This window comes from Pieris napi, chromosome 22, assembly GCF_905475465.1.
Source record: "Pieris napi chromosome 22, ilPieNapi1.2, whole genome shotgun sequence".
In the NCBI taxonomy this organism is placed as follows: Eukaryota; Metazoa; Arthropoda; class Insecta; order Lepidoptera; family Pieridae; genus Pieris; species Pieris napi.
In genome coordinates, this window is record NC_062255.1 from 3,094,788 (window position 1) to 3,157,121 (window position 62,334).

Genomic DNA, 62,334 nt, shown 5'->3' on the forward strand with positions numbered 1-62,334 from the left:
GAACTTCACTAAATTTTCATCAACGATTTTGTGATTGATAATGTAAATTTACATTACCTGAATGTTTAAGTTATTATTTTATAGACCTAACCTTTAATAAGCAATACTATTAAATAACAATTAAATTATGAATATACATAGTACATATAACATTTGCCGATTTAGGAAATAGAAGGGCTCGACCTATAATGTATAATACCTAATGTCACATACGGGCATCATACAGATTAAATACGGGTTGTAAACGGGTTCAGAACGCTGTCGGCCCGCTTTAGTGGGCGAAATAGAGCGTACCGGATTGCTTTCCGTGCTGGATACGTTCCTAGCACGGTCATGGTATAACCAGCGGCACGTAAGTCTAGCGCTGGCCGATACGTGGAGGGGATTGCTGCGCATGTGTACTGTCGCGCGGGGGACAAAATGCGACTGGAGAGCCAATCGATGCTCTTCATTTCGCTAGCCCCCCCTCAGGTACCTTATTTTTTACTTCTGCGCAATAACGGTCAGCGCTAGGGTTTCGTGCCGCTACTTATATGCTACGGGATAGTGGGCAGACACCTTAATACAATTTGAATCTGTTACGTTTCGTAATACGTTAGGTAATTAAGGTATCTTTTACAATAAGTATTAAGTGCAGTGATATTATACATTCTTCATTTTACGTATAAATATATAATGTGTAATTTGTTATCTAAAAGATTTAGTCATTTATAAAATACGTAAAACTCTCAGGCATGGAAAAAGCAAATATTTAAACTACTAGTACCTAATCACCAATAAAAAGGTTGCGTAGTGTGTGTAACTAGTAACTACCTACAACTCACTTTCCTCTTACAATATTTGTGTGATACTATTAAAGATTAAGGCAATTTTTGACAATTACTTTAGCTCTATTACATAATATATTATGGTTTAGAAGCTTATGGTAATTACTAACTAGTAACGCTAGTTAGTGATCCCTCCCGCCACCAGTTGTGTGATTTGCTCAAAAACAAAAAGTGTTATAGTGCATTATATAAATACGTTAAAAATACCGTAGGGAAGATATAAGAAAACAAGTGGAATGTTGGAATAAGAATAACATGTGAAATTAAATGAACGAAAACAAGTGAAATTTAGGGTATGTTCCGATATACACTGCGAGTACTGTATAGTGCTCCCACTGTTCAAAAATTTGTTCCGCTATGGACTGCAGTATACAGCCGCAGCGTCCTAGGAAATATATGACGTCACAAATCCCCGCTATACTTCTACTGCGAGCACTGGCGTTTTCGAGGTAAGGTACTCGCAGTGCTTTGATCACGTGATCAATCAAAACCACTTGAATGCCTAACGGCTGATATACTTAACTTACAGTTTAATAACAAACATTTAAAATTCTAACTTACTTTCTTTGTAGTATTAATTCAATTGACAGTTAATATTAATATAGATTTTTTTAATGCGATAATACTCCAATAATAGTTTTTCTTGTTGAATTGAAAAACTTTGATGCACTCATTTGAAAACTGTGTCGAAAAACGAAGCTGACTAGTATACTGGACTGCGTTCCGTTTTAAATTGTAACCAGTATAGCTGGCTATAGAGAAACGGTTTCACAGTATACTAAATTGACGGTACTCTGTACAGTGGTCGCAGTGTATATCGGAACATACCCTTAGTGACCGAAAATAAGACTTGGCTTAAAGGTTTCGTTACCAGGCCATAAAATTATTAAAAAAAAAAACCGTAGAACAAATTATGGGTATGTTCCGATATACACTGCGACCACTGTACAGAGTACCGTCAATTTAGTATACTGTGAAACCGTTTCTCTATAGCCAGCTATACTGGTTACAATTTAAAACGGAACGCAGTCCAGTATACTAGTCAGCTTCGTTTTTCGACACAGTTTTCAAATGAGTGCATCAAAGTTTTTCAATTCAACAAGAAAAACTATTATTGGAGTATTATCGCATTAAAAAAATCTATATTAATATTAACTGTCAATTGAATTAATACTACAAAGAAAGTAAGTTAGAATTTTAAATGTTTGTTATTAAACTGTAAGTTATATCAGCCGTTAGGCATTCAAGTGGTTTTGATTGATCACGTGATCAAAGCACTGCGAGTACCTTACCTCGAAAACTCCAGTGCTCGCAGTAGAAGTATAGCGGGGATTTGTGACGTCATATATTTCCTAGGACGCTGCGGCTGTATACTGCAGTCCATAGCGGAACAAATTTTTGAACAGTGGGAGCACTATACAGTACTCGCAGTGTATATCGGAACATACCCTATGTATGGTCTATGTTAATCTAGTTAAGTGAGACAGTGACAGTTGTGTCATTTGTTAGTGTTGACTGTTGAGTGTTCCTCTTGTAGTTGTTTATCGCTGTCAAAATTTGACGTTTTATTTCTTTTAAAAAGTTGTGATCATGGCGGTGGGTGTTTTGTGTATTTGAATTTATGAAATCTATTATAATCAAGTTAAATTCTTACGAATTTTGGTTGTACCTGTTAAAACAATGTAGTGAATAAATTGATCTGTGTTAACAAGTATTTATTTCGTGATAAATTACAATTTTAAACGAATAAACTACGAATCAACAAAACATAACCTTTTCGCCGACTCTACTGTATAACCAAGTGGGTTTGTTTTGTATATTTATTAAACATGGTGTATATTTCAGCGTGTACCACCCCCCGCGCTTCCCAGGAAGAAGGACAAGAAAGACAAGAAGCCTCCCAAGGATAATTCCAAAAATGTTATGAGAAATCTACACATCAGAAAGTTATGCCTTAACATCTGTGTTGGTGAATCTGGTGACAGACTGACACGTGCTGCTAAGGTAAGACTCATTTTAATCGTATAATCGAAGTTAAATTCTTTTTGTTGTCTTCAATTACAACATGTCTTCATAACCTAGTAATAATTTAATTACTGAAATGCATTTTGCATTACATTTTTGAGGATGTTCTAGACTTTAGATATATCTTAAATTACCATTGATATGAGCAAATTTATTGTAGGTGTTGGAACAACTGACAGGTCAACAGCCAGTCTTCTCTAAGGCCCGCTACACTGTGCGGTCTTTTGGTATTCGTCGTAATGAAAAGATTGCTGTTCACTGCACAGTTCGTGGAGCTAAGGCTGAAGAAATCCTTGAAAGGGGATTGAAAGTAAGTTGTCTTTGTCAAATAATAGAGATAAATAAAGTTATTTTTAATAATAAAATAATTACAGAGAAATTAGTGTAATAGTATTTTGCTTAAATGTAGATAGTTAATTTTAATTATTTATGTTAGTATTTTGTTGTTGTTTCATATAGGTTATTATTTATTTTAAATGATAAAAATTCCAATACAGCATGAATTGTTCAAGAGACATAGTTCTATTGTGCTTTCTTTGTAAATTCATGCAATATCAAATATTTCCTATTTGCAACTTCTGAACACTAATTTTTTACTGTTTAGAATACTAATGGAAATTACATTTATGATTTATAAAATAATGTTTCTAAAAAAGACCAGTCATATATTCTATAAGGAGGAGAACTTATTAAGCTTCTATAAAGCTTTAAAAAGTTTTTGTATGCATAACATAGAGTCATCAATAACATAATCTAGTCTTACAATATCCAAATTATCTTGTCAAAAAATAGAATTTGTTGGTATTTGCTTTTATAATAACGTAATTATTTGACTTTTTTTTGGTTTTATTTGTTAAAAAGTGCCAATAAGGCTATTATGAGTTTACTCTCTATTTTAGCAGACTGAGTATAATTTTAATTGTAATTTTTCTAGGTAAGAGAATATGAACTGAGACGAGACAACTTCTCTGCCACTGGCAACTTTGGTTTTGGTATTCAAGAACATATTGACTTGGGTATCAAGTACGATCCATCCATTGGTATCTATGGTCTTGACTTCTATGTTGTGTTAGGCCGCCCAGGTATGTTTACTCTTTTTATATTAACCAACCTAAATATTTTTCTCTAGTAAAATATTGTAACTAAAAAAATAAAGGGAATATAATGTCAAGACTAACTTTTTCAAGAGAAGATTCTTTTGAAGTAACATAGTTTTAACAGTGATCTACTATGTAGGGCATAGAAGACAAATTATCACAAAATACTAAATATTAAAATATTAGCCCAAGTCTACTACTGGTATTATTATTTTCTAAGTTATATTTGTCGAGCCCTCATACTACTACCATCTGCACAAGTGTTCAAGAATGTAGGATTGTTTGCTACACTCTGTAAATCTTGTGCTAAAGTAAGCTTATTGTAATTGTGAAACAATATAAAAAAATATTGTTTTCATTTTTAATAAGGAACATTTGTTAATCACATTTCAAGTTCCCAGGCCTGAGAAAAATTTTAATATAAATATGGTTTCATTACATATAAATATAAATAGTCTTACTGAATAATTAACTAAACATTTCAATGTTTACAGGGTTCAATGTTGCACACAGAAGAAGAAAAACCGGCAAAGTTGGTTTCCCTCACCGCCTGACAAAGGAAGACGCTATGAAGTGGTTCCAACAGAAATACGATGGTATCATCCTTAACAGCAAAAAGTAAATTAAGTAAATAAACTTTTAAGAGGAGTTACTGTCTTTTAATTATTAAATTAGACTAAACCATTGGAATTATATTTTATAACAAACACTATTTCTTGTGATATAACTGAAAACTTTATAATTATAAAATAAGATAAAGGAACCAAGAATGAAGGCCACAGTTAAATGCATTGTTAATATATGTATGAAATGTAATTGTCAATATATTTTCATGTCAACAGTCAAATACTATATCACCATAGAAACAAAACCGTTGTTACTTTATATGATTGATCAATTTTATATCTTATACAAAGCAAGCTGTTTGCAAGTAATTTTAATTTATAAACAAATGTATAATGGCGGGACAATTTGGCGGCTATGACGATGTTGAAGATGTTTTGGCTCCAAAAGAGCCGCAAGTTACTTCCCTCGATCCAGTGGAGCGGAAGGCAGCTCGAGCTTTACGAATTAAAAAAAGACAGGAAGCTTTAAAAAGGTGAATAGATGCTTGGTGTGACCTTCAAAATGAGTTATCGGTACTTTCCTAGTTAGTACTTGTGAAATTTATCTGAATTAGCTACATGGTAATTAACCATCTAAACTAAGTGTATCGAAAACGTACTGATTTAGTAAAAAAAGAATGTAAGGACTGGTTATTATTCCACTTCGTCGAAACCAAGCTAAAGTTTTTGAAGACGTGGCTATGGAAATGTAAAGAGACTTGTTGATTGTAGGGTATCGCCTTCGACTCCCAGCCTATTAAGTGAAACTTTTGATTTTTCTCTGCCTTTGCAGGTTTGACAGAACTAGACCGTACATTTTACGCGTTTATAAAATGCAAATTTAATAACTGGTATATTATCAATCATATTTGTTTTAATTAATTACTCAATAATAAGAATAGTAGTTACAATTTTAATAAATCGCTTAGGGCTGAGCAAACTTCTGAAGAAACATTTAAGGAAGAGGAACCGGGGTTGATAGAACAGGCAACATCTTTGGCTGCAGAAGAATTACAACGGTTAGCTCTAGATGGCGCTGCCAAGGTCACTAATGTCAAAGTTACTACCGACGAGCGTGAAGTTATACGAAGAGGGCTTTTTTCTGAAAAGATGCTTGGTATGTTAGCCTAGACTCCGCTCATAGTTCATATTATTTAGAATGGATAGGTACTAACCAACCAACAAAAAGCGACGCCGTAGTAAAATATAGTTTTACTCCCTAACTATTAATAATTTAAGATGTCATGTGGTGCATGGTGTAATGGCTGCATCTCCTTACAAACATTGCGTAGAACAAAAAACTTGGCAATTAAAAATTGTTTTTGAAGTTATACTTCTTTAGGCGCGTTATGCAAAATTGATGAGAGTGAAATTTTACGATGCGCGCGCACCTGAGACACAAAATTATCAGTGTGATTATAGCGTGCGCGAGCGAGATGGGAATATGACAATCTACAAGTAAAAAGAAATAGAATATGCGTGAAGTTAGCAGCTATGCCAAGAATTTTGAATGACCATAATAACCTTTGTAGTACCTTTTAAACAAATAAAGGAGTCTTAATTATTTTTTCAAAGAAATTTAGCAATGCTTTTTCACAAAGACCTATTGTTACTTAGTTCAAAGGTTATGAAACATACCTACCTAGTTATTAAATTGAATGAATAATATAATAAATAATAATTATTATTATTGTTAATATTAATTAATAATTGAATAATATACCTACTAAATATTAAATATTATTAAATCATTAACGTTAAATATTTATTAATAATAATTTAATATTTAAAAAAAAAAGAAAGCCAAAGAAGTATAACTTCTTACGCGCGTAGGTACATAAGTACACGCACCCTTTTTTTTTGACGTTCATAAGTGTACATTGTGTTACTTAAATGAATAAATGATTTTGAGTTGATTTGCATGATATATCGGGAGTTGATTTGCATGATATATCAGGTTACATACCTGAGGTCATTCGCGTCGTGTTTTAGAAAAAATACTCGTGTCAGGCCCAGAAGGCTGATCATTTTCTTGCCTATAAGAATCTGGCCAATAATATACAGGTAGTATAAAGATATGAGAGTAGGCCTTTAATTTCTGCGAGCTGGAAGTCAATGGATTATAATTATTATAATATAACACCTCAATGTTTCCCAGGATCCTTCGCAAAAATTGAAGCAGAGGCAAACGAAGCGCAGATACAATATGAGGCAATAACATCGAGCTGGGACGCCATGCTACAGATTAAAGACCCGTTAGATATAGACGCAGCGATAAAGGAACAAAAAGAAAAATGCGATAACCTTCTGGACCAGAAGAATGAACTTATAGCGGATTTAAAAAACGAACTAAAGCGAATGGACGAAAGTTATTACGAGGATTTGCAGAAACAAGTGCGAATACATCCTAGTCCTTTCATCAAATATTTAATTTTAGATAGTTTCGTCTTTTTCACTGTTATTATTTCATAGATTATACGTCAGTGATCGTTTACCGTTCATTGTATTTTATCTTGAGAATTGAACGAAGGAGTTTAATTGACAACTGCAACTTTGGTGCTTGAATAAAACCAGCCAATTTTGATCAATAATGTTACGTTTTGAAAGCTAGTTTCTTACTAATACAATATAATAATAGAATATCTCGACTCTTATCCCTAAGGTCGTAGGTTCGATCCCCGACTGTGCACCAATGGACTTTCTATGTGCGTGTTTAACAGTCGCACGGTGAAGAAAAACATCGTGAGGAAACCGGCTTGCCTTAGACCCAAAAAATCGAAGGTGTGTCAGGCACAGAAGGCTGATCACCTACTTGTCTATTAGATTTACAAATGATCATGAAACACCTACAAAAATCTGAGGCCCAGACCTAAAAAGGCTGTAGCACCGCTGTTTTATTTTATAGTAAAATAATAAAGGTTTGAATTAAAGAATTCGTTAGTATCGAAGGCGGTACTAATATGCAATTATGTTTCCAGGATAACGACATCAAAGAACTATCGGATAGGGTCGAGAAACAGCTCACAATAATGCAAAGAGCGTACGAGAAGCAATTAGCGTGTATTGAACAAGCAATCAACATAGAACGGGATGCCATGTTGGATCATAATAATAAGAGATGGGAAGCTCTTTATCGACAGAGAGATAAAGAAGAAACTGCACATTTGGAATATAAGTTTGAACAGGTAAGATCATACATTCTATTTGCTTTATAGGTACGAACACAATTTTGAGGACGGTAATTAAAACGAAATGTCTGATGTCTGACAGTCAAATGTCAGATATTACCTTCAATATAAACATAAATAACTACACTGTGTACCTATGTAATGTGTGTAACGTGAATCTTCACGGCAGAGCAGTGTTGGCCTAGTGGCTTCAGCGTGCGGCTTTCATCCCTGAGGTCGTAGGTTCGATCCCCGCCCGTGCACCAATGGACTTTCTTTCTATGTACGCATTTAACATTCGCTCGAACGGTGAAACGAGAGGAAACCGGCTTGCCTTAGACCCATAAAGTCGACGGCGTGTGTCGGGCACAGGAGGACTAATTATGAAATAGATATAGAATTCTGAGGCCCAGACCTAAAAAGGTTGTAGCGCCACTATTATTTTATCTTTTAAGATTCACGGCAATTCTACGTAATAATGAAACAAATAGTAACTTTTCCTCTCGACTATCATTATTAGATAAACGAGAATTTAGATTTAGTTTTCTCAATACACGTAGCGCTGATGTCGTAACACTGGAATCAAAAACCCAATAATGAAGTCGCTATTGGCGCTGCAGTTCTTTTAAATATAAAACTGCAATAAAATAATATTGTCTATCACCTGTTTTTTCTATAAAACGGGTCAAAGGCTTACCTAAGTGATACCACCGCCCATGGACACTCGCAATGCCAGAGAGCTCTCGAGTTTCTCCGTTTGAGAATTGCTATAGGTACTCTTTTCTTGTAAGTGTTAAATCGAATTGGTTCGAAAATAATTCAGAGGACAGCTGGTTCCACATAGTGGTGGTGCAGAAACTTAAAAAACACGCTCAGTTGTGGAACGACGGACGTCGACACGCTGCCAAAGTTACCATTAGATAAAAAAGAAAATGTTATTTTTCTTGCGCAATACTAAAAAACTAGTAAAAAGTCCATAAATCTTTAATTCCTTGTCAGTTGGAAGAGTATAAGTTAAAAGTGGAAGATATTATGTGGGATCATCACGCGAAATACCGAGAAGCGAAGATTGAGCTAGAATCGCTGATACAAGAACTGCAGAAGGAATTGGAGAAATTAAAGGCCACTTGTCTCATCAACACTGAAAAGATTGGATACACTTATCAAGTAAGTACAGTAGTAAGCACGTGTTGAAGTCGACCTGCCTTTTTTATAATGGGCTATTAATATTTTTTGTGGTCTTGGGTCTAATTCATTCGTTTTGATTTTACTCTTAAATTCGTGTCTGTTACCTTAGCGATTACCAATGTATTTTACAATACGTTGAGATTAAAACACATACACAACACAACACTACACATATTGCACTATAGGTAAATAAGGTTAATAAAGTGAACACAACTAAATTTCCTTTGTGCCTAATTTTTATTATTGTTCGTGTATGTTTTAACAATACTTGATCACGCAAAATTTTTAGTTTCATTTTATGTTATAAAAATTATAAAATTGCGAAATATAACTAAATATATAATTAATAATGGAAACTATTAATCCATAAGAAAGTATTTTTAATATACTAAGATTAAATTTTAGGTTTTAAAAAAACGCGAAGAAGAAAACGTTTTTGTCAGGTCGCAACAGAAGCGGAAATTAAACAAAATGTCTGACGTGGCTAACTCGCTTCGCGCCAAAATACGAAAGGCCGCGGAAGATGGCGCCATTGAAGAGATACGAGCGGATGCGGAAGTTGTCAAATTGATGCAGGTTGTGTGATTATTTTATAGAAAAAAGTTCTTACGAATATAGTTTGGAAGTAACGAAAAAAGAGTAGTCGATTTCTATATTCGGCAGCCCATGTTAAATGCATGATAAAAATGTAGGAAGAAAGGAAATTCCAGTGAAATCTTATAAAAAAATATTGTATTTGAGTTCATCTGCCTAGAAGGAGACAAAATTTAGGTTGAATTCTAAAGGAATTCAAATCGTAATTAAAGCATTTGCAGATACAGTATAACTTTATTTCCACTATACCACAGGCGATGGACGATTTAGAGAAGAAATCCCGCCACTTCGCCCATGTTAACAACTACAAGTTCAGTCAAGTGTGGCGTATGTCTTCCGCGCAATGCGGAACGATATCGCGCGAACTTCGCGGCGCAGAAGTGGCTTTGCACGCTCATATATTAGCGGAACCGCCTCCGCCCCCGCCGCCTCCTCCGCCCAAGAGCCCGCTAAAAGGTATAATCAAATAAATACACAGAGTCTTTAACTTACTAACCCTGATTTGTAATATGCTGCTTCCAGACGCAGAGGCGGGTGAAGTATCAAAGCCAGAGGAATCTAAAGAAATTATGGATCCAAAGAATGTTGGCGCCAAAGAGGCGAAAGATAGACTGGTATGTTTTTTATATATAATTGTAATATTATATTATGTATGTTAAAGTAAATAATCCAGCGGTGCTACAACCCTAGGTATATGGGTCTTGGGTATTTTTATTTTATATATGAACAGAAACGGATGCTATCTGAGGCCAAGAATTAGGGTTGTAAAGTCACTGGATTATTATTGTTAAGGTGAAACGGTAAGTAAACTTACTTTGCTCCTGACAAGACATTACTACGAATCACAGTGGTTTTTAAATGTACCTAATATACCATGATTTATTCCGTAAAATAAGGGTCTGTTTCACTATGTATGGATAAGGTACCAAATAGCTATGCAACACATAAATTATTTTGAAGATAAATTGTGATTTGTGCTATTTGACACTTCATCAGACTATTATGATGGACTTTATGTGACGAATAGCGCTATCTGACAGTCTCGAAACGCAACAATAGTGTTTATCCTACCAATAAGTAATAAATAGCTAATTTGGAACTTATGTATAGAACTTATCCGTACATTGTGAAACAGACCATAAATAAATTAAAAAAAATTTAATTTGCGTACGAGAGCTTGATTATTATCTGATACTCTCTCTCTTATTATAGACTTTAATTTATAGGTTCGTCACATTTTGCAACTGGTGTCAGACAACACGGGATTTTTGGTAGAAGACAGACTATTGAAGCTTATCGAAAAGTATCAGTTGACTTCAAGAAATCTATGCACTTTGGATTCTATATTTATGGTACGTATGCGTAATTAAAAAGTAGTCAAAGTATTACTTAATATATACAATTTGTTGATATATAAAAGAGTAATTTCATGGCAACACAGCGTTTTCCATGCCTACATAATAGTAAATACTATTATGTGTGCGGAAAGAGAACCGGCGTGGCAGTAATGCGAAATTATATAATATGTAATTAATAGTACGCGCCATTATTTTTATTCACAAATTTTTATACTTTTTTTAATATTATGTACCTAGATTATTAAAGTCGAACTATAATGACGTAACAGTATTGTCAATATAATAGAAAATGTTATTCAGCACTGCTGCGATTTCAAATATAGTCCTTTTCATGAAAGAAGTCCCCCAGACGCGGCGCTGCAATCGCATGACGTAATGTTGCCATTTATGATTAAAAAATTTACCTATTTTATTTACATTTAGCAGTAATTTATCAAATAATATTATTTTCTGCATACTTCGATGAAACAATATTTCTGTTATGTAAAAAGTATATTTTTATTTACTTATATTAGCGGTGTTCTACCTACTTACAGGGAAAAGATGAGAGAATAGGGTAAAGAAAAGCAATACAATTTTTTATTCAGAGTTTTATTGCATAATTGTTGGGTTACAATTTTTTTCGAAGTACACGCCGCTGTTGTTACAATACCTTCATTTGTAATTCTTGTTACAGTTTTCTCTGACACACCTGCAATTAAATTATGAACAATTAAAAATAATAATAACTTTAAGTTTATAATGCTTATGTAATATATGTTTTAATTTCTGTTACCTAGTTTTATCACGTTATGTATTTGTTAAATTTTGTCGCAAAAACGAATTTATATCATAAAAGTCCCATCAATACAGCAAAAAATTATTAAATGGCAACTCTAAAAAGTACCTGTTATGGCGGCAACTCTCTTCCGAACATTGTTTAGTGGTATTAAAACACCTTGATTCTTATGTTCCGCTTCACAGAACTCTTTCACCTTTAATATCATTTCTCGAGTCGAACTTTTTACAACTTTTGGCATTGTAATCAATCTTTAAAATGCACTAAGCTAGTTAAAAATTCACAAAAATCTACCACAACAAACGAACTTGATAACATCGACGAATGACAACATTGCCGACCTGTCAAATTTAGTTCCAAAAATCGCCGCGGGACTTCTTTCATGAAAAGCACTATACCACGGCGGTTCACATTCCACAGAGACTACTATTCGAAAGGAAATGTCATTTCTATTACTCTTCCTTTTATTAGTTCCAAATACACCTATGCAACGCTTAAGTATTCATTTAAAAAACATATATATAATTTAAATTGCATTTAAAACTATTTAATAACAGTATTTCTTATTTGTATTGATTGGACTTATTACAGAGAGATTTAAGTTTATGTATATAAAACTATTTAAGGCATATAAATAATATATTATGATTATCTTGAAATTAACACCTTTGAAGATGTTTCCATTAAAATAAAAAACCAGTGGCCCTACAATCTTTTAGGTCTGAGCCTCGAGAGGTTTGAGATTTCGATGTCTAAAATTTATTATTTATTTCCAGGCTCTCGAAATTCAAGCACAAGAGGACATTGAACTTTTATGCAAAGTTTTCATGAAGTACGCCTTTTGTCCCATTTGCATTGGATTCGAAGCCACGTCCGATTATGTCATGGAACCGATGTCAGTAGGTATTTTTTTTAAATGTACGAAATAGCTTTTATGCCAAACTATATTCATCCCGGTAATAAATAATAAATTCTATATTTGCTAAATGTTACATAAGATGGACGAATCAACAAACAAAATATTATTAAATTACATTTGATGTTTGACATTAATTAACTGAGTTAAGAAAACAACACGGTGTTTTTTTTTTTTTTGGAGTTTATGGCCTGGTATCTAGACCACAACACGGTGTAATAGTCAAAGTCCATAGAGTATAGATCATTGTCCTCACTGATGCAAGGGATATGGTCATAGGCCTAAAGCGGGTGTCATTTTCTCACAAATTGGTAATTGATAATTAACATATTATGTACAAACAAAAATTCGAATTTTATAAACACGTGTGTGGTATATCCGTGGTGGTGGATCCTTTGCGTAGTTGAATCATAAAATGTCAATATTCTTACGTTTATTTTATTATTAGATGGAAGCACCAGAAGACTCATCACATCACGCAAGTTTAAGTATTAAATCTGTTCGAGGTAATTTATAATAAATTAATATATAATAATTTTCATTACAATAAAGCAATTAAAATATTTCAAAAAAATATACTGATAAATAATTAGTAGGATATAAATAGCTTGAACTTTTAGTCATTACTTAAAACTTAAAAGTTAATAAAAAAGCCTTAAATAAAAAAAAGACCTAAATCTAATCACGAATGTTCATCTTTCGAATGGAATTCGTGTAGTAATGTCAAATTGTATGGAGCGTTCGAGCTGTCAAGAAATGACACGACCTAGATACGCATATGATGAATAAATTTTTTGTTAATTATATTACAATTTTATAGTTTTTTAATATATTATTTACATCTAAACTAGTTTATGTAATGATTATCATTAGGTGACAGGGCGTCGATTCGTCAGCGCTCCAGCGCAGGAAGGAGCATTTCAGCAAGTACATCTCGATCTATCGGATTTAGGTGAAATAAATATATAGTTTTAATACATGTACCTATATGAAAAATTATTCAATTAACCGTAAAATATACACAATAATTTGTCGTCTCATTGCTGCGAAGACTCGAACTTAGTCTCTGCGATACATTTCTCATCATTTAATCCCTTCCTATTTATCTAGTAACCAACACTAAACAAGTTACCGCTTTGTTATTTATAAAACACAACATATAAACGGACAGGGGGCTCACCTGATGATAAATGGTACCGCCGCCCATAGACACTGTCATTGCCAGAAGGCTCGCGAGTGCATTGCCGGCCTTTTAGGAATTGATACGCTGTTTTCTTGAAGGACCCTTAGTCGAATTTGTTCGGTAATAGTTCAGTTGGCAGCTGGTTTCACATAGTTGTGGTAATCATAGGCGATAATAACTGCCTTAAAAACGCTCAGTTGTGGAACGACGGACGTCGAGGAAATTTCGTATTCTGCTTCGACGTCCGATGATGATGCTTGTAATTATTAAATATAATACATTGTCTTTATATCCTTTTTAGTTTGTTATCTATTCCACACCCATTTCCCCAATTTGTAATATTTCAGGACCCACGAGCTAACGGCAGACGATCAACTCCTTATGGCTGAAGCTGATCAAATTATACAGAAGTGTGGGGATCCGAAAGGTAAGATCTATATGACACAGCAAATTCTTCTTTGAACCCAGTTGAAACTTTGACTTGAAAATTTTCTTTCTTGCCAGTGTGAACGTCAATTTCGTTTAAGTGGGCTAAAATGTTCATATATAATTATTTTATAGAATTTGTGAATATAGCCAGTCTTCAACTAAATATATCCGTCTCACATGCAATAATATTCAGGGTGCGCAAGACACGCGTAAATGGGAAGGGAAGCACTCCCTGAGGAAATTGGTACGCGCTCGCGGCAAGCAATTGAGACCGCTTACCACGCTGATTATTTGGCACTCGCAGCTCCAGTCTCTCAAACATTTCCGCGTTTTTATCTACATATGAAAATCTAAAAAAACAAAAGTACTGTTCTGTTTCTAGGAAACAAAACATTTTACAATAAATGCTCAAAATTCCTGCCTCTGACCATAATACTTATCTGCACCGTCTAATCAAATTCCTACGAAACACTCCAGCCATCTGTCCAATTTTTTGAATCTAGTCCGATTCACACAGCACTGGTCACAGGTAGGTAAATAATCTATCATAAGTCCGAATCGTTGTTGCTGTTTTTTCGTCCTAGAAAGATATTAGAGCGACTCATGGCAATGTGGAATACATGAATGCGCCAAAACTTGTAATACAGGGTCACTTTTCGGTAGAGTAAATTTTTCTCATAGTGGGGTCCGAAGTAAACAAAATGTTATCATTTGAAATTTCTTTATATCGTATAACTTAATATTATCTTCAATACACTCAATGAACAACTATAAATAGTATGTCTAACGTAACAACTCATCAGTACCAATCTAGTGGATATTATGAAAAAGATACAGGATGTAGATCTTTACGAATTATAATAAGAATTAGTAAAAAAGTCAATTTTCTTATAAAAACGCAAAATAAATTATACCCCTGCAGGGGTTGAGCTTAGAGACCTCCCGTAGAACAATTTTTTGCAGCTGATGACCTCATCTATCCCCTATTTGCGTTTGATCCACGACTTTTTGGCCACACTGTGTATATATTAAATGCTAACACCATAATACAATACAATAATTAAAAGCGTATTTCCAGCTCATATACCCTTGATGCAAGTGTCGTCAGAGGCAGGTGGGTCATCGCGTCGTGCAGGGACACGCGGCGTCACAGTCGCCTCACAGCCGACGCTCGTAGCGCCCGCTAAACAGAACAACCCGTTTCTATGTCCAGGTTTTTTGTTATTACTTATTATAACACCAGGAGGTGGGCTGAGGTCTTGCGAATTATGGTTAAGCATTAATGAATGTGCAGCGACACCTATTCTACGGCCGCCATCACTGCGGTGACGTCATACCCTGGAACCCGCTAACGAATTATTCTGGCCTTAGCCATTGGGGTTTTCGGGCCAGTCAGTGCTCGGTCAGGTCAGGTCTGGTCAAATCGAGTTTCCTTCCTTTAGGTTGGAGAAACTGTTCACCATCAGTCCCCCACAGAGGGACTTACTCGTGCGGTGAAGGTAATTGGACATCGACGGCGTTTGTTTCATTAAACAACTGATAGCCATGTATTTCCAATGGCAGGAGGCTCATCTGATGTTATGTGATACCGCGACCCATGGACCCTCAATGCCAGAAGGCTCGCGAGTGCCGGCCTCTAAGAATTGGTACGCTCTTTTCTTGAAGGAATGGTGGTGGATAGTGGTGGTGCGCGGCAAAAGCTGTCTTCAAACGCTCAGTTGTGAAACCACGGACCTCGAGGTGTTACGGGTTGAATTTCGTATTCTGCCTCGACGTCCAATGGTGAAACTCAGTACGTATACCCTAGCGTTCACGGGTTTAAGGTGGAAACATGCTTCATCCCATAGGCTGGATGCTTCGATTTTCCTTGACGGAGTGATTAGGTTTTGTCCTGACGGTATTATAAAGAGTTCAAAAAAGTTTTTTTCCGCAGTCGGCCACCCCTTGGAGATAGAACCAATGCAAGTTCTGACTGGCCTAAACGAATACATGCACATATTTGTGCCTCCCGAAAAGAAGAAACTATACGATATATTGTGAGTTTTTTTCTAATTAAAATATGTAAAAATAGTGTTTACTGTTTTCACGGTATGTCATAAATTACAAATGAATGTTATGTCAACTGTCTAATGTCACAAAAAATAACCTCTTCAAAGTCCTCACTCCTCACTCTATTTGAAGTTAGTTTCAGAGTCGATATTTAGATTGATGACTCCTGTATGATAGGGACTTTGAAGACGAAACATTTATTTGATTTGACATTTATCAATTTCACTGCCAAAGAGTTCCCGTAACGTAGGTATATCGTAGTTACAAAATTACCATAAACAACTATTCTCCATAAATAATAATCTCCGTTAATGTTAAAATAGTAAGGTTCATATCAGATGATTCTTGAATAAAAAATGGATCTTGACTGGCTTTGAACTTCGACTTTAGTGCTAGATGTAAAAAAACAGGTCAAACTTGTTTTATAGAAAATAAATGTTATTAATTAATTCTCTTAAACGTTCTTTAAGCTTCAAATATCTATCGATTTGTTACAATTACTTGTGTGAAACACTTTGTTTAATAAAAAAAAATATCTGTCTATAACTAACTAAATAGTGATTTATTTATTTGTAAATAAGGGCGTTCGCCTTTATCTTTCTCGCGAGTAAACGTAACAAATCAGAAAATGAGGATTACGTTTCACTGTTTTAGAGACAATTTGAAACCCCCGGATTTTACGACTCCATCAAGAAAACTAAAACCAGAGGACATAGTCCAGTATTGGACTCAGTGGAAGGATATTGTTTCGTCAGAGAAGGAACGGTTCTGGGACGGAATTCTTACAGGACTCAACAATTATCTCAATGTTTTACAAGGTACGTCGGACACATATGTACAGATACCGGCAAACATCTTGAACATTAAACAAGGGAGTTGGGGAAAGTTTGCGCATCGCGGGACACAAACGTCAACTGATTTACCAATCACGCGATCGACACGTCACTCTCCCGCAGCCGCACACCACCGCAAGTGATTCCTAAAAATCGCTTCTGCATTTGGACATTTGTTCAAGATGTTTGCCGGTATCTATATTCTTTGTTGGATATTATTTTGAAATTGTAATCACATTTCGACCACGGCACTACCTGGAACGTCTTTTATTATAAATTTTACGTCAAGATTTAATTTTAAAGTACCTATATAATTGAATTCTAATTATTAGTGCAGTAAGTACATAGCGACCCCCGCAATTCAAATCTTGGAATCCATGTTCGAAGTTCACTAAAATGTCTATCTTACCTAATATAAGTATATGAATAAATCAATTTAAGAACGTTTAACATTATCTATACATAAATCATCAAAGAAATATATTAGCGAATATCTAATATATCATTGAAATTGTAGAACGCGATCGTATTCACGAAGAGGTTGTACATTTACGTCGTCGGAACGCAGCGTTACGACGGCTTGTGCGGGGAGCTTTACCGGAACTTCCGGGCGCGAAGCCACGATATTTACAGGCTGCTTTACCAAGCTTCACCGCAGCCGCCGAAGACATCACACAAATATCTACTCTACCACCTATTTGACGTTTTGGCGATATTTAATTAGCAAAAATTTACTAGATAAATTATATTTAATCATTAATTTATTGAAATATTGGCTATATTTGGGATATTTTGTAATCACCAACAATATTAATAATAATATAATGTGTAATGAATTGTGTCTTTTATTTTGTATAATTTATACTGTACCCATATACAACATAGTTGGATGCATTTGTTGGCGCCCTGAAATTGCTGCAATCAGCGATATTAAGAAAAGCGTTAATTCCTTGCGCACGGATTTTGACGCGATGTTTGAATGCTCACTTAGTCTATAAGAAAGCAATGCCCGTACTGCTAAAGTGCTTAAAGCAACAATTATTATTTTAACAATTATTCTGTGTCCATGATCGAAAACTAGGTCAAAGAGATTCCCACTCACTAGAACAGCTTTGCCAAGTTTTGTTCTACATTCAGGACTCAGCCTCTAACGGAATATTGTCGGATTTAAATAGGATCAATGAACAACAAAATCCTTAAATGCCTACAAAATAAAATCAGTTATCTAGATTGTGTCTCGCGTAGTTACAACATTGAACTTCAGGCGATTCCTGAAAAAAGAAACGAAGACTTGTTGATAATTAAGCACTTTTTGACCAAATATTTTTGCACTGTATGAATCTAATACATTTTCTCAGCCTAATATTAACTTTTTTTATGAATTAGCCAATTGACTTAATAGTATTATCTTAACGCAATTCTTTAATTGCGTTACACTTATTTGAAGTTTGAACGCTTAAGTACCTAGTGAAAGCACTGTGCGTATTCCAATTACAGCACTAGAGCGCATTATGCGGCATAATGCATAACGTTGAATGTTCCAACTACAGCAACGCTTCGCCCAATTGAGCACTCTCAAAACTAATGCTCTCGCAATAAATACCAACAAGTGACAGAAAATTGACCAGAGTTTTTCTTTAAGTTGGCATTTATCGAAATTTTCGTTAGTAAATATTATTTATTGTTGAAAAATTTGTTTCGTCGTAGATTTTGAAAATAATTAAAGTTATTTCAAACTGCTAAAAAAAATAAATATAAGTATGGATGAAGGTATTTTTATATTCCACATTTAAAATATGAATACAATTTTATTTTAAAATTCGGATCTGTAAACAAATTTATTTTACAGGATTATACTCTTGTAAACATTGCAATGGTATTGAAAAAGTATATAATTTTTTTTAGAAATCATTAAAAAAAAATTACTCAAAACGTAAATGATGTAAACTTCTTACATGAAAGTAGTAAAGTATAGTCCTTTTCATGAAAGAAGTCCCCCAGACGCGGCGCTGCAATCGCATAACGTAATGTTGCCATTTATGAGCAAAAAATTTACCTATTTTATTTAATAATAATAATAGCAGATGTAATTTATCAAATAATATTATTTTCTGCATACTTCGATGAAACAATATTTCTGTTATGTAAAAAGTATATTTTCATTTACTTATATTAGCGATGTTCTACCTACTTACAGGGAAAAGATGAGAAAATAGGGTAAAGAAGAGCAATAAAAAATTTTATTCAGAGTTTTATTGCATAATTGTTGGGTTACAATTTTTTTCGAAGTACACGCCGCTATTATACCTTCGTTTATAATTCTTGTTACAGTTTTCTCTGACACACCTGCAATTGAATTATGAACAATTAAAAATAATAGTAACTTTAAGTTTATAATGCTTATGTAATATGTATATGTTTTAATTTCAGTTACCTAGTTTCATCACGTTATGATTTATTCAATTTTGTCGCAAAAACGAATTTATATCATGAAAGTCCCATCAATACAGCAAAAAATTATTAAATGGCAACTCTAAAAAGTACCCGTTATGGCGCCAACTCTCTTCCGAACATTTTTTAGTGGTATTAAAACACCTTGATTCTTATGTTCCGCTTCACAGAACTCTTTCACCTTTAATATCATTTCTCGAGCCGAACTTTTTACAACTTTTGGCATTGTAATCAATCTTTAAAATGCACTAAGCTAGTTTAAAATTCACAAAAATCTACCACAACAAACGAACTTCATAACATCGACGAATGACAACATTGCCGACCTGTCAAATTTAGTTCCAAAAATCGCCGCGGGACTTCTTTCATGAAAAGCACTATACTTTACATTCTTTCTGTAAAATTGAATTTAAGCTGTGGTGAGAGTTTGAGTTTCGTTTGTCGTTAGTGGGTTACGCCAGACGCGAAGTTATTTCGCTCAAGCCTCCGCTCTATAGACTATGTTTTTTGTCTACAATTATTATTATCTGCATTCTCTTTGAATATGCCTAATAGTCGAATACAGCCGGGGGGTAATACCACTAGCTCCTTAAATATTCTATACTTTTTTAAATAAAGAGTAATCATTTTGTGTAAGCTTTACAAATTGTTAAGATTTTTTTGAATCATCATGTCATAATCTACATCCGATATCATTGGCATTGGCGAATGTGGTCTGTGAATTATGATGCACATCAGAATTCAGAATTCAGAATGTCATTTTCAGAATTCGTGTAATATTAGGGAGGGATAATCGCGTGCCGTGCTCCTAAAAATTATAGTTTTTATTAATTATTTTAAAACCAAATCATCATTTTCGACTCTTTTTTACTGAATTTCTAAATAATAAATTTTCCGTTTATAAATTACATAATATTGAATATCATTTATAACTCTTCAATTTTATAAAACAGTAAGTGCTTAAAATATTTATCTGTATGTAATTATACCATAAACATTTAAGTATTGTACGTAAATATTTTTATTGTTACAGAATTCAATATGTGGAAATTATTATTCCATCTAATTGGAGCTATACAGTTTTCGTATGGCTGCTATTATGACTTCATGTATGTGAGGATACCAAGCACTTCTACTACTGTAACTCCCTATGGTGGGAAGTTGAAATATTTAACTTATTTAAATGCTGTAAGTATTAATTTATTTTATTAATTTTAAAAAAAGTATCTTTTTATCATATCATAATTAATCCTTATCTATTTTCAGATGCTCCAAACAGCATATTTTACTGTGGCACTATTAAATGATATAATAGGAACAGATGAACCTATGCCGGCCAATAAACCTTTTATAAGGCGAATGAAGGATGCTATTTTCAGTGCCTTAGCATTTCCATTATCTATGTTTGTAGGTATTACCTTCTGGGGTATTTATGCTGTTGACAGAGAACTGATTTTACCAAGAGCAATTGATGCTTATTTCCCACTGTGGTTAAACCATGTTATGCATTCCAATATTGTTGTATTTGTGTTAATTGAACTTGTTTCTACATTCAGAATGTATCCTAAGCGGAAAGTAGGACTGTCTATACTTACACTTTTCATGTTAGGATATGCTATTTGGATTCATACTATCTATTTTAAGACCGGGAGCTGGGTCTACCCAGTGCTATCTGTAATTAATTGGCCTGTTAGAGTACTTTTCTACATCTTCAGTCTTGGATTCGCTTGGTCACTGTATTCAGTTGGTGAAACCTTGAATACGGCTGTTTGGTCAAAGGAAGTAGAATCCACTGTTAGGTCTGGTAAGAAGAAGGCCAAATAAAGTAGTACTCATTGCATTTTTAGCTTTTGCTTACTTAAATTAGCTTTATATTATTGTAATTTATTGGGTTATGGTGGGGTGTTGTAAAAATGTGCTGTGTTAAGATAATTATTTATTGCCGATATTTATTTCTGACAAGTAACTAAATTTACAACCAGTGATGCAAAAAATTACATTTTGTAATAACAATACTCAAGATTTATGGTTTAATACTAATTTAATTCGGTAATGTTTTCATATAACGTGAAGGTGAAAAAAATTTACTTTTTGTAGTCATCTATTGTCACAAATTATATTTTATATTTCTGTGGAATGTAAATTTATTTTTTCTTTAGAAAGTTTACAAGCACAATTACGCATAATGGCATTTTTGAAGGAGAATATGTAGTGAAAGTGTATGCACTGCAAACTAGTGTTCAAATATTGTGTAGTGTGCCCCATTCCGAAATGGGCAAATACGTAATTTTTAAATAGTTATGCTAGAACATGTGCTATCTAAAGCAATAAATTTTGATACAAGTACAATCTTTTATTTTCAACTAAAACAAAAAACACTCATTAAATTTACATATTTAATTTGGTGCTTGACAATATAACGATGTAAATTTAATTGAACAATGCATAATTATCAATCAACATTCAGTATAAAATTAAATATAAAAAGCAAACTTAATTAAACGACTAGATATATTATATTCGTGCAGAAACGATTATTTCAAAATGACTCATAAAAGCAGACGTTGAATCGTTTTTACACAAAAGAGGAACTAATTATATCTATTTAAGGTTATATTCCGAAACGAAAATCTTCACGAACTTTGACCTCAATTCCATATGTCAAACACCTAAACGTTTTTGACATACGCTAGTCAGAGTTAGCGCTAATTCCCGGGTTACACGAGGCTAGTTTTCCAAGGAAGGATAGCAAGCTAGTTCTGTCCTGGCTTGGAACATGCTAGTTCTATAACATGGGGCTAGGATTATTTTAAGCTAGTACTATTGCAGTGACTGAGGTGACCACACGTCACACGTCCAAAATGAGCTGCATGCGAAAAAAAACACTATTCGACTGAATGAGTTACTTCGAAAACTGTTCCAATTCGCACTAGACAAACTAGAAGTAGAGTTACAAAAACGGATGTGGACAAGACCGTGGATTTTAAGAAGAGATGAACGTGGATCATCTGCTTTACTATTGGAAGAATTTCGCAATGAAGATTTAGGCGAGTATAAGAGTATTTTGTGTTTATAACTTGGAAGGGTGACGTTCCACAGACATTCATGGTCACGGTACAGTTGTACAAACTTTTAATTAATATCCATTCTTAGTTTGTGCATCATAAAATCTCAAAAACACGTCGCGGTGTGGTGGGGGGCGCTACTACCCTAAAAAATAGAACTCCATCCTATTAAAAACTATCCTGGCTTGTTATCTAGCTTACTAGCTCAGAAATGAAGCCAGTTTTGTCTACACGAAGCCAGAAGTACTAGCTCGCTAGCTTACTGACACTAGCTTGCTATCCTAGCTTGAAAAACTAGCCTCGTGTGACTATGGCATAAGTCTTGACTCACAATCTTACCGTGAGGCCTGGTGAGGGAATAATTATTTAAATTAAGTAGTGCTCGACGACCGGTTTACTTATATTTACTAATACAACAAACAATTGCGCACCTCATCTATTGAACTGGGGTATTTGTACTTATGAAATATGAGCAACATTCATGGAATATAAACACGTTACTGCCTTAGTTTATTAATCTTTATTACACAATAAAAACGGGCTACTCAGCTTTACGTAAAATAAATACATCTAATGACAGAATTTTAATTTCAAAGATACTTGAACAATCCAGCAATTATATTTAAATATTGACGCATTTTCCTCAAGTGCAATGTTTTAATATTTACCTGTTGTTGTTTATAACACTTACACAAATACGAAAAAATACACTTTATTTTAATTCTAGGCTGAGTTACATGTTACAAATCTCTTATATTGTCTTAAAAGCATTGTTCTAAATATTAATCATGAATCTGTAGGTACCATGAGAGATCTGTTTTGTACAGAAATAATTGGAAAGATGAATAATAATCACAATTTATCTTTGTAAAACTACAATTCAAACGCTACTTTAGTTTTTTTTACGCCTTCCTACCGGAACTTACTAGTTCTAAAAAATCTTATTCTATATTCCATAGACGATGAAGCCGTTATACAATTGCCAGTTTAAAACACGAGTTATATACAACTTTATTTTATATAAATTAAAGTATATTTAAGCATTTCAAATAATACTGCATAAAATACAAGTTTATGATTCTTTCTGTTAAATATTCTTACATTAGCATTGTCTTTAAATTATTATTTATAAAATAAAAATGAATAAATATATATTTATCCGAAATTTCAACTAATACCAAATAATAAATAAAATACATTAATTAATAACTTAATCCTATATAAGTTTTGGTGGACAGTTTCGCGCCAAAAAAATTACAGTTGTCACTTTAACGCGCTAACGTCATTTCTATTTTTTGCCTCAAGTCCCACTAAAAGCTAACTTATATATAAATATGATCATCCTAACCTATTTATTATGTTATATTATTTTTTTATTGACATGACACTTGCGACTCCAAAGCGTAATTATATCATACAACACATTTAAAATCACACTTCTCAAAAATATTTTTTCCATATTAATACTGGCAACACTGAATTATTGAAAAATCTATTTGCAAATTTTAAGACTGGCATGTTTCTAGTTCTAGGCAGACAATAGCAATTTTCGATACGCGTGATACGCAGTCGCAAAGAAAATCCACGAAAGAGTAAAGTCACGTTTGTTTAGGTGACCAAATAATACCGTGAAATTTTATCGTCTAGGCTGTCTTATAAGTAAGCTTGGACGCCTTGATTTATTTTCCAATTTAGCTATTACAAGCATATTAGACACATTTAAATATTTTTTTTATATACATAATACTTTTTTTTGTCTAGCAAACACTAAATTGATTTTCTTAAGTGTGATTTCATTTGACAATTTGATTTTATCCTTTTGACATTAACCATTGGACAACTATCCACGTAATGACAGCGAGCTTACCTGACAGGTGTCACGTGGTCTGTGCATATGCAAGGTATAATCGTGGAACGAGGCCACAAAGCGTCGGAGCTACGTTTTAATGCGACGTGCCACCTTGACACTGTTCTTCCAGCCGTTGGATTGCGCGTCGCCATTAATGGCGCGTGTGAATGACGTCATTTTATTTTTTGTCTCGTACAACACGTCGGAATCCGTGTCCGACTCGGATAGGTCGTTTGCAACTATAAAGTCAAATAAGTAGGAATGAGAAACAATTGTCATAGTAAAAACTTAATCCTTAAGCTTACGTATCCTAGAAAAGCGGTGCCGTTCACTAACGGCCGTCATTTTACGGTTGTGAATAACGCCCGCTTTACTTTTTAACATAATGTAAAAAACATCATTTTCGCTCGTCCAAGTCACGTTTCCACTCATTGTATTAATTATATATGGGCACCGTTACACGCGAAAAACGTTGAACTAATGTTTATCACCGCTACGACGGCCGTCATGCAAATGACAGCACCGCTATTTGACGTTACGGCGACACTCGACGTTCTCTTGGAAACTTACTCCGATGTTATTTATAGAAAACGTATGGGTGACGTCACCCAACGCTACATTACGGCCGTTAGATAACGGCACCGCTTTTCTAGGAAACCTAAGCTCAAGAAAGATTTCATATTATATAACAAACGAAATCTATTTCACGATTCATTTATTTAATATCTTGTAAATTCTAATCACGCTGCTTGGTTTCTGGTGTAAGTTCTATAAATCTTAATTTTTCAGTAATAATTAACATATTTTATTTAAGACTTCGCACGTTAAACCAAACTGTATGTAAATACATACGTATAGAACTAAATAAAATAAAACTCACGGGGTTTTTGTTCGTGATCGGCGTGGGGTAAGGGTCGGTACGTACGCTGTCTAGGTTTGCGAGGCGCGCACAGTTTACGTGCGACGCGTGAACACGCCCAACCCGCGCCGCACAACGCGCATAACACACCAACGCCCCCAACGCTCGCGTATACCACGGACCAATCTGTAGATTAGGATAAGTTTACTTAATTTCTAGTTACCATCAAAAAGTTTATAATAATAAATGTTCCTAACCAAAACAGATGACCGAAAAGACAAATATAATAAATAACAATACATTGAAAAACTAATAAAGCGCCTAGAACCTTCTAGTTTTTTGAGATATTTGATATTGTCCTTGAGATTGGGGAGTTTCTGAACAAAAGGCTAGTGCGCTATTTGGGTTGATTATACTTGGTCAAATGATATCCGCATTAGAAATTTTCGCTAACTTCTATAATTTGATAAATTTTACGAGATAGGAAATAAGATGTATAACATAAGCAACACAAAAATATAAAAAAGTTGTATATTGCAGTGTTTATTTAATTATCTTATGTAAAATATATAATTTGACATATTTACACAAAGGCTAAAACACTATTTAATTTTTTTAAACAAAACTATTTACAGGCTAGTCTTAAAACAAACAAAAACGTACCACAATCAGGCATAGCATCCGCCTGCAACTGAGCAAACAAACTCTGCATCCAAAAAGCGTCACAACGGCACGTGCGCGTCGACTGATCGCACACTCCGCGTCCCGAGCACGTACTAAGACAACGTACGGGACGTACACGCGCCGCACCGCTTGATATTGCAGCTGGGCGTGATAATGCTAAGGCACGAATACCGTCTATTGCCTCGCCCTGGCAAGAAGTAAGATACATTGTAGTCCCATATTCATAAAAAAACTAATTTCAAATTATTGGTAATAAAGAAAATAACTGGAATTATACAATAAACCACGAAAAAACAAGATTACGAAAACAGACACAGACTTCAGAATCTTATGTCACTGATTTTGATATAAAAACTTTTTGCATTGCTTTTCACAAAAAAAAATCAAATAATGTTTACCCGCGTATACGTTCATCAGGGAAGTATTAAAAATATGTTTAACTGTCATAACTATGGTGCTAGACGATAAAAACAAAACAAAATATTTTAATATTATTATGAAAAATTACTGTTATGGTTTGGAAGATTCTAAACGTCTGATTTCATTAATTTAATTTTTGTTATAATTACTTCAAGTGAGAATGTGAAGTGTACACCACATTTTCCTACAAATATTTTGCAAAACATACATGGATTATATTTATTCTATATAATTCCCCGACTACGTTATCGTCGGAGTTATTAAATAACTTACGTATATGTACAAATTAAGTAAAAGTTACTGGTAACACTACTACCTATTTCTCTTAACAACTTTTTGTATAACATTTACAGCGAATTCCAAAAAGATGACTTTTAACCTTTGAACAGTATTTATTTTTAAATATATCTTCTTTAAAAAAAAACTTGGTTGATTAAAGAGTAGGCGATCTTACCAGTTTGTCTGAATTTCCAGTTAAGATACATTTAGACGCAATTAATATTTTTACGTTAAACTATATTGTTGCCTAACTGAACTAAATAAAAGATCAATTACCTTTTCCGACAAGAAGAAAATAATCTGCGTATTCCCCGAATCGACTTCTCCCCTTATCGCCGTGACGTTGACCTTTACATCATCTTTGAGGAGAAGCATCATCTTTTGCAGAAGAGAATCCAACTGGTTCTTGGTAAATGTTGATATCGGTGTGTGGACTTCCATTTCTAGAAGTTTCATCTCGAGTGGGTCCGGTTTGACTTGAACACTCACCGTGTCCCGACTCGACTCTCCTTGGTCATCTATCACTGTCAATTCGAAGATATATCTGCCGGCTTCTATGTTTGTGAGCTGAAATGGGAGTCAATTTGAAGACGAGGCCAAGGATAGACATTATATTTAAATTTTGGGCACAAAATTTTGGTAATTCGTAAAGAACCATTTTTAGGGAATTTAATGAGAAACTATAGATTGACATAACTCAGTTCCACTTCGACCAATTTGAAAGGTATATATTATGTAAGTTGTAAAAAAAAAGGTTGCGTGTACTTATGTACGGGCGTAAGAAGTTATACTTCTTTGGCTTTCTTTATGTTTTTTAAATATAATTAATTAATAATTAATATTTAACGTAAACAATTTATATTTAATATTTAGTATATTATTCAATTATTAATTAATATTAATAACAATTATTATTATTATTTATTATATTATTAATTCAATTTAATAACTTGGTATGTTTCATAACCTTTTAACTAAGTAACAATAGGTCTTTGTGAAAAAACATTGCTAAATTTCTTTGAAAAAATAATTAAAACTCCTTTATTTGTTTAAAAGGTAAATGTCATTATGGTCATTCAAAATTCTTTGCTAACTTCACGCATATTCTATTTCTTTTTACTTGTAGATTGTCTTATTCCCATCTCGCTCGCGCACGCTATAATCACACTGACAACTTTGTGTCACGGTGCGCGCGCATCGTAAAATTTCACTCTCATCAATTTTTCATAACGCGCCTAAAGAAGTATAACTTCAAAAATAAAAATAAATCAGTGGCGCTACAACTTTTTTTTAGGTCTGGCCCTCAGATTTCGGTATCTGTTTCATGATTTGTCTAATCTAATAGGCAAGTAGGTGATCAGCCTCCTGTGCCTGACGCACGCCATCGACTTTTTGGGGCTAAGGCAAGCCGGTTTCCTCACGATGTTTTCCTTCACCGTTCGAGCGAATATTAAATGCGCACATAGAAAGTCCATTGGTGTACAGCCCGGGATCGAACCTTCGACCTCAGGGATGATAGTCGCACGCTGAAGCCACTAACACTGCTCCATATTATATAAGTTATACCATATAATAAATAATTAAGTACTTTTTCAATATCGTCACCAATTAATACATATACAATATCTATGAAGTATAATTGTTAAATTAATCTGTAACATTATTATTCTTTACTTTTACCATCATAACTTACCACCATTCCTCATTTCCTGAAACAAAAGAAGTTCTTACCAAGATTCTAAAAAAAAAAAAAAAGACTTACCATCAAGACAGACTCTTTATCAGAATCAAGTATAACTGTACCAGCCGCTAGTCCTGAGCTAAGTCTGGTCCACTTCCAAGACACTATGCGGAAGTCATCCGAAGATTTCGAGCCGTTTAGTATTAACACTGGCAAGGGCAAGTTCAGAACCTGGTCACCGCCCGCGTCTGCCTTTGGTGGGCTGTTTTTGTCTGGAATATTTTATTTATTAAAACATACGATTTCATGTTGCAGAAAATAAAGCTTCAATTCTTTATAATTTTCGTAGATAGAGTATAGAACTAGATGAGCTTCTAAAATAACAATAATAACTAAAGAGAGAAGAGATTAACGTGAAATACTTAAGTGCGAGCGAAACAGAGTACTTATCAGGTTTTCTGTCTCTATTTGCGTATCGGGTTTTATTTGTTTACCACCGAGCCCTTGGTGGTAAACAAGTTTTCACTACTTACTGATAAATCTGTGAAACCCAAGTCAAACCCATATTTTAAGACTTTATCCTTATAAGAGGTGCATTTAAAGTGTCAGTCATGGTGAATTGTTGCATAATTGGCTGTAAAAGCTATAGTGAACGTAAAGAACCAAACATCGGTAAGTAGCTTATTTTGTAACGACTCAGTAACTTTGTTCAAGAATTATATGCAATAATAAGCAATCTTCAATGAATTAAAACTGTAAATACGACATATGTCGATCATTCGCTATCTCACACGCTGTTCCCATCGCATAAATGAAGTAACATGTTCGGTATTCAACACTTTAAAATGTCAAAAAGACATTTTTGTATTATTTTTGAAGTGAAAACTTCTTTAGCGGCGTTGTACACTTTTTTGTGATGGGTAAAAAATGTTAAACTCGCGTCAGGACAAATTCGTAAGACGGATGTTTTTTTAAAGGATTATGAATCTTCGTATGATATAGTTACGGTTTTAATACATTTGTCTCTTTCCTCAGATACATTGATGCATGTGAAATTGGACTTTAAGTCAATACATCAAGGTTAAATTTTGCGAAACGTCTCAAGCTTTATTATTAACGATTTGGTCAGACTGACGACCGATGGAGAGTAGACAGCTGGCGTGGAGTATTTAATGTAAAATAAATTGTCATGTTTGTGTACGATAGCGCAATAAATAAATATTGTACTCTACCACATAAATGATAGTACTTTTATACTGATAATTAATGCTATTCGTGCAAATTATTCCCTAACCATTCTAAAATATCAAAAATGCACAACGTTAATCAAGTTTTCACTTCTGCCGGCACTCCCGGAGTACAACCCGTCGTTTTTTTCTTAATGATATTCACACTTTAAACTGTTAAAAAAATGTGCTTTATTTACATTTGATGTATACAATATTGAATAATGGCAACATTATATACAAGAGTAAAATCGAAAATACTTACTCTGTGTGACAGTGACAGTGACGTTATCTGTAGCAGTGTTGCCATTATCATCCAATACGGTCAGCGAAAACACATATAGCCCTTTCGTGAGTTGCGTTGCATTCGCAATGCTTTCGTTAAACGTGATAATGTTAGAGTTAGTGGGACCAGACAGGCAACGCCAAGTGTACGCAACAAGTTTTCGGTCGTCATGTGAGCCAGTACCATTTAGTGTCACCCAGGTTTGAGGAAGTGATATGAACTGAAATAGTTTAGGCTCGATTTAGATACGGACCTTTTTAGCAATACGTTTAGTCTATGGATTGGTAATAGGAAGTATTATAGATAATTTTGGAATTGCTTACTGCGTTTGGTAATTATATGACTTTGAATCTTTATACAAAGCTACTATGAATCTATTAAAAATAAAATAAAAATAATATAATTGCATTCCCTGCTTATTTTGTACTATAAGTCAGATTCTATGTAGTCTATATCTAGTGATTTATAGTCTTCAAAGATTTTTTATCAAAGTAATAAAATATATTATAATGGTATATTCTTGTTTCGAGCCTAAACCAACATGCACGAAAGTTAGAAGAATTGAAAGAACAGCATTATGACAATAATATTAACATGCATTCAGAAATGTTTTTATGATTCGTTAAGTTTCAATCAAATTGTTATTTGGTAGAATATTTCCATACATTTTCTAAATAGTGCATGGTTCTTGACCTACTTTGTTATGGATTTTATACTTGGTTCGCTTACTAGTAAAACAATTGAAAATGTAAATTTTGCGCAAAGGGAGCGTTCAAGTATTACGTAACGCAATTTGGGGGGAGTCTTTTGAAACGTTACAACGCGTTACATGGGCGGGAGGGGGGTTATTAAAACAAAGCGTTACATAACATTTTTTATTTTAATAAAAAAACTGGGGGATTAATTGGCAACCCTTTTCGTTTATGTTGTGCGGGGAATCCCTTTATTGTAGTGTACGTTACTTTTATTTTTGCTTTCCTAAGTTTATGTTTCGGGGAATCCCTCGTGTTTTTTAATTTTTTTACGTGATTTTTAATTTAAGTTTACACAGAAGCACATTGCTGTTTTCAGTGTTGTTAAAGATTGAGGAAATACCGTAATGTCCTCGAAAGCGGGAGATTTGCATCATCAACAACAGAAAAACGTTATGGTGCGTTACATGGGGGGGAGGGAGCTTCTAAAATCTTTAAAAATTGCGTTACGTAATACTTGAACGCTCCCAAAACCAGATTTTTTGACTTTTTAAATTTATAGTCTTTAAACACAACTTATAGCATATGTACATGCAAACTCCTTGTTTAATTATGTACTTTATTATGAACACTTTGAATAAAAAAACATGATACTTACAGAATCTTCGCCAGCATCTGCAACCGGAGGAGTATTGGTTGGAGGCTTAACGAACACGTGCACTTCCGCGGACGAAGACTGACTGGACGAGTCTGTCACTTTTAACACGAATGTATATACACCCTCTGATAGATTTGATAGCTGAAATAATACATTCTCTTTTGTAGAATGTTACCAGATGAGATTTGAAAAATTGCACCACATATATAATAATATTTATTTATTTAAAAAGTTTTTGTTACAGGGTGCAAATGATTTTAAGTGATACAGCCACCCATAGACACGTTGCCAGAGGGCTCACAGGTGCGTTGCCGGCCTTCAAAATACTTCTTAAGGGTTTATGCAAATACTGCATAATTAGGGTTTATATATTTATTATTTCAGAATCGAGATTTAGCGTTGAGTCTGACTGCTGTACGTATAAGGTTTCGGATCTTGACACGTACAGACATAGTCCTAGCGAAGTCTTGATTCCATATTTTACCCAAGTGTTTTTTATAGCATCCTACGAGGTTTTGTATTATTCAGCATACACTTACTCTATTTACTATACACAACATCTTATTAATAAACTGTCAATGTCAATGGCCGCGCGTACAAAGCTTGCGTGGTCACAGATTAGTAAAATTGAATTGTCATTCAGTGCCTCCTAGCAAAAAGTAATGGAAACTCCTTGGTGACAAACAGTACATGGAATTGACAATTATGCTGTATAGTGCACCATTGATATCAATTTTTTCGATATTGTTTGATTTAAGTACCTCATTATAAAATCTTAGACGTATGTATTTTTATTTTTATTACATAAATTTTATACCTAACTTAACAATAGAAATGAACAACACATGCTCGTGTTTTTTGGCTATAATCTTACCTGTAAATAAGGTGAATGTGTATTCTGCATATCGACAGCTTTATTAGCATCTTCCGCTGATTTCGTCCATTCCCAAGAAGTGATCTCATGGTCGTCCGTAGATAGGCTACCATTTAGTGTCAAATTGTTATTTGGAAGGTAGAGTATAACGTCCTGACCTGAAACGATGATTTAGTTGTCTGTGATGATGCGTGAGATAGACTTATATGCAGAAACATTTAAGTGGTTATATTTTTCAGGAGGTCAATCTAATTTTATAACATTACTAGAAAAAATTAAAAAGTTATAGTACTACTAGCTGTCCCGGCAAAGGTTGTTTTGCCATGTATATATTATTATTTCTAGGAAACATTTTATAGTTCCACAAAAATAACTTTCTACCATAATAAAAAATAGGGGTTGATCGTAGAGGGGTGAAAACTAGGTATATTAGAAAATTTTTGGGGTGGACACCCCTAATCACTTAGGGGTTTGAAATATAGATAGTAGCTGATTCTCAGACTTAATATGCACAAAAAAATTCATAAGAATCAGTCTAGCCGTTTCGGAGGAGTATGGGAACGAACATTGTAACACGAGAATTTTATATATAGAGATGTAATTTTGCGAATATATTCTTAGTATAAAAATAAATAAATAGATAAATGTTTTACATGTCTTACTCCCCGACCGTCTGTTTCCCAAATAAACAAAACTATGGAAGAAAACAATAAGTGGAAAAGAAATTATTGGTTTTGGAACTGAAATGGATTAAGAACAATAATTTATTGCTTTCAGCTAGCCGTTTAACCTTATTTGAGGATTGATAAGGTTGATTAGACAGTGTTTGTATATAAATAGGTATAATGTACGACACATTATTTGTCTTGTCTTGTGTAAAACTTGTCACATGACAAGTTTGACAGATGTCACGCGGAAAAATTTCTATTTTCTCTCTTAAATTTTATTAGGTTATCCTATATTTAATAATATTTCGGTGCTTCATACTTAAATATCAATAAAATCTGCAGATAAGATTGTTGATTGCAAAATCGACTCATGACTCATTTTTAATGGATTTTCAGAGTAGCAGAATTCTTAATGAAAATATAATCTCAATATTCTTCCTTCATTGAACTAAATTTACAAAATAATAGAATAATTTTGGAAAGGTAATGGCAACTTTGCATAATAAAAAAACTTTAGGGGAATTTGAGTTGGTTTTAGGGAAAACAATCTGTAGGAGTTGATATATCTGGTATTAACTAGAATTTATTGTATTTCCATAGACAACAGCTCACCTGCATTTGCCTCTGGTGGATAATCAATATGATTTAAAACCGTAATATTAGCCGAAGTGAAATTTTTCACGTGGTCCGAGTCTTCAACTGTCAATTTAAACGTATAATTTCCTGGTTGTTTGAGGTCTTTTAAAACAAGCGTAGCGCCATCTTCCAATTTGGGTTGGTAGCCCAACGGTCCAGCCGTCAATTCCCAGTGCCATGAAATTATTTGGTCGTCATCCTGAAATATTAGACCATAAATTAAATTTAAATAATCTCGCAATACAATCCTCGATCAAAGGTTGGTTTAAAAAAAAACTATTTGAAAATTATGTTATTCCTATTTATTTGGAATTTGGACAGTTTTATTAAAAAACTTCAATAAATAAATTGTTTAAACTATTTATGGTTGTAGTTTAAAAAAGAAGCAATTTGCGAACAAAATAAGCTTCGCTCCCATTGTTAGTTGTTTAAAATTCTACGATAAACGCAAAACGCAAAAAAAAACCACAATATTTTATTAATTCCTGAGATTAAAGTGTTAAGCCAAACTTTTATAATATCAGTATAGATTATATAATTACATATGAATTAGCCCGATTCCACGGGAACAGATTTTCGATAGATTCATAATACTAATCAAAGTTACGTAATAGATTTTTATTTCAGCTATTTTAATAAATCAATCTCATTAATGCTTCACTTATTATTAATATTTATTATTCTATATATATTTGTACAGCGTTTTTGATGACTCTCATGATGTTCTCTCACAGACCACATTTCACAGAACATGGTTTTCTCACACCATTTACTTTCGCTGTTAACTGCGCACAAAGCTGAAGAAAACCATGTTCTATCTAAAATAACTATGTACTATAATAAAAAACCGGGTTGATCGTAGAGGGGTGAAAATTAAGGGTTGTATGTATTTTTGTATGCTGTATCATAAAACAATTTTTTTTATCTATATAATAAAAATAAAAAATTAGGGGTGGACCACCCATAACATTTAGGGGTTTGAAAGACAGTAGCCGATTCACAGGCTTACTGTATATGCATAAAAATATCATAAGAATCGGTCGAGCCGTTTCGGAGTATGGGAACGAACATTGTGACACGAGAATTTTTTATATTCCATCAAATAGTCCTGTCATTGAGAACATCATCAAGGTGTTCAAAATCGATACATACATACGGGCGACGCATGAAACATTAATGTATTCTATTGATTTAAACTGTGAGGTCGCGTCTTGGGAGCGGACTTCTATTCAACCATTAGTATGATGAACAGTTTTCTATAACCAGAACTATATTTCCGCGAAAATTGGACTCAGGAAATTCGAGTATTCGCAAAAACCAGTATCTATACATCTTTAAAAATATAATAATTGTTGAAACTGGTTATATCTGTATTTCAATCAAAAAGGCTTGCAATGATCGATCTATTAAAATATTGCTCGCTTTGTTAACGTGCGACTGGCAACCCTGAAAGAGATTTGTAAGAATATTTCAGAATTTTTGGTAGGAGCAACTAGCAATCTAGTGTGGATACAATTCAATATGGTGAAACGGTTTGCTTTAAACGGGGTACATACAATCCAACTTTTTGATACAACAAGAATAAGACGCCTAAAGAGAACTAAACTTTTTGAGTTAATGAACCTAGTATAGTGTATATAAATACAAGTGCCGTATCTCGGACACACGGATATAGTGTCTAAACATTATAGAGCACTAAGTTAATGAACATTACATTAGTTTTAGCTATTCACTAGGTTTGTAGAAAATTAAGTCAACATAATATTACTTATTAGCCTTAATTATTATATAGGCTAGATTGTAATTAAAGCCGCACTCTCTTTTGTGAAGTTTATTCTAGAAAAAAAAAAGTGTCAATCGAAATAAGGGTACCATTATATCTTATCAAAGCTATGTTTACGATAGCGTGGAAAATTTGCATTCGTATATATTTAGGTCGGAACCAGTTAAGCGTGATAATGATAGGAAATTGCGACATTATTTATCTATAATAATACATTTTAATAATAAGTGAAGCATTAATAAGCTTGATTTATTTAAATAGCTGAAATTAAAATCGAACATTTAAGTTTGATTAGAGTATTATGAATCTATTGAAAAACTGTTCCTGTGAAAAACTGTGGAATCGGACTAATTCATATGTAATTATATAATCTATACTACTATTATAAAAGGTTAAGTTGAATCACAGGAATTAATAAAATATTTTGAACGTTTTTTGCGATTTTATCGTAGAATTTTGAGCAACTAACAAAGAGAGCAAGGCATGAGCGAAGCTAATTTTGTTCGCCAATTGCTCCTTTTTAAACTAAAACCATAGTTTAAACAATTCATTTATTGAAGCTTTTTAACATTTAATTTCAATAATGTTTTAGAAGATATTTAAACTAGATATAACATTAGCAACCCACCCCGGCGGTCATGACCTGTGAATCTTGAATAATGATATCCCTAAACCTTCTTATCATCCTATTCCTAATATAGGCGCAGTGGAGAACTTGTTTTTATATAAAACAAAAGCTAGACATATATGTCGCTGACTTTTTTGTACCATCAGCGTTCGTAAGTAACGTTTTTATAGTCTATGACTCTTACAAATAACGCGGCTTTCTATTGGTAAAAGAATTTTCAAAATCGGTTCAGTAGATCCAGAGATTTGTTTATGTAGACAAACGGGCAGAAGGCTCACCTGCTGTTAAGTGATACCGTCAGACACTGACACTCACATTGCCAGAAGGCTCGCAAGCGCTTTGCCGGCATTTTCAAGACTTGGTACGCTCTTTAGATTACCCTCTACAACCTTACAAACCTCTATATAATATCAGTACTAGTACTGGAGACATTATATATTACCTTGCTCTCACTGCCATCCAAAACCGCGCCGGAGTTGGGTAATTTTACAGTTTGCGATTGCGGTGTTATAACAACTACTGGGGCTTTATTAATTCTCTTTGGTGGCAACACTGTTACGTTTGCATAACCCTCTCCATACGCGTTAGTTCCATTTACTGTCACTTTAAATCTGTATTGACCTTCAGTAAGGTCAGTTAAGGTCACCGATGCTCCGTTTTGTATCATGTTGCCTAAAAAATGTATTTAATTATTTGAAATTTTATTATGACAAAACAGGATTATCCGAACTAATATAATTCTTATTCCCTACGCGTCATTTAATTAATCCACAGAAATTATATACTTTTAATTTGTTTTAAGTATCAAAATATGATGATATGATAATATAAGGTAAAAGTGTTGCCAACATAACAAAAAAGGTAGCACTGATGTGGTCAATAATGCCACACCCTTTCTCCATAGACTCTAGAAGAATGACGGTGAAAAGGGTTTTGAAAGAATATGAGAGTGGAAAGAAATAACGCAAAGTGCATACAAAAAGTATGACAGACAAAATATAAATTACAATAAAACTTTGTAACACCTGAAAATGATTATAAAGTTTGTTGATGTTCTGTAGACACTTTTATAAAATACATGCTTTAGTCATGTAACAATAGGTACTTAAAAAGAAATACCATTTATTTTAAATGTGATCATACTGTAGTGGTGTCATATCTCAATTTTACTTATAAAATTCCAAAGACTAACTAGAAGAAAGAAAAAAACACAGATGCAAAAGAATTAAACACTTATTAAAGATCACCTGTAAATGTATCTTTAGGTTGCCCAACAAGTGTCCAAACATGGCTATAGTGGCTCATTGTGGACTTCTCATCTGGTATTGTATAAGCAGATAGGGTTACTTCATTTTCTGGTAACTGCACCTGGAGAAACATACTTGTTATAAAATGAACAATTTAATACTTAATCCATGTAGGATTATTTTTGTAAGGGAGCGTTCAAGTATTACTTCACGCAATTTTTGGAGATTATTGACCCCCCCCCCATGTAACGCGCCGTAACGTTTTTCTATACCCAAGTATAGTAAAACGTTTCGTGACCACCTAGTGATTTTTTATACCTATTAAAAGTTACCATTATGTGGTGAAAAGTACTGGAAAGTCGAAAAGAATATTAACAATAACGGTTTAATTCAATCCCCGGCCCGCATCGTAACGTTTTACAAAAGGACCCCCCCCAAATTATATTCATTACGTAATACTTGAACGCTCCCTAAATAGATCTATATGATTTAATCAATAAGTCTCCAACATATTTAAAAGTTGTTAGATATGGCATGGTACCGTTAGAAAAAGTGGACTCTAGTATTTAAAAAAATCAGCAATTCCATTGAATTTAATAATAACATAATCATAATTAAGGCACTTTGTGTTTAATTTGATTAGTAGAATATGAAATTAAAGTAGTACTACAAAAGAGAAATTCAAAGTAATTATTTATTTCAAAGTTTGTCTTCCAAATGTGATTATTTATGTACCACACACAACACTAATAATTTTAATTTATTAGCAGAAAAAAATTGTTACAGCCTATGATTTATATAAATAATTTTAAAGATATTTTTCAACACCAAAATCAGATTCATGATACATGAGTGAATCTTGACACAGAATCTTAGAACAAATAGATCTAAGCTTGTCATTGTCAAACCTACATCTATTAAATTCTTATAGGAACACTTACTGTTTGTGAAAGTATGGATACTGTTAAATTTTGCACTGGTTTATTTTCTTTAATATCACTTTTTGTTTCCATGTCTTCTTTTTTAATAGAATCATTAAGATCAGTAGGACCCTTTGAGTATGGACGTCTTAATGGCACACAGGCACCCTGTTCATTCATTTCTGTACCCAATACACATTTGCATATACCCTTATGCATGTTATGCCCTAATGGGATACATTCTGCATTAAAGGGACAATTATTAGTCCCCATCACACACACCACATGCTCAAGAAATTTTGAAGCCAACATCATATCATTATCACTGTTATCATACTTTTCATAGCCAGAATCTTCATCATCAATAGTGGGCAAGTTATTTATAAAGTGTGCTAGGTAATTAGACTCTTCATCGTCAGCAACTTCACTGTGTCGGTTTGGATATCCATAAACAAGTTCTTCTTCTCCAAAATTTTGCTCTTCTCGAAAGCTTGACTGGCCAAGGATCTCTGACCAATTTTCTATAACATAAATGTTTATAGTCATTTCATGAAATGTGAAAAATTATTATTATGCAAACACAATTAACATATTAATTTAAAAATTCAGTTAACTATCGGATACTTAAACAGAATTTAATTTGATAAATATGAAAGTATCAAGCTAAGCTAAAAATTACACAATCCTGTAAATATCTTTTTAGAAGTAACTAAGTACTTTACTTACAGCTATATAAAGTTCATTGATAATAATTGTTTATAAAGAGCTTCTAATGCTACACTATTTTTAATATGGTAGAGTAAAATGAGAAGAAAATAAGATAGATAGTTAAACAGCAGTTGAGTATCATTAAAATTATAATTGAAAGTACTTGTACTTACCACTGGGAAGCACAGGTTTTACAAGTATCATAGACACATGTCTATTCCAATTGCGGCCACTTCTCGGCAATGGAAGGCACAGTTCATCTGTTACACACTCTATATGATAGCACCGTGAATCTACTATGAACACAATATTGCAATTGTCAGCAAGGCAACAGGACATCACACATTGTTTGAGCCCCTTCAAGTCAGTTTTCTCAGTATAATTACCCGCTGTTAAGTTGCCTGTAAAGAGTACCAAGTTATATATGTTTGAAGATTAGTCTATATTCAGAAATTTATCATTTCAGAATCTCATAGTATACATATTAGAGTTAAATAATAGTCAAGACTAAAAATCTTTAAGATAAATGTAACATATGTTTTATTGCCAATATAAATGGAATATCAGATTTTTAGTAATTAGAATACAAACCTGCTGGCATGTAGTTGTCGAAATTTTTAGGGTATAACTTGGGACATTTATTATTACTTTCATATTTTTCAGTCCATGGTTTCGTGTACAATGATAAGCAAATTTCTAACTGCACTAAAAGTATAACGACAAAGACAAGTTTCCTCTCGGACATCTTGTCAGTTTTCAAATAAGATTTCACTTAGTTTGTTTAATTCATTACTGTATTTTAATTAAATGAACAGAAAAATAATATACAATTTATATTTATCACACAGGAAGCAAAGGGTTAGAGATATGAAATAAAAACAAGAGTGGGCGAAATGATAAAGATTTATATAATATTTACAATACTGATATCAACATTAAACCATCGATATTAAATGTGAACTTAATTAAAATTCAAACTGTAAGTAGCCTTTTATTTTGATTTTTGAGCTACTCGAATTAAAAATATTATTATGTATTTTCTGTACACAATTTTTCCGCAACTTTCGGCAGTGTTACCAGATAACAAAATTGAAACCGACACGCACGCGCCACGCAATTACACACACTGGTCACGACACTCGACAGGATACTGGATAATATAACTAAAATCATCATAATTACTTATCGTTTTTTTTAAAAAAAAACTATGATAAATGTGTCAAACTAACGAAATAATTCTTATAAATTATTTAGTAAATTTAACATAACATTTGAAATATAGTGATATAAATATAAGTGTAAATTTGATATTTTTACGGTAATCAAAAAAAGTATATTAACGGTTAAAATTACGTCGCCTAATGTCTCTATAATAATCACATCATATTTATTAACGACCCTAAATATGGAGAGAAGATCTCTTAATTGGCAACCTATTTCAAGCTATATATCAATACTCCCAAGTGCTATGCTTTTGCAAACAACTCCGTGGTTTGACAAATGACAATTTGCAATGCACATAGACGTATAGACAAACAACTCTGTAAAATATATTTTTTATAGTAAAGGTTTTACATTTTAATGCATTCGAAAAACAGTTTTATTCACGTTGGGCATCAAGAGAGCATGAATTGTTCACTCCTAACTATTTAATTTAAAAAAAATAATTTTAATTAAGACCAACAAATAACTGCACTAAAGTATATGAACTACTAATTCATATTGGGGCTACTGCGTGCCGTCACGATTTCTTTTCCTTTTACTGACTGGTTCTCTAGCTAGTTATATGGATCAACGCATTGTAATAAATGAATCCGTCACACGGTGGTCCGAGAACAGTGCTGGAGTCCCGCAAGGTTTATCTCTTCTTTCTGCTATTTTTATTAACTTTCTAACTTTTCGGATTTTTAGTGCATTACCACATTAATGCGGATGATGACCTTTAGCTATCTGAACTGAACATCATTCGAAAAGTCAACACCCAGTATTCCTAGGCTATGATAAATTATGACGAGGCTTTTATCTGTGAAACAATTCAAGGACACTTCCATAGTTATAACTTGCATATTTTTGTTTTATATAAATTGAAAGGGTTCCCGAAGTGTGTGCCGTAGAAAGCAAATAAGACGACGTGAGTCGATCCTCTATCATTATGCGATACCACAAATATTCGCGGGTACTTACGAGTACCACTCCCACGTCTTTATCGCGAGCCGCGCGAAGAGACTGACGTGTCACCGTGTTTTGTTTAGCTTTATTTTTCCACGAGAATCTCACGTAAAACGAACAGATTTTTATTAAATAAACAAGTTGGCAGTTCAAATAATATTATAGTCATAGGGAAGGGAAGCTCTTGCATCAAAGTGAGATCTGAACTGAACCAAGTAGATATTAGTATGTGTTTTAACATTCATAACTTTCATGTGGCAATGTCTTATTTCGTGTCTTCGAATAACACGAAGAAATTCGCACTTTTTTTACAGCAAGAACGTCATGAATACTCCAAATATTTAACTAATCCGGAATGTTTGCTCAAAATTAACATATTTGTGCGGAGAGGATGGCAAATATATAATATGTATTAAAAACATAATATTCTGAATATCGCTACTGTGAACACGCTCTGCGAACATAGAAAGATGTAAATAGTGTCGGAGGAAACAGTAGGCGCAAAGTCTTCGTTTACGGGGATCTGTGCATCAGACTGGTTCTTGGTATCGAAAACTACCTTGGCCTTCGCCGTCGCTCCTAGTTATAAAGAAACTGAGTCCTTGTAGAACACTTGGAATGTTAACCCGTAAGACTTATATACTACAGTTATTCATACAAGGGCTACAACGAACTCCGAGTGCGAAAATTTGCGCTTACCATGTATCTGATAAAGTTGTTACGTGGAATGGAAAACAATCCGGTAGCTCTCCACTGCCTAGGCCCCAGGGGGCCTGATGGTTACGTTAGGCGAGCGCCGTTACTATTCGTAACCCTCAGCGAAAGCCTACCTTTCGAAAAGCGGCACTCAATACACAATGTATAAAAATAATTAATGAAATGCATAGATTAACAGATGTTTTTAATTGTCCGTTGAGTGAACTGGCAAAAGGTTTGCTTCATTCTTATACTGTAAGATATAGTTAGGTTTTTTGTAAATATATTAATGTATTATGTTGTGTTTTTGTGTATTGTTTTAAATGTGATGTATAGGTAAATATATATTTAATCATTTATTAAAACCTAAATATACAGTATTTACAATTTTCTTAACCTACATAGTAATAATAATAATTAATATAAAAGAAAATTAAAACAAATTTAAAAAGCCAATAACCGAAAACCTAGCAACGTCCAGAAGCGCAAAGCGAGCATACAAAGAATTAAATACACACAAAACATGGATTCAGAGCCTAAGAAACAGTCAGAAGAAAGCAATAAATAGGGAAGACATCCTAGAGCTTGCAACCAACTTTTACCAAGAACTACAAAAAACAACCAGAAATCACAAAAATTGAAGAAGACAACGTATATCCGAGAACGACTCATCAGGAGCATATAGATATGGATACAACGATCATGCCTATAAGTAAAGTCGAAATATTGCATCACATAAAAACCCTTAAGTCAGGAAAAAGCCCGGGGCCAGATAACATAACCAACGAGGCCCTGAAGTTTGGAGCACCTATCCTAGTTACATATCTGACAATACTTTTTAACATGGTAATAGAACGAGAGGAAGTTCCAAAACAATGGCGCCAATCAAATATAGTATTGCTGTACAAAAAAGGCAACCCATTAGACATTGTGAACTACAGGCCAATCAGTTTGGTATCCGTAATATCTAAATTGTTTTCATCAATAATACTAAGTAGAATATCAACAAAAATTGACAATAACCAACCAGTAGAGCAAGCAGGCTTCCGCCCAGGATATTCTACTATCGACCACATCCACACTATCGAACAAATCATCGAAAAATACAATGAATATAACAAACCACTCTACATAGCATTTGTAGACTATTCGAAAGCGTTCGACAGTATAACGCATACATCCATATGGAAAGCGCTTAAAAATAATAAAGTAAATGAAAAATATATAAATATATTACAGAACATATACAGCAATAGTGTTGGTAGAATAAAGCTAGAAAACAAAGGCCGAGAAATTCGAATTGAAAGAGGTGTAAGACAGGGTGACCCACTTTCCCCAAAATTATTTATAGCAGTCCTCCAAGATGTATTCAAAGGTATAGAATGGAATAATAACGGCCTCTGGATACGAAACAAACATCTTACTCACCTTAGATTCGCAGACGACATAGCCGTCTTCAGTGACACCGCTACAAAATTAGAAAAAATGCTCCAAACATTAGACAGGGAAAGTCAAAAAGTCAGGCTTTACATGAATACCACAAAAACAAGAATCTTATCCAACAGTGTGTGCCAGCCAATCAGAGCCGACAGTAAACCTATAGAATATGTTAACAACTATGTATATTTAGGAAAACAAGTATCTTTCGATAAGAACAGCAGTGAAAACGAAGTAGATAGAAGAATAAACGTGACTTGGAAGAAATACTGGACCCACAAAGAAATTCTGAAAGGAAACTACAGTCTACAACACAAGAAGATAATGATGGATTCAAATATTTTACCTTGTCTTACAAACGCAAGTCAAACGTGGGTTTTCAGCAAGAAAACAACTAGAAAAATCCTGTCTTGCCAGCATGCAATGGAAAGAAGCATCCTAAAGTTAAGGAGAATAAACAAAATAAAAAATGTTGAAATCCGTAAAAAAACCAAACTTACAGATGCACTTGAACAAGCTCTAAGGCTAAAATGTAAATGGGCAGGTCATATTGCTAGAACGCGGGATAAAAGATGGACACTAGAAATAACAAAATGGACTGGACCTACTGGAAAGAGACGTATAGGACGACAAAGGAAAAGACGGACAGATGACATTGTAGAAATAGCGGGGGAAAACTGGATGGATGTTGCGCAAAACATAGAAAAATTGAAAATTATGGAGGAGGCTTTTACCCTAAAAGGGGCAATACAAAAACCAGATATAAAAAATAATAAATAAAATCTAACTTAAATTTTGTTAAAACTTACTAACTTAACTAATACTAATAAAATATTAAGGAATATAAACTAACAATTATTGTTGTATGTATGGATTAAATAAAGCTTTAATAATAATAATAATAACCGACTTCCCTAGACCCCAAAGCGGTCTGTACATGTAAATATGTAGTTATTGCATTCGAGTAAAGTAGCTTATTTTGTTAAATATATAAAACATCAATATTTAGTTTTAATCGGAGCCCAAACAGACGTGTTACACTCTAAGATTGTATCACTACACACAAGATTCAAGCTTATAATCTATACAAGTAGTGTTAATATCTCAGTACGTAAAACGTATCCACTGAATTTGAAATTATATCGGCTTGCAAACATAATCGTCGTGTCAAAATGAAACAAATTTTATGTTTTGAACATGATTTCATGAGTGTATCAAACAATTTTAGATTAGTAATCGGTATTGCCAGTTTGTGCTACACGACGTCGTAAAGTGTTTGGTAAAATTGAACGATGGGCGCTGGACAAATAGGAGGCATTGCCACTTTGCGTTAGTATAGCTTGTTTACGTCTACCTTTATACACCAATTAGGGTCCTTTATATAAAGACGTACCAATTCTTCAAAGGCCGGCACGCACTCGCGCGCCCCCTGGCATTGAATATCCTTGGGCGGCGGTATCACTTAACAACAGATGAGCCTCCTGTTTGCCCCCTGTTCTTTAAAAAATGAGGTCGAAGTTGGAAAGTATTTGAATACTTAACAAACTAAAAAAACTTTATGTATGACATGAAGTGGTTGTTATTTAAACATCTATATTAAAAAGATGTAAAGTTTGTGATGTTGTAATCCGCGGATCAACTGAACCGATTTTACAGTATTATATAAGTACGATTTTAAATTACAGTAGCTCAAACCTACTTGCCTTAATAAATAATAATAATAATGATTATTATTATTTTATTCATCAGACAAATACAGTCCATTGATTGATTAGTAAGTTAGTAACAATAGTTTCTTAAGATCTATGTTGGTAGAATTAGTAAAAATAAGAAAAAAGTTGTTAAACAAAAACTATTAGGTACAAAGCCCTGCGGAGATGTCGGAGCAGTGTCGTAAATAGGCGAAAAATCAACAGACGCAGATGTATCAGACTGATGCTCCTCTGTCGTACGGACCCCATTTGTAGAACAAAAATTGTCTAAATAAATTTAGTCTTGTTTTTTAATAATTAATTTGACACGATTTGTATTATGTTTGGTTTAAAACCTGAAGAGCAAGGACCGGAAAATTAAACCTAATTAATCAATATATTGTGTTCAGTGGACATCGACTTCCAAAATGCTGCAGGATTTCAGGGCGTACCAGCTCAAACAACGGAAGGACAGTTTATTGTATGTATTTACAAAACTATTAGAAACAGTATATAAAAAGAAATAATCTCAAATATTGGACTATAGTAAATTTCGATTTAAAATTACTATGTGCCAAGATGTGTTAAAAATGAGCAAACCTTGAAAATAAAGTAATGGAGAACTAAAGAAAAGGCTTCTTTACAATAACAAGAAAAAACATCAATATTTAATTCCTATTAGGTGGGGTACGCCTCGATGTCTGCCGTTCCACAACTGAGCGTTTCTTAAGGCACTTTCTGGCGCGGACCACCATTATGTGGAACCAGCTGCAAGGTTCCTTCAAGAAAAGCTTGTACCAATTCTTAAAAGGCCGGCAACGGACTCGCGAGCACTTTGGCATTGAGAATGTCCTTGGGCGGTACTACTTAACATCAGCTGAGCGTCCTGCCTATTTGCTCCCTGTTCTTTAACAGAAGGTGTACTTTAAATAAACATAGACTTAAAAATATAGCTAGCTTCTTCCTTATCTATGATATAAAATAGAATAGATATAGTTTTCTTAATAAGACCATTAATAAGTAACGTTCTACACTGTCTATGACAGTGATAGTAACTATCTGTGAGAATGGAAAACAAAGGGGCCTCATAGCCTAGCGGTCTAATTAAGTGGCAGCTAGGTGAGGGGTACCGGGTTCGATTCCCGGTGCGAGGGCAAGTTTTAATTTAATTTAAATTTGTTATCGGCCTTTGGTGGGGGTTGTGCGGTACCGGGCGAGTGCCTAAACCGTACATGGAGGACATGGTCAAATTTCTAAGGCAAAAAGCACGAATTATAAAAATCTTATACTTGACGCTGGCTAATGCATAAACCGTGCCAGAGCCATATAAAAAAAAATGGAAAACAAAAGAAGAAACGGTGGTGCGATTCGTTGGATTGTGATTGGTCCAACAAATCATGCCGCGTGTTTGTGGATTGCTTTCTTCGTCTCTCTTTTCTCGTTTTAAAACCTCAGTCCCCTGATATTTCTTTTACAACAGGTGCACTACCTGTCACACGCCATGTTATTCTGTGTGGGAGCATTGATAGAACCGCATGTGGTGCTAACGCCGGCGATATGCGTTTTTGGGGAAAAATATAAGTTTTTTGTGTATGCTGGTACACACCGGTTTATGGAGGGCGTTGGCATATCGAGACAGGTTCAGCATCTCTGCATTCACAAAGGTATTATGCCTTCAATTTTGACTTTAGTCTTATATATATTATTATCTATCATATATATAAAATTCTCGTCTCACGGTGTTTGTAGTTAAACTCCTCCGAAATGGCTCAACCGATTTTCGTGAAATTTTGTGTGCGTTTCGGTTGGATTATTATATTTGATTTTTTATATTATATTTTTTTGGCAAAATTTTTGTTTTGTTTTACAGCATACAAAAATACATACAACCCTTAATTTTCACCCCTCTACGATCAACCCCTATTTTTTATAATTGTAGATAGGTACTTTTATTAAACTAAAAAAATGTTTCCTAAAAATTTTATACATGGCAAAACAACGTTTGCTGGGTCAGCTAGTAAGTATAATATAAAAATATGAGCTGTTAGCCGCACGTTAATGTCCGATTTATTGGTTTTCATCCCTGAGAAACAACTTAAAAATGCCAAACGCCTGATCGTGGCACCAATAATCTGGCTATCTGGGTTTGTTAAAAAAAAACAAAAACAAAAGCAGTCTAAACGTCATGTAAATAATTGCGCGTTTATAATTGTTTATAAGTTTAAATGTATAGTATAGCTACTCGCGTAAATCAAAGACAATAAATGCATATTAATCGAATAGACGTTAATTGTTATAATCTTGAAATTGATTTCGGTAATAATGTTATTGCATCTGTAGGTAAAAATTAATATTTAAAGAACTTTATTTCATGACAAAATATGTATTAATTAATTAATTGACTGGAAAAGTTAATCTTTATATTTCGAATGTGACAACGTCAATTAAGACTTTTTATATACCTTTAGAAATAATATATAATATACCTAAATAAAAACTCGTACAGACTAAGGACATTAAGGGAGTATGACGGAGAGACACTAAGCATGCCTCTGGACTATGCCTTGGGATTCTGAACCTCACTTTTCGAACTCACACACCGTGTGAAAACCGCTGTGTGAGTTCGAAAAGTGAGTTACAGAATCGCAAGGCTGGTATGTCAAAAACATATTATGACGTACGGGAGTCTCTGCGTTTATTACAGGTTATAACCACACGTCACGTTGGATGCGGTGTTCCCCTGATAACTTAGCGCTTTTGGTGCTTAATCAGCAGTTCTTCTTCCACAAGCGAGAGCCAGGAACAGCATACGTTTTAAACAGAGTACGCTACGGTGTTACCACTAATTTGGAAAAACGTATTGGTGATCCAACTTGTCATTACTTCGGATGGGGGAGTAGACGAAATGTAAGGTTTTTTTAACTTTTAACTTAATTATACAATAGCCACCCTGTGACGTTTTATTGTGTTTATGTAAAGAATTATTGTTTCGCTAGTAATTGAGTCTAGGACCGTATTTGTTTGATTGCTAATCCGCAAAGGTTAAGCGTAATAATAGTATAACATTACGTTTACTCAATACGCAAGTAGAGCCCCAAACGTGAAATACCCTTTTCCCTAGGTATATATAAACATATTAAGCTAATTAAGTTCTGTGGTGGTTTTATATATAACTAATGATAGGTTACATAATATCTAGCGTTAAAACATTTTTATCGATTGTTACCGAATATTTTTATTTGTAAAATAACGTGGAAACCAGGACGCCCTTAGCGTTAGCTCACAAGGTACACGGCAAATATAAAGAAGCTAAAACCTTCCCAGGACCTGTTTGCAAGAGACAGACAGGCATAGGAGACTTTGTAAAACAAAATCTTCGATCCAATGTGTCAAGCTATATTCTAGCAATAAATTTCTGATACTAAAATTAACGATATTAGCTAGGAAATAATTTTTCACTGCGTATTGTGTCACTGACTGTGTAATGTATTTAACTTCATATGTATATGTTAACGTAAAATTGTAAACAACGTTAGATTGTAATCTATCTCGCGAGATTATAAACTGTCGAAAGATTGTGAACCTCAGCTTACTGCTTACAATTTAACGTATTATTATTCGGTAGATTGTACTACACTAACTTAGTTATCATTCAAACTTCTTTGGTCAATTACAGATTAATTTTACTTTCCAACAATTTCATATAACTACCGAATAATAATACGTTAAATTGTAAGCAGTTCGTTGAGGTTCACAATCTTTCGACAGTTTATAATCTCGCGACATAGATTACAATCTAACGGTGTTTACAATTTTACGGTGACATATATATTAAACCCTTTTAATTTTTCAGGGTTATCTGATTCCTTTATTGATAGACCTCTTACGTGTTGACGTCACCCTCTTACCTCCAGAGCGTTGCCTTCAAATGTGGAATTACAAAAACAAATATCTGTGTATACAACAACCGCCTTGCAAGGTGATTTCTTTTATACTACATATTATATATACACTGGTATCATCGCCATCTGTATTTAAAAAAAAAAAACTAGCGCTACCATCGGTGGTCTTGGACTTCGATATTGATATCTGTTTCGTGATAATTGTTTTCTTAATAGGCAAGTAGTTAGTTTTCTTCCTTCAACGTACAATGGTTTAATGCGCACATAAAGAAATCTATCATTGCCCTGATGGGGGTCTAATAACACATAATTGTAGTTTAGTGTCAAGGGGGTCAGCCCCCTTAAGATCTCCGAGAGGCCACAAGAGGCCTATAAGGATGTCGACAATCTTGAGAGCTCCTTAGTTGTAAATACCTCAACAGCATGTTATGTATATGTATAAAGATTAGACATCCGATGATAATTACAATATACAACAAGTATAGTGTCATAAAATGTGTGACGTAAAACCATTTTTTTTTAGTTACAGTTATTCTATAAATTAATGATTATTTAGTTATTCTTATAAGGCTTTTTAAAGCCATATTATATACAGATTACTTTTGATAAAAATGGAGTTTTTATACTACATTACACAAATTTAGGTTGTATAACCTAAATTTGTACATGAATAATCAAAGATCGGCCAACGGCGCTGTTACCTATTTCACAGAATTGTTTATGGTATCAGCGTTATAACATGTCAAACTCATATTAGACTCTAGATTAGTGTTTCCCAACGATTTTTTTGTACCGTACACCGGCTTAGCCTTTCTTAAATGGCTAAGCCCCCCCCTAAATTTAATATAAAAAAAACATTGAATTGTTCACTAAAGAAACTTAAATGATAGGTTTTAGGAATTTTTTAACGAAACGCAGTAAGTAAATTTTTAAACATAATGTGAAACAGAAATTGAAATTCCAAATAATTTTTAATAATTTTTCAAATAACCAACAAATTTCCAAACACTGGCAAACACTCCTCTAGAGAGATCTATGGTTATGATATAAAAACTATTTTGCATAAACGTGAATTAATAATATATTTAGGATAACGGTAATTTCAAAGACAGAAAATACATCATTTAATATAAAAAAGAAAAAAATTAACTCTGATGGGGCAGTCCAAATCGCCTTCACAGATTTTATTGATTCCCGTCCGACTGTTTTTTTTAGTAAAGGGATCCATGAACTACCTATGAGATGGCAAAAGGGCATAGAAAACAATGGTTCATACTTTGATTAATTAAATATATTATATTTAAAAATATTCGACTTTTTGTTCCTCCCATACAAAACGCCAATTTCATATGTAAGGACCTAATATTTAAATTTTGGGCACAAAATTTTGGTAATTCGTAAAGAACCATTTTTAGAGAATTTAATGAGAAACTATAGATTGACATTAGTCAGTTTCACTTCGACCAATTTGAAAGGTTTAGAGCTATAAAAAAATAAATCAGTGGCGCTACAACTTTTTTTTAGGTCTGGCCCTCAGATTTCGGTATCTGTTTCATGATTTGTCTAATCTAATAGGCAAGTAGGTGATCAGCCTCCTGTGCCTGACGCACGCCGTCGACATTTTGGGTCAAAGGCAAGCAGGTTTCCTCACGATGCTCTCCTTCACCGTTCGAGCGAATGTTAAATAGAAAGTCCATTGGTGTACAGCCCGGGATCGAACCTTCGACCTCAGGGATGATAGTCGCACGCTGAAGCCACTAATACCGCTCCACATTATATAAGTTATACCATATAATAAATAATTAAGTCCTAATACATATGCAATATCTATGAAGTATGATTGTTAAATTAATTTGTAACATTATTATTCTTTACTTTTACCATCATGACTTACCACCATTCCTCATTTCCTGAAACAAAAGAAGTTCTAACCAAGATTCTATAGACTTACCATCAAAACAGACTCTTTATCAGAATCAAGTATAACTGTACCAGCCGCTAGTCCTGAGCTAAGTCTGGTCCACTTCCAAGACACTATGCGGAAGTCATCCGAAGATTTCGAGCCGTTCAGTATTAAAACTGGCAAGGGCAAGTTCAGAACCTGGTCACCACCCGCGTCTGCCTTTGGTGGGCTGTTTTTGTCTGGAATATTTTATTTATTACGATTTCATGTTACAGAAAATAAAGCTTCAATTCTTTATAATTTTCGTAGATAGAGTATAGAACTAGATGAGCTTCTAAAATAACAATAATAACTAAAGAGAGAAGGCATTTTTACGTAACGCGTTGTTTTAATAACCCCCCTCCCGCCCATGTAACGCGCTGTAACGTTTCAAAAGACTCCCCCCTGCCCCCAAATTGCGTTACGTAATACTTGAACGCTCCCAAAACCAGATTTTCTGACTTTTTAAATTTATAGGCTTTAAACACAACTTATAGCATATGTACATGCAAACTCCTAGTTTAATTTTGTACTTTATGAACACATTGAATAAAAAAGAACGTGATACTTACAGAATCTACGCCAGCATCTGCAACCGGAGGAGTATTGGTTGGAGGCTTAACGAACACGTGCACTTCCGCGGACGAAGACTGACTGGACGAGTCTGTCACTTTTAACACAAATGTATATACACCCTCTGATAGATTTGATAGCTGAAATAATACGTTTTCTTTTGTAGGGTGAAAGTGTTACAAGATGAGATTTGAGAAATTACACCATATAAATAATAATATTTATTTATTTAAAAGTTTTTTTACAGGGTGTAAACGGGCAGGCGGCTCACTCGATTTTAAGTGATACAGCCACCCGTAGACACGTTGCCAGAGGGCTCACAGATGCGTTGCCGGCCTTCAAAATACTGCATAAGGGTGTATGCAAATACTGCATTATTAGGGTTTATGTATTTATTATTTCAGAATCGAGATTTAGCGTTGAGTCTGACTGCTGTACGTATAAGGTTTTGGATCTTGACACGTACAGACATAGTCCTAGCGAAGTCTTGATTCCATATTTTACCCAAGTGTAATATTCAGCATACACTTATTTTATTTAATATATTGACAACATCTAATTAATAAACTGTCAATGTCAAGCCTCACGTGTACGAAGCTTGTGTGGTCACAGATTAGTAAAATTGAATTGTCATTCAGTGCCTCCTAGCAAAAAGTAATGGAAACTCCTTGGTGACATACAGTACATGGGTGTAAGATATTTTGTTATACCTTTTTTTAAAGTGCCAATGGACTTTGTTTCCGGCTAATAAATAAATAAAAAAAAAATACAGTACATGGAATTGACAATTATTCTGTATGCTTCACCACTGATATACATTTTTTCGATATTGTTTGTTTTCAGTACCTCATTATAGAATCTTAGACGTATGTAATTTGGTTTTTATTATATAAATTTTATACCTAACCTAACAATAGAAATGAGTCAACATGCTCGCGTTTTTTGGCTATAATCTCACCTGTAAATAAGGTGAATGTGTATTCTGCATATCGACAGCTTTATTAGCATCTTCCGCTGATTTCGTCCATTCCCAAGAAGTGATCTCATGGTCATCCGTAGATAGGCTACCGTTTAGTGTCAAATTGTTATTTGGAAGGTAGAGTATAACGTCCTGGCCTGAAACGATGATTTAGTTGTCTGTTATATGCTTTAGGTAGACTTAAATGCAGAAACATTTAAGTGGTTATATTTTTCAGGAGGTCAATCTAATTTTATAATATTACTAGAAAAAATTAAAAAGTTATAGTACTACTAGCTGACCCGGCAAACGTTGTTTTGCCATGTATATTATTTCTAGGAAACATTTTTTAGATCCACAAAAATAACTATCTACTATAATAAAAAATAGGGGTTGATTTGATCGTAGAGGGGTGAAAACTAGGTATATTAGAAAATTTTTGGGGTGGACACCCCTAATCACTTAGGGGTTTGAAATATAGATAGTAGCTGATTCTCAGACTTAATATGCACAAAAAAATTCATAAGAATCAGTCTAGCCGTTTCGGAGGAGTATGGGAACGAACATTGTGACACGAGAATTTTATATATAGAGATGTAATTTTGCGAATATATTCTTTGTATAAAAAAATGTAGATAATGTTTTATAAGTCTAACTCTCCGACCGTCTGTTTCCCAAATAAACAAAACTATGGAAGAAAACAATAAGTCGAAAAGAAATTATTGGTTCTGGAACTGGAATTAATTAATACAATAATTTATTGCTTTCAGCTAGCATTTTAACCTTATTTGATAATTGATAAGATTTATTTGACAGTATTTGTATATAAATGGGTATAATGTATGACACGTGATTTATCTTGTCTTGCGTATAACTTGTCACATGACAAGTGAGAAGCATAGGAAGTTTGACAGACGCGGAACGATTTCTATTTTCGCACTTAAATTTTATTAGGTTAACCTATATTTAATAATGGTGCTTCATACTTAAATATCAATAAAATCTGCAGATAAGATTGTTGATTGCAAAATCGACTCATGACTCATTTTTAATGGATTTTTAGAGTAGCAGAATTCTTAATGAAAATATAATCTCATTATTCTTCCTTCATTGAACTAAATTTACAAAATAATATAATTATATAATAATTTTGGGAAGGTAATGGCAACTTTGCATAACAAAAAAACTTTAGGGGAATTCGAAGATGGTTTTAGGGAAAACAATCTATAGGAGTTGATATATCTGGTATTAACTAGAATTTATTGTCTTTCCATAGACAATAGCTCACCTGCATTTGCCTCTGGTGGATAATCGATATGATTTAAAACCGTAATATTAGCCGAAGTGAAATTTTTCACGTGGTCCGAGTCTTCAACTGTCAATTTAAACGTATAATTTCCTGGTTGTTTGAGGTCTTTTAAAACAAGCGTAGCGCCATCTTCCAATTTGGGTTGGTAGCCCAACGGTCCAGCCGTCAATTCCCAGTGCCATGAAATTATTTGGTCGTCATCCTGAAATATTAGACCATAAATTAAATTAAAAAAAAAGTGTGTGTGTACTAAGTACACATGTCAGAAGTGAAACTTCAGTGGCAAACTAATCTTGAAGTGTTGTTCATATTTATACAAATCTAAACGTTTAGATTTCCGATACTTAGAGGGACGGAAAAAGGAATAGGATAATAAGGATATGTTAGGAATTTAATGAATTTAATTGTCATTAAAATATTAAGTGTCGAATAATAAATAATAAATATTAAATAATAAACAATAAATAATGTGACGGTTAATTTTTTTCCAACGCCGATAAAGAAGTTTGACTTCAAAAAGGAACATGGCGCGTAACCGAAAAACGTGACGCGTAACGAAAAAATGTTACACTAAATTTTTTTCCAACCCCGATAAAGAAGTTTCACTTCAATAATCCCGCGATACAATCCTCGGCGGCTAGGCATAGATTGGTGTTTTCACAGCATTTACTTTCGCTGTTAATTGCGCACAAAGCTGAAGAAAACCATGTTCTATCAAATGTGGTCTGAGAGAACATCATGAGAGTCATCAAAAACGCTATACAAACATATAACCAAACTGGCTGAATGTATATATATATATTATTACTAGGAAACATTTTTTTAAATTCAATAAAAATAACTATCTACTATAATAAAAATAGGGGTTAATCGTAGAGGGGTGAAAATTAAGGGTTGTATGTATTTTTGTATGCTGTATCATAAAAAACAAAAAAAAAAAATTTAGGACCATCCTTATCATTCAAGGATTGAAAGATAGATAGTAGCCGATTCTCAGACTTACTGAATATGCATAAAAATATAAGAATCGGTCGAGCCGTTTCGGAGTATGGGAACGAACATTGTGACACGAGAATTTTATATATCATATGTATTAAGCACTAACAAATAAAACTTATTCCATCAAATAGTCCTGTCATTGAGAACATCATCAAGGTGTTCAAAATCGATACATACATACGGGCGACGCATGAAACATTAATGTATTCTATTGATTTAAACTGTGAGGTCGCGTCTTGGGAGCGGACTTCTATTCAACCATTAGTATGATGAACAGTTTTCTATAACCAGAACTATATTTCCGCGAAAATTGGACTCAGGAAATTCGAGTATTCGCAAAAACCAGTATCTATACATCTTTAAAAATATAATAATTGTTGAAACTGGTTATATCTGGATTTCAATCAAAAAGGCTTGCAATGATCGATGTATTAAAATATTGCTCGCTTTGTTAACGTGCGACTGGCAACCCTGAAAGAGATTTGTAAGAATATTTCAGAATTTTTGGTAGGAGCAACTAGCAATCTAGTGTGGATACAATTCAATATGGTGAAACGGTTTGCTTTAAACGGGGTACATACAATCCAACTTTTTGATACAACAAGAATAAGACGCCTAAAGAGAACTAAACTTTTTGAGTTCATGAACCTAGTATAGTGTATATAAATACAAGTGCGGTATCTCGGACACACGGATATAGTGTCTAAACATTATAGAGCACAGTGTCAATCGAAATAAGGGTACCATTATATCTTATCAAAGCTATGTTTACGATAGGAACCAGTTAAGCGTGATAATGATAGGAAATTGCGACATTATTTATCTATAATAATACATTTTAATAATAAGTAAAGCCTTAATGTGCTTGATTTATTTAAATAGCTGAAATAAAAATCTATTACGTTACACTGATTAGTATTATGAATCGAAAAATCTGTTCCCGTGGAATCGTTCTAATTCATATGTAATTATATAATCTATACTAATAGTATAAAAGCTTTGGTTGAACACTTTAATCACAGGAAATAATAAAATATTTTTTGTTTTTTTTTGCGTTTTGCGTTCATCGTATAATTTTGAACAACTAACAATAGGAGCAAAGCATGAGTGAAGCTTATTTTTTACGCTTATTGCTTCTTTTTAAACTAAAACCATAATTAGTTTAAACAATTCATTTATTGAAGCTTTTTAATAAAACTGTCCAAATTCCAAATATATAGGAATAGCATAAATAGTTTTTTTTAACATATCGAATACATATATACAAATCTTATGTCACAATGTTCGTTCCGATACTCCTTCGAAACGTCTGGACCGATTCTTATGAAATGTTTTATGCATATTCAGTAAGTCTGAGAATCGGCTACTATCTATCTATATATATGTCACCGTAAAATTGTAAACACCGTTAGATTGTAATCTATCTCGCGAGATTGTGAACTGTCGAAAGATTGTGAACTCTAGGGTTGAGCTTAGATACCTCCCATAGAACAATTTTTTGCAGCTGATGACCTCATCTATCCCCTTTTTTGCGTTTGATCCACGACTTTTTGCCCAACCTGTATAAAATTAGAACAAGTACTGGAGACATTATATAATATTACCTTACTCTCACTGCCATCCAAAACTGCGCCTGAATTGGGTAATTTTACAGTTTGCGATTGCGGTGTTATAACGACTACTGGTGCTTTATTAATTCTCTTTGGTGGCAACACTGTTACGTTTGCATAACCCTCTCCATACGCGTTAGTTCCATTCACTGTCACTTTAAATCTGTATTGACCTTCAGTAAGGTCAGTTAAGGTCACCGATGCTCCGTTTTGTATCATGTTGCCTGAAAAAAAAAGGTATTTAATTATTTGAAATGTTATTATGTCAATAGAGGATTACTCGAACTAATGTAATTCTTATTCCCTACGCGTCATTTAATTAATTCACAGATATTATATACTTTTAATTTTTTTTAAGTATCAAAATATGATGATATAAGGTAAAAGTGTTGCCAACATAACAAAAAAGGTAGCACTGATGTGGTCAATAATGCCACGACGGTTCTCTCCCCATAGACTCTAGAAGAATGGTTAAAAGGATTTTGAATGAATATGAGAGTGGAAAGATATAACGCAAAGTGCATACAAAAAGTATGACAGACAAAATAAAAATTATAATAAAACTTTGTAACACTTGAAAATGATTATAAAGTTTGTTGATGTTCTGTAGACACTATTATAAAATACGTGTTTTAAACAGTCATGTAACAATAGGTACTTAAAAAAAAAAACCATTTATTTTAAATGTGATCATACTGTAGTGGATAATCTCATATCTCAATTATATTTATAAAATTCCAAAGACTAACTAAAAGAAAGAAAAAAACACAGATGCAAAAGAATTAAGCACTCATTAAAGATTACCTGTAAATGTATCTTTAGGTTGTCCAACAAGTGTCCAAACATGGCTATAGTGGCTCATCGTGGACTTCTCATCTGGTATTGTATAAGCAGATAGGGTTACTTCATTTTCTGGTAACTGAACCTGAAGAAACATACTTGTTTTAAAATTAACAATTTAATACTTAAACCATGTAGGGTGATTTTTGTAAGGGAGCGTTCAAGTATTACATCACGCAATTTTTGGAGATTATTGACCCCCCCCCCATGTAACGCGCCATAACGTTTTTCTGTAACCAAGTATAGTAAAACGTTTCGTGACCACCTAGTGACTTTTTATACCTATTAAAGGACTATATTTTAAAAGTTACCATTATGTGGTGTAAAGTACCTTCTGGAAAGTCGAAAATAATATTAACAATAACGGCTTAATGCAATCCTCGGCCCGTATCGTAACGTTTTACGAAAGGACCCCCCCTCCCAAAATTCGTTACGTAACACTTGAACGCTCCCTAAATAGTTATATGTGATTTAATTAATAAGTCCCCTACATATTTCAAAGTTGTTAGATATGGCATGGTACCGTTAGGAAAAGTGGACTCTAACAACTGCTAACAAATTCTGCAATTCAGTAGAATTTAATATAATCATAATTAAGGCACTTTGTGTTTAATTTGATTAGTAGAATGTGAAATAAAAGTAGTACTATAAAAGAGAAATTCGAAGTCATTATTTAGTTCAAAGTTTGTCTTCCAAATGTGGCTTATTTATGTACCACACACAACACTAATAATTTTAATTTATTAGCAGAAAAAAATAGTTGCAACCTATGATTTATATAAATCAGTAGCCGATCCGGCAAACATAGTTTTGCCATGTATATCATTTATAATAAAAAATTGGGGTTGAATGTATTTTTTAATGCTATATCATAAAAAAAATTAAAAATAAAATAAAAAGAATTTAGGGGTGGACTGGACTACCCTTAATATTTAAGGGGATAAAAAATAGATGCTGTCCGTTTCTCAGACATACCCAATATGCACACAAAATTTCATGAGAATTGGTCGAGCCCTTGCGGAGGAGTTTAACTACAAACACCGCGACACGAGAATTTTATATATTAGTTTTTAAAGATATTTTTCAACACCAAAATCAGATTCATGATACATGAGTGAATCTTGACATAGAATCTTAGAACAAATAGATCTAAGCTTGTCATTGTCAAACCTACATCTATTAAATTCTTATAGGAACACTTACTGTTTGTGAAAGTATGGATACTGTTAAATTTTGCACTGGTTTATTTTCTTTAATATCACTTTTTGTTTCTATGTCTTCTTTTTTAATAGAATCATTAAGATCAGTAGGACCCTTTGAGTATGGACGTCTTAATGGCACACAGGCACCCTGTTCATTCATTTCTGTACCCAATACACATTTGCATATACCCTTATGCATGTTATGCCCTAATGGGATACATTCTGCATTAAAGGGACAATTATTAGTCCCCATCACACATACCACATGCTCAAGAAACTTAGAAGCCAACATCATATCGTTATCACTGTTATCATACTTTTCATAACCAGAATCCTCATCATCAATAGTGGGCAAGTTATTTATAAAGTGTGCTAGGTAATTAGACTCTTCATCGTCAGCAACTTCACTGTGTCGGTTTGGATACCCATAAACAAGTTCTTCTTCTCCAAAATTTTGCTCTTCTCGAAAGCTTGACTGGCCAAGGATCTCTGACCAATTTTCTATAACATAAATGTTTATAGTCATTTCATGAAATGTGAAAAATTATTATTATGCAAACACAATTAACATATTAATTTAAAAATTCAGTTAACTATCGGATACTTAAACAGAATTTAATTTGATAAATATGAAAGTATCAAGCTAAGCTAAAAATTACACAATCCTGTAAATATCTTCTTAGAAGTAACTAAGTACTTTACTTACAGATATATAAAGTTTATTGATAATTGTTTATAAAGAGCTTTCTTATGCTACACTATTTTTAATATGGTTGACCAAAATAAGAAGAAAATATGATAGTTGTTTAACTATCATATTTAGTTTAGTCTCATTAAAATTATAGTTGAAAGTAATTGTACTTACCACTGGGAAGCACAGGTTTTACAAGTATCATAGACACATGTCTATTCCAATTGCGGCCACTTCTCGGCAATGGAAGGCACAGTTCATCTGTTACACACTCTATATGATAGCACCGTGAATCTACTATGAACACAATATTGCAATTGTCAGCAAGGCAACAGGACATCACACATTGTTTGAGCCCCTTCAAGTCAGTTTTCTCAGTATAATTACCCGCAGTTAAGTTGCCTGTAAAGAGTATCAAGTTATATATGTTTGAAGATTAGTCTATATTCAGAAATTTGTCATTTCAGAATCACATAGTATATATATATATTAGAGTTAAATAATAATCAATATAATCTTTACAATAAATGTAACATATGTTTTATTGAAAATATAAATGGAACTACAGATTTTTAGTAACTAGAATACAAACCTGCTGGCATGTAGTTGTCGAAATTTTTAGGGTATAACTTGGGACATTTATTATTACTTTCATATTTTTCAGTCCATGGTTTCGTGTACAATGATAAGCAAATTTCTAACTGCACTAAAAGTATAACGACAAAGACAAGTTTCCTCTCGGACATCTTGTCAGTTTTCCAATAAGATTTCACTTAGTTTGTTTAATTCATTACTGTATTTTAATTAAATGAACAGAAAAATAATATACAATTTATATTTATCACACAGGAAGCAAAGGGTTAGAGATATGAAATAAAAACAAGAGTGGGCGAAATGATAAAGATTTATATAATATTTACAATACTGATATCAACATTAAACCATCGATATTAAATGTGAACTTAATTAAAATTCAAACTGTAAGTAGCCTATTATTTTGATTTTTGAGCTACTCGAATTAAAAATATTATTATGTATTTTCTGTACACAATTTTTCCGCAACTTTCGGTAGTGTTACCAGATAACAAAATTGAAACCGACACGCACGCGCCACGCAATTACACACACTGGTCACGACGGGATACTGGATAATATAACTAAAATCATCATAATTTCTTATCGTTTTTTTAAAAAAAAACTACGATAAATGTGTCAAACTAACGAAATACTTCTTATAAATTATTTAGTAAATTTAACATAACATTTGAAATATAGTGATATAAATATAAGTGTAAATTTGATATTTTTACGGTAATCAAAAAAGTATATTAACGGTTAAAATTACGTCATCTAATGTCTCTATAATAATCACATCATATTTAATAACGACCCTAAATATGGAGAGAAGATATCTTAATTGGCAACCTATTTCAAGCTATATATCAATACTCCCAAGTGCTATGCTTTTGCAAACAACTCTAACGTGGTTTGACAAATGACAATTTGCAATGCACATAGACGTATCGACAAACCACTCTGTAAAATATTTTTTTTATAGTAAAGGTTTTACATTTTAATGCATTAGAAAAACAGTTTTCTTCACGTTGGGCATCAAGAGAGCATGAATTGTTCACTCCTAACTATTTAATTTAAAAAAAAAAATTTAATTAAGCCCAACAAATAATGCACTAAAGTATATGAACTACTAATTCATATTGGGGCTACTGCGTGCAGTCAAGATTTCTTTGCCTTTTACTGACTGGTTCTCTAGCTAGTTATATGGATCAACGCATTGTAATAGGTGAATCCGGCACACGGTGGTCCGAGAACAGTTCTGGAGTCCCGAAAGGTTTATCTCTTCTTTCTGCTATTTTTATTAACTTTCTAACATTTCGGCTTACAGTGCATTACCACCTTAATGCGGATGACCTTTAGCTGTCTGAACTGAACGTCATTCGATAAGTCAACACCCAGTATTCCTAGGCTATGAATACATTATGATGAGGCTTTTATCTGTGAAACAATTCAAAGACACTTCCATAGTTATAACTTGCATATATTTGTTTTATATAAATTGAAACGGTTCCCGAAGTGTGCGCCGTAGAAAGCAAATAAGACGCCGTGAGTCCATCCTCTATCATTATGCGATACCACAAATATTCGCGGGTACTTACGAGTACCACTCCCACGTCTTTATCGCGAGCCGCGCGAAGAGACGTGTCATCGTGTTTTGTTTAGCTTTATTTTTCCACGAGAATCTCACGTAAAACGAACAGATTTTTATTATATAAACAAGATGGCAGTTCAAATAATATTATAGGGAAGGGAAGCTCTTGCATCAAAGTCAATGAGCTCTGAACTCAACCAAGTAGATATTAGTATCTATGTGTTTTAACATTCATAACTTTCATGTGGCAATGTCTTATTTCGTGTCTTCGAATAACACGAAGAAATTCGCAATTTTTTTACAGCAAAGAACGTCATGAATACGCCAAATATTTAACTAAACCGGAATGTTTGCTCAAAATTAACATATTTGTGCGACATTTTTGAGAAATCGGCAGCGTTAAGTAAGAAACTAAATTTGTAAATAAAAAAAATAATCAAGGCGGTGGTCAAGTTACTACTAATGGTCTAAATATGTGGCATTTAATGAACTTGTTGTCTCCCAAGACCTGATGGCGCAATTCACGGAACATCCAGCGAAGCTCACCGAACGGTTTGCGAAGTACTTTGCAGATAATGATGTCGATAAATTGGTGTGAATACAAGATCCATTCCATGCACAAGCTCCTCCAGAATATCACAAGAGGAAGAGATCATTGAACTCTCTTGTGACAGCAGCCTTGAAAGTTGATTCAGTTCAGTTCAGACTTATACCCGAACCCAATAATCAATCCACAATCTCAGACTGAAAACAATCTGAGATCAGACCGTGACCGTGATCTGCATCCCAATAACCAAACCCTACGAAGACAATCCATTTTTGGCGACGGATGCTCTTTGTGAGCACCATTTTACCGAGTTTTCACTCATATTTGATAATAAATGTAAACCAAATAAAGTAAATAAAACCGTACAAATAACATTAAAATATACATATCTATGTTTAAAACATAACAAACAGCTTTTTTAATTATTCAAAAAACTGTTGTAAGTTAAAATCTTTTAAAATAATTAACTGTTGAAATCGAGCTTTCGTCAACTGTCATTTGCATACAAAGGTCTATCTCCAGACACCGAAACGACCACCCATTGATAGCTTGTATCGACAGATGGCTTTTACAATCCGTCGATTGGTTATTGGCACACTTGTTACAACATTTGGATTAAGATTACTATCTCAGATGGTGGATTATGGATTGAGATAGGTTATTGGGTTCGGGCGATAGTTAGGTTCTTTGTAAATATTTTAGTCTATTACGGTTTAATGTTGTGTTTTTGTGTATTGTTTTGTATGTGATAACTGATATATATGTAAATATATAGATATTAAATCGTTTATTAAAACCCAAACTTCACAATCAAATATAGTATTTACAATGTTCTTAACCTACATAGTAAAATCAACAATAATTAATAAAATAAAATTTAAACCAATTTAAAAGGCCAATGACACAGCGGTCTGTACATGTATGTAAATATGTAGTTA

The 62,334-nt window shown here is 33.5% G+C and overlaps 5 protein-coding genes across 9 annotated transcripts; 4 read left to right on the plus strand and 1 right to left on the minus strand.

Annotated features, from left to right (window-relative positions):
- Positions 1–2,297: 2,297 nt before the first annotated feature.
- LOC125060673 (60S ribosomal protein L11) lies at positions 2,298–4,597 on the plus strand. The gene is made up of 5 exons (XM_047665667.1): positions 2,298–2,423; positions 2,673–2,831; positions 3,013–3,162; positions 3,787–3,934; positions 4,444–4,597. The coding sequence occupies exons 1-5, from the start codon at positions 2,418–2,420 to the stop codon at positions 4,569–4,571; spliced, it is 591 nt and encodes a 196-aa protein (XP_047521623.1). The 5' UTR covers positions 2,298–2,417; the 3' UTR covers positions 4,572–4,597.
- A 297-nt stretch (positions 4,598–4,894) lies between these two features.
- LOC125060671 (dynein regulatory complex protein 1) lies at positions 4,895–17,885 on the plus strand. The gene is made up of 17 exons (XM_047665665.1): positions 4,895–5,048; positions 5,484–5,671; positions 6,713–6,948; positions 7,533–7,739; positions 8,721–8,888; positions 9,315–9,485; positions 9,758–9,959; positions 10,026–10,117; positions 10,730–10,855; positions 12,416–12,538; positions 13,004–13,061; positions 13,429–13,507; positions 14,086–14,165; positions 15,246–15,380; positions 16,101–16,203; positions 16,871–17,034; positions 17,567–17,885. Exons 1-17 carry the CDS (start codon positions 4,909–4,911, stop codon positions 17,749–17,751), a joined length of 2,457 nt encoding a protein of 818 aa, XP_047521621.1. The 5' UTR covers positions 4,895–4,908; the 3' UTR covers positions 17,752–17,885.
- A 2,361-nt stretch (positions 17,886–20,246) lies between these two features.
- On the plus strand, positions 20,247–21,844 carry LOC125060630 (androgen-induced gene 1 protein-like). The gene is made up of 3 exons (XM_047665591.1): positions 20,247–20,452; positions 20,534–20,688; positions 20,767–21,844. The coding sequence occupies exons 2-3, from the start codon at positions 20,542–20,544 to the stop codon at positions 21,322–21,324; spliced, it is 705 nt and encodes a 234-aa protein (XP_047521547.1). The 5' UTR covers positions 20,247–20,452; positions 20,534–20,541; the 3' UTR covers positions 21,325–21,844.
- A 1,656-nt stretch (positions 21,845–23,500) lies between these two features.
- On the minus strand, positions 23,501–59,777 carry LOC125060631 (dyslexia-associated protein KIAA0319-like protein). 5 transcript variants are annotated; one of them, XM_047665593.1, is made up of 18 exons: positions 59,730–59,747; positions 59,275–59,475; positions 58,857–59,084; positions 57,993–58,492; positions 56,754–56,874; positions 55,944–56,173; positions 53,320–53,542; positions 52,032–52,189; positions 51,073–51,213; positions 33,354–33,576; positions 32,074–32,231; positions 31,200–31,340; positions 29,829–30,069; positions 28,419–28,609; positions 26,933–27,223; positions 25,937–26,144; positions 25,295–25,459; positions 23,504–24,653 (listed from the first exon to the last, which is right to left on the minus strand). In XM_047665593.1, exons 2-18 carry the CDS (start codon positions 59,426–59,428, stop codon positions 24,502–24,504), a joined length of 3,525 nt encoding a protein of 1,174 aa, XP_047521549.1. In that variant the 5' UTR covers positions 59,429–59,475; positions 59,730–59,747; the 3' UTR covers positions 23,504–24,501. The 5 variants fall into 5 exon arrangements, with proteins under 5 accessions (XP_047521551.1, XP_047521549.1, XP_047521548.1 ...); XM_047665592.1 differs by having other exon boundaries at positions 59,275–59,775; XM_047665595.1 differs by lacking the exons at positions 31,200–31,340; positions 32,074–32,231; positions 33,354–33,576 and having other exon boundaries at positions 23,501–24,653; positions 59,275–59,777.
- LOC125060633 lies at positions 44,059–49,676 on the plus strand. The gene is made up of 5 exons (XM_047665597.1): positions 44,059–44,294; positions 45,067–45,137; positions 46,137–46,320; positions 47,361–47,563; positions 48,510–49,676. The coding sequence occupies exons 1-5, from the start codon at positions 44,258–44,260 to the stop codon at positions 48,780–48,782; spliced, it is 768 nt and encodes a 255-aa protein (XP_047521553.1). The 5' UTR covers positions 44,059–44,257; the 3' UTR covers positions 48,783–49,676.
- Positions 59,778–62,334: the final 2,557 nt, after the last annotated feature.

What these genes read in the sequence shown, in the direction of transcription:
- LOC125060673 (XM_047665667.1), top strand. An exon ending in TCCTTGAAAGGGGATTGAAA is followed by an intron (nt 3,163 to 3,786) that starts GTAAGTTGTCTT and finishes TAATTTTTCTAG; the next exon opens with GTAAGAGAATATGAACTGAG. An exon ending in TGTTGTGTTAGGCCGCCCAG is followed by an intron (nt 3,935 to 4,443) that starts GTATGTTTACTC and finishes CAATGTTTACAG; the next exon opens with GGTTCAATGTTGCACACAGA.
- LOC125060671 (XM_047665665.1), top strand. Translation starts at nt 4,909, where the DNA reads ATGGCGGGACAATTTGGCGGCTATGACGATGTTGAAGATGTTTTGGCT. An exon ending in AAGTTGTCAAATTGATGCAG is followed by an intron (nt 9,486 to 9,757) that starts GTTGTGTGATTA and finishes ACTATACCACAG; the next exon opens with GCGATGGACGATTTAGAGAA. An exon ending in AAGTATTAAATCTGTTCGAG is followed by an intron (nt 13,062 to 13,428) that starts GTAATTTATAAT and finishes GATTATCATTAG; the next exon opens with GTGACAGGGCGTCGATTCGT.
- LOC125060630 (XM_047665591.1), top strand. Translation starts at nt 20,542, where the DNA reads ATGTGGAAATTATTATTCCATCTAATTGGAGCTATACAGTTTTCGTAT. An exon ending in ATTTAACTTATTTAAATGCT is followed by an intron (nt 20,689 to 20,766) that starts GTAAGTATTAAT and finishes ATCTATTTTCAG; the next exon opens with ATGCTCCAAACAGCATATTT.
- LOC125060633 (XM_047665597.1), top strand. Translation starts at nt 44,258, where the DNA reads ATGGGCGCTGGACAAATAGGAGGCATTGCCACTTTGC. An exon ending in GCATCTCTGCATTCACAAAG is followed by an intron (nt 46,321 to 47,360) that starts GTATTATGCCTT and finishes CGTTTATTACAG; the next exon opens with GTTATAACCACACGTCACGT. An exon ending in GATGGGGGAGTAGACGAAAT is followed by an intron (nt 47,564 to 48,509) that starts GTAAGGTTTTTT and finishes TTAATTTTTCAG; the next exon opens with GGTTATCTGATTCCTTTATT.
- LOC125060631 (XM_047665592.1), bottom strand. Translation starts at nt 59,428, where the DNA reads ATGTCCGAGAGGAAACTTGTCTTTGTCGTTATACTTTTAGTGCAGTTA. An exon ending in CACATTCACCTTATTTACAG is followed by an intron (nt 51,214 to 52,031) that starts GTGAGATTATAG and finishes GTATTATTTCAG; the next exon opens with CTATCAAATCTATCAGAGGG. An exon ending in CGATCACGAACAAAAACCCC is followed by an intron (nt 24,654 to 25,294) that starts GTGAGTTTTATT and finishes TTGACTTTATAG; the next exon opens with TTGCAAACGACCTATCCGAG.